At 37.9% G+C, this 72,089-nt stretch overlaps 1 protein-coding gene across 4 annotated transcripts; it reads left to right on the plus strand.

The window, feature by feature from the left end:
• The first annotated feature begins 9,218 nt into the window (after window positions 1–9,218).
• LOC111139787 (Ras related GTP binding B) lies at window positions 9,219–44,624 on the plus strand. 4 transcript variants are annotated; one of them, XM_022492174.1, is made up of 11 exons: window positions 9,225–9,827; window positions 10,698–10,731; window positions 13,057–13,156; window positions 17,487–17,570; window positions 19,479–19,545; window positions 21,731–21,953; window positions 32,181–32,276; window positions 34,468–34,590; window positions 41,626–41,717; window positions 42,759–42,874; window positions 44,105–44,624. In XM_022492174.1, exons 1-11 carry the CDS (start codon window positions 9,736–9,738, stop codon window positions 44,200–44,202), a joined length of 1,125 nt encoding a protein of 374 aa, XP_022347882.1. In that variant the 5' UTR covers window positions 9,225–9,735; the 3' UTR covers window positions 44,203–44,624. The 4 variants fall into 4 exon arrangements, with proteins under 4 accessions (XP_022347885.1, XP_022347882.1, XP_022347883.1 ...); XM_022492175.1 differs by having other exon boundaries at window positions 44,323–44,624; XM_022492177.1 differs by lacking the exon at window positions 17,487–17,570 and having other exon boundaries at window positions 9,219–9,292.
• Window positions 44,625–72,089: the final 27,465 nt, after the last annotated feature.

The raw sequence follows: 72,089 nt of genomic DNA on the forward strand, positions 1-72,089 counted from the left end.
AGTGATTATTGAAAGATATAAATGTAGTGCCATAGTGTTACCTGTGGAGCTGGTGTTTCTGGTGATGTTCTCTAGTCCTTTCTGGTTTCTGTTGATTTTGGCCTTTTTTTTTTCCCCATTCAAAGAGTCCCCCCTAAAATTTCCTATAGGGCTGGTTTAGTGGTGATAAACTCCTTTAGTTTTTCTTTGTCTGGGAAACTCTTTATCTCTCCTGCTATTCTGAATGAAAGCCTTGCTGGATAAAAAATTCTTGGCTGCACATTTTTCCAATTCAGCATTTTGAATATTTCCTTCCACTCCTTTCTGGCTTGCCAGGTTTTTGTGGAAAGATCTGTTGCGGACCTGATCTGTCTTCTTTTGTAGGTTAAGGACATTTTTCTCCCTTGTTGCTTTCAGGGTTCTTTCCTTGCCTGTATATTTTGTGAACTTGACTATGATTTGCCTTGGTGATGGTCGGCTTTTGTTTAATTTAATAGGAGTTGTCTATGCTTCTTAGATTTTGACATCTATATCCTTCCCAGATTAGGAAGTTTTTAGTTATAATTCATTTGAATAAACTTGCCTCCTTTTCCTTCTGTTCATCTTCAGGACTCCTATGATATAAATGTTATTCCATTTTAGTAAGTTGCTGATTTCCCTTAGTCCACTTTCATGGTCCATTACCTTTCTTTTCCTCTTCCTTCTGGTTTCATTATTTTCCATAATTTTATCTTCTATATCACTGATTCACCCCCTCGGTTTCATCCATAATCATTTTTATGTCCTCTACTGGGAACTGCATTTCAAAATAGCATTTTTTTATTTTGTCTTGACTATATTTTAGTTCTTTTATCTCTGTAGTAAAGGATACTCTAGTGTCTTCTATGCTTTTTTCAAGCCTAACTAGTAGCCTTATAATCATTCTTTTAAATTCTAGTTCAGACATCTTACTTATATCTGTATTGATTAAATCCCTCACTGTGAGTACTATCACCCATACTTTCTTTTCAGGTGAAGTTCTCCTTCATGTCATTTTGTCCAGAAGAGAAAAGAAGAAAGAAAAAGAAAACAAAAACAAAAACAAAAAACCCAACAACAATAACAACAACAACAACAACAAAAACTAGATCTTGGGTGTGTTTTGGTCTGCTTACTTAAATCATCTAGATCCCCAAGTAAGAAAGGAAAAAATATATATAAAAATAAAATAAAATAATTAAATTAAATTATAAATAAAATATGTATACATAAAGTATATAAAATTAAAATTTTAAAGTTTAAAAAGAATTGAAAAAATAAGGAAATAAATGAAGAAGTTATAATTAAAAAATAAAGAATAAAACTACAAAAGATACTAGATACTATTTTCTCCTCTAGCTGACCACTGCAGCCCTCTATGATCAGTAAACTTTGTGTAGGTGAGTTGTTTGTGCTGGTCTTCCAGGAGAGAGGCCTGTTGAGCTGACATTCAAGTGAAATAGCCCTAGTGGAAATGTGTCTCCAGGGTGCTGGAAGGCAGGGATTGGTGTAAGCAGCTCCAGGTGGCTCTGTTTTGCTCCCTGAAGGCTTTCAGCACTGATGGATGGGATTACTATGGCAGCGCTCAATTCTCTAACCCTGAAGCTGAAAATTCAAGCCTCTCTTCTTCGGATTTTCTCACAGAAGAGCAATCAGTCATTCTAATCTCCCTGGTTTCTGTCAGATCCCTGTGTTTACCCTGCCTGTGTCCAAGCTTCTTTATATCAGGCCTGCAAGTGAGTTTCAAAATTCTAAATTTTAGGGACTCCCACTGTGTAGACCCACGCTGTTCCTCTCCGGGAGGGTCTTGCCACACTTCTGCTGTTTGCCGTACCCATTCCAGGTATGCAGTCACAAGCAGCGGTTCAAGGTTTATAGTAATACAGAGCAGAAAGTCCGCACCTTGACTTGCTGTTCTCAGCTGGCTTCCACACTCCTATGCCTGGGAACAGTGCAGCCCTTAGGTGCCACCCATTCTTCTTGCAACCCAGGGGATCCACAGACCGCAGTGTCATGCTTGGGATTCTGTTATTGCTTTGCCACCTGGCTATGATCTTTCCTTGTTCTTTCTTTTGGAGTGAATTCCCCCATCTTGGTGTTTTTTCTAGGTCTCTGTCTTCTTCTCTGTGTTAGAAAACCTGTTATATTTCCTGCTACTGAGAGTAATGGATTTTTGAAGAAGAGATCTTACATTGTGAAGCACCTGGCACTTCAGGAATTATCTCTGGTGAATGCTGCGTGCACTCTGCTGCTGTGTTCTCGCTGCTCTTTTCCTCAGGTCAGTCCTCTGCAGAATTTCTTCTTGCCTGCAGTGGAGTGTGTTTGGACATTGGCCTGAGTGTGGTGAATCTTGACTAAGTGTGCTCTGGTCGCTTGTTAAAAGAGACCTGATGCTATTTCCACTAGAACTAAAGCTTTGCAGAATTCTATAGTCAGTAGACATAGTGTGTGCAGGGTATTTGTGCTGGTCTTCTGGGAGACGTGCTTGCTGCTCTGATTCTCAGGTACACTTGCAGAGATAAACAACACCTGCAGAGCACTGAGGGGGTATGGCTTGATATAAGTAGTTTAGGCCTCCACTATGGGTGCTGTGTTGCTTACTGAAGTTAATTTATGCTGAGGGGCAGGAAGGGAAATTGTGCCAGCCCTCTCCTCTTTCCTGAAGAGGGGAATTCCACACACTGCTGTCTGGGGACTCTCCCTAAAGAGTGAACTATCACACCTCCTATGTCTCAGGCATCCCTCAGATCCCTGCCTTCACCCTGTCTGTGTCTGGGCTGTCTGCCTGCCCAGTGCACCTGTGTTTTATCCTAGGCAGGCTAGGACAACTCAGACTAGCTGAGTTGTACAACTCCAAACTTCAGGGGCCTGACATTGCATGGACCTGCGCTGGTCCTCTGGGGGTAGTGTCTGTTTGCACTGGGATTGATGCAGGTTTGACCCAGAAGGGCAGTCACACCAAAGGGCAGGGGCGTGGAGTTTGGATAAAAGTGTAGCAAGAAGCTGCTGTCCAGGTTAGCTGCCCTCAGCAGGTGTCTTTGCATCTGTGCTAAGGGATGGGGAGGGTAATAGTGCCCACTGGCTCTTTTGTCCCAAAAGAGAAAATGCCACTTCTCCCAGATGTGCCCAAGAAGGGGGTACCATCTCTCCCAGTGCACCTCAAGGGAACCTCAGGTCAGTTCTCTGCTCCTGAGCTTTTGCCCTCCTTCTCCACAGGAGCACTGCAGTGTCCTCAGGACTCCACATCAGTCATGCCCATGGACCTCTAAAACTCTAGTCTTTGAGGCTCACTGGTTGTAAAACTTCACAAAAATCAGCCCCTCTCATTTTCCCAGTGTGCACTCATTTCCCCACTTTGGGGAAGTGCTTTCCTTGTGTGATCTCCTGTGTGCTCCCCCGCCTTCTCTCTTCTCTCCATGACCAGGGGTCCCTTCCATCTGCAAGCATCCATGATCCATTCATCCCCCAAATCATGCCTCCACGCCTCCTAACTTCCATGAGGTGGCCTCTTCTCTCCCTCTAGTTGTACTGTTTATTTTATTTTTCAGTCCTTGGAACAATTTCTTGGGTTTTCAGAATGATTTAATATTTATGTAGTTGTGGTCAAGTGACCAGGCAAGCCTAGGGGCCTCCTACTACTCCGCTATCTTAGCTGTTATTATTATTTTGAATAAACTGTTACCTCTTAAATCAATTAAGAATAAGAAATGTAAATCTTCACTTTTCCTTCTCAAATTTTCTTCCTTTATTTAGATCTGGATTCCTGACCTATATAATTTTCCTTCTTCCTGAAGATCTTTTTTTTTTTTTTTTCAAACATTTCTTTCAAAGCAAGTCTATTGGGCACAAATTCCTTCACTTTTTTTTCCCTCAAAAGTCTTTATTTCTTCTTCATTTTTGAAGAATAATTTTGTAGAATAATGAGTTTTTGGTTGTTGAGTTTTTTCTTTCGACACTTAAAATATTTCACATCACACTATGTTTTTGCTTCCATAGTTTCTGAAAAGATGTGAGATGTAATTCTTATCTTTGCTCCGCTATGGAAATGGTGTTTTTTTTTTTTTCTGGCTTATTTAAAGATTTTTTTCTTGATATTTCACTTTCTGTTGTTTGAAAATGATATGCTTAGGTGTAGATTTGGCATTTATCCTGTTTCACATTCTCTGAGCATCCTGAATCTGTGATTTGATGTCTGATATTAAGTTGGAAGAAATATAATTCCTTCAAATATTGTTTCTGTTCCTTTCTCTTTTTCTTCTCCTTCTGGTATTCCCATTATGCATATGTTACCTTTTTGTTGTTATCCCACAGTCCTTACATATATTTCTCTGGATTTTTTTTTCAGTCTTTTTAATGTTTGCTTTTCAGTTCTGGAAGTTTTTTTTTTTTACATATCCTCAAGGTCAGAGATTTTTTTCCCTTGTTGTGTCCAGTTTACTAATGAGTCCAGCTAAAGCATTCTTCATTTCTATTATAGTATTTTTTTATTTCATACATTTCTTTTTTATTATTTCTTAGAATTTCCATCTCTCTGCTCATATCACATACCGGTTATTGCATGTTATCTGCATTTTTCCTTTAGAGTCCTTAACATATTAATCATGGTTTTTCTAACATTTCTGCCATTATCAGGTTATGATCCTTTTTCTGTCTCTTCAATCTGCATTTTTTGCTTTTTTGTATGACTCGTAATTTTTTGTCTAAGGTAGAGATAATGTAGAGGTGAGAGGAACTTTGGCAAATAGGTTTTTATTAGTGTGGTGGTATGAGTTTACGTGTGCATTTGAGGCACTATAATCTATAGTCCCATGGTTATTGTCTATCTTTGCTGAACCTGTGTCTCTAGACTGTGATCTTCACCAGTGTTTCTCAAGTTTTTCTTCCTCTGGTTAAGACAGGATGTCTAAAGTGGGCTGGAGTTGGGTATTTCCCTTTCCTCAGGTAGCCTATGCACTGATAAAACCCTAACAAGTTGGGCTCTAGTAAGATAGTTTCTCCCATGGGCCAGCCTTCTTAAGGAGAACAGAAAGTTCTAGTTTATTTCAAAATGTTTACTTTTCACCTCTCACTTCCAGTAGTAGGAAGATAATTTTCTCTGATATTTACTGTGAAGATCTAGTAAAGTTTGTGGAGGTAAAATTCACAAAAGTGTGGAGACCTCTCTGGGCTGCCCTAGAGTTTTTAACTCTCAGACTTGTCCGCATTGAGCCTCCAACAAATTGTCAATTACAGTTTAGGTTTTTCCACCCTGATAATGCTTCCTACAGATGTTTCCTGGGGGTGGGGAGGTCTGCTCTAGAGAGTTACCATTCTCTGTATCCACTTGTTTTTCCTCTCCAGTTTCAGGGACAGCAGTTTGTCCTGTGACTTCACTTCTCTGATACATCTAACATTTGTTGATTTTTCAGCTTGCTCAGTCTTTTGCTTATTAGTATGGAGTGGCAACTCCTAAGGTCCTTACATGTTGAGAATGGAACCAGAAGTCCCTCCATTAGCATTTCATTCATCAAATCCTTAAGTCTAGCTAACTGGAAGTTACTTCATGATATTTCAAGCAAAGCGGTGGGAATGGAAAAGAAAGAGCTGCCATAAAGTTATAGGAATAAGCTCATGGGCCTCTGGGAAATATCAGTGAGCTGTGGGAACACAGGAAAAAGTGGGAGTGGAGAAAAAGAAGGACAAGAAGTTATGAGGAATAGTTGGGAATTGGAGACCCATGCATGTGGCTGAGTATAAAAGTGACTGGGATGAATTTAGGGAGTATAAGGGAACGTATCATATTGGATCTTAGCAGTTTATTACTTTTTCTTGTTGAGATGGATGGAAAAAAATACAGTGTGGGATCTGGATAAACAGAATGCTAATGTGTTTGTATGTGTGTGTATATGTGTGTGAGTATAGTGGAGCTGAGTTGTCAGAAGCGTCTCACATGCAATAGGACCACAAATAGAAATGTTTGCATATCTAGTGTCTAATATAGTTTCTGGAACTGAATTCCTGCTCCATAAATATTTGCCAAATGGATGTATGGATAACTCTGCAGAGCTTAATCAACACTTTTTAAAAAGTATGTATAATTAAAAGTTAAAAGTTAATTCTGACCAAAAAGTTTTATCTTTTATCTCTGTAAGATTCTTCAATGAAAATGTAAAAATAAGCACCCAGGATGCCTAAGTGCAAATCAGAATCTCAACCTCTAGACCATATAGGAATGCATTGTATCAACAGTCTCACTCAACTTCTTTGGGATGAACTCTTAATTTGGTTTATTTTTTCAATCTTTTTTCAAATCCCTTCCTTCCACTCGTGTCCTCTGACTCCTTTTTCTCCTCTTTCCTCTTCTCCTTTCTCCTCTCTTCACTTTTCCCTCCCCCCTCTTTTAGAGATTATTTATTTATTTATTATTTGAGAGAGAGAGTCAGAGATTGTGAGACAGAGCACAAGCCAGGAAGAGAGGGAGAAGCAGGCTTCCTGCTAAGTGGGGAGCCCAATGTGAGGTTCAATCCAAGGATCCTGAGATCATGACATGAGCTGAAGGCAGAAGCTTAACTGACTGAGCCACTCAACCGCCCATCCCCCCTCTTTTTCTTCTTCATTCCTTCTCCTCTCTTTCTTCATCTCTTCTTCATGGACTTTGAAGGTAGATAAATGTGATGGTTTGCAGGGGTGGAGAGGAGTACTGGCAACAAGGAGACAATGGATTTCTATAATAGTACAGTGTAAAGGAAAAATTTGGATGGTGATGCCTGGTCATAGTGGAGATTGGAGGATATGTTTGAAAGCTGCCTTTACATAACATGCACATATTACTTCTATTGAATGCTTTTGGGGGGTGAGATGACTGATGGAGATTATTCCACCCACTCCTAACAACTTTGGAAATGTCACCATAGGAAAAATCATTTAGCAGTCTATTGCAATTATCCAGACCAGATATTATAACAGCTGGAACAAAAATAGCAGAAGAGTAATGAGGAGGAGATAGGTTGTAGAAAATGGACTAATGGAACAGCAGACCTCTCAGCATAGAACTCTGTTCAAACCCCTGCACCAAGAGACTTGCCATTCCCCTATGATGGCCCCCAATACTCTGTTGACCCCAATGCTCTATTAAAATGCCTGATTGAGCAAACTCAACACAGCAAAGATAATATACTGTTTGTTCTAGCCTGATGGTATAAGCCTGACCTACTTTTCTCAGATCATTTACTATAAAGGCTTACAATTGTGAATATGTAGCTCTTAGAACTCAGTAGTCTTTTTCAAGGACTTGAGAGACATCCCATTGAAATGTAACCATCAGGAAGGATAGGACTTTTGTTCTGAAGTCTCTGTGGGAAGATAGATTTCTAACTTTGATAACCACCAGCTAACAAACAGCTTAATCACATTTATACTCTAACTTTGATAACCACCAGCTAACAAACAGCCTAATCACATTTATACTGACCAACCTTCTATAATTTTTCACTTCTCTGACTCAAATGAGGCCTAGTTCTTTCCCCTCCTTTATTGTCCCTTTGAAAGGCCCAATTTGGGCTCCTGGATGGCTCAGTTAAGCATCCAACTCTTGATTTCAGCTCAAGTCCTGATCTTGGGTTGTGAGATTGAGTCTGGTATGGAGTCCGCTTGTCCCTCTTGTCCTCTTGTCCCTCTACCTCTGATTCTCCCCCGGCAAGCTACACACACACACTTTCTCTCTCTCCCTGATAAATAAATATGTAATAAAATCTTAAAAAACATAAAAAGCCTAATCACCTCTGCACATATTGGAATGGAACTAAGCTTTCCCCACTACTGCCAGTAGTTATTGAATAAAGTCTGTTTTCAATGCTTTAACTTAGAATTTGTTTATCACTGTCTGATATGGAAGGCAATGAATCTAAAGTTACTTCCTGGTTTGGGACTCAGAATCTTTCACCATACAAGAAAAACTAGACCAGTGGCTTGTTTGGGCAGAGTTGGTGGGAAGGAGAGAGGAGACTAGAGAGTGATAGGGCTAAGGAGGCTGTGATCAGAATAAAATAAATTTTTCTTGAGGTATGGCAGTTGTGATGAGAAGGGATCATATAGAACAGAAGTTGGGGAAATCTGGAATCAGGGAGCACCCTAGTTCTATCTAGTTTCCCTTCCCTTTCTACTTTTCTTCCTCCCTCCCTCCCATCATTCTTTCCTTCCTTTCCTTTCTCATTGAGTAAAGTATACATGTGATATACCTATGTATCTGCATAGATGATAGATACAGTACAAAGGGGCTTAAGATGAAAGCATTAGTCCTCTCACTTCCTATCCCCTTCTTCCTCTCCAGAAGAACTGTTTTAGCCCTTTTATCTGGAGGTCTCTATATCTAAATATAGCATGTAAATACATATAATAGCCCTTCAGTTATCAAGTGTAGAATTTATTGACTTCTTACTATGGTCTATGAGAATTTATTTCCCTTGCTTCCAGTTTTAAACAAGTGGGAGAGATGAGTATGTGTCCTAAAATTCCCAGTGAATCCCTTTTCCCAGCAATAATAAATTTTATTGTGTGCTTAGTATTTGGAACACATAGTTGTAATCACTTTGGATGTATTAACTTATTTCATTACAAGCCCGGTTACAGGGGCTAGTAGTAAAAAACAGGAAGACAAATACTTAAAAAAACAAGAAGACAAAAACAATGCTTGGCTTTCCTCACCAAAAAATGTTAAGTTCGGTGAAATAGTTAAAAACAACACGAACAAGAACTACAGCAACACACACACACACGCACACACACACGGGCTAGTGTTGAAGCACTGAAGTTGAAAATGGCTCCTTTAATTCTGTGTCAGACGGGTCGGACTATGGGGGCCATAGGTGAAGACGCACACACGCACACTACCACGGGGGCCATAAGTGAAGACACACACACACACACACACACACACACACACACACAAGCATTGAAGCACTGAAATTGAAAACGGCTCCTTTAATTCCGTGTGCCGGACGGGTCGGGCCACGGGAACCACAAGCAAAGAGTCTATACACTGCGAGCTCTCTAACCCGCTCAAAGAAGCGGAGGAACTGGAGCCACGTCACGGGGACTGGTGACACTCTTTCTCTGCGCAGTCTCTATGGTATTTCTTCCCAGTTGGCCCGCCCCTCGGGCAGCAGCAGTCACGTGACGGGCCCCGGGTTTACGGCAGGTGCCCACGTGATCCTGGCCTGCAGTTTCTGCCTGCGGTGAGGTACCTGGGCTCCTGAAGGGCGGGCGGTTAGGTCGCAACTGCTGTTAAACGGCGGAGGCTCTTGGGCGGCCAGGCTCGGTAACAATAAGCTGGCGGAAGCGTTCGCCACTTAGTGCCTACCGCACGGGTCTGCTCTTTTTGCCACCTCCGCCATCCCCACCTCTTCCTGGGTGAAGTCACCTTTGCGTTTCGAGACTTTGGGGCCTGAGGCCCAAACTCGACACGAACCCTCGCCACCCCCACTTCGCCACTCATCCTTCGTCTTTTCCTTTGCGCCACCACCCACATCATTCAGTTTTTGAGGTGGCCAACTCGGCTGTGCCTTGAGGCCACGTTTGAGGTGGTTAAGGTAACTGTGGGGAAAACAGCCCCCCCCAGTGGACAAAGGCGGAGGCAAGAATAGAGCAGGCCTCGCGGCCACAGGCAATAAAAATAGGCGACTGAGGGTGTGAACAAGGAAAAAGAAAAAAAAGAGAAAGAGTACTGCGGTCTAGAAAGAACTGGAAAGGACTTGTTGCACGATGGAAGAATCTGACTCTGAGAGAAAGATGGAGAAAGAGAATCTGGGGCCAAGAATGGATCCTCCCATAGGGGAACCGGAAGGATCGCTTGGGTGGGTGAAGTTTATTATGTCAAACCTGGAAGGTGGTAATGGAGTTCTAACTAAGAAAATACTGTGAATTAGAATACCCCACCTATGATAAATTGCTTTGATTTACCAGTAAGGTTGATTGGCATCATGCTTTTGGTGACAGGATAAACTAGCAAGAGGACTGGTTGGTTGTTAACTGGATAGAAACAGTCCTTGGGATGGGCCTGATGTCAATCCCGAGGGTTGGGGGTGGGGGAGAGTGGGGCGTGTTCTAATTGAGAAGGCAGTTCTGGGTTGCTTTGAATTTTCATTAAAGGAGATTTAACATCGTGTTGAGGATAAGAAGACTAGGGAGAAGGTTGGTATTTCTGGGGCAGAGATCAGTGGCTTAAAAAGTGCTTTCAGTATCTTTTTGTACCTGAATTTGAGATTTGTATTGTATATACTTTGTACCTGTAATGAGTGAAATCTAACTTGGAAGGACAGCTGGCTAAACATACCGAGATTTTGAAAATAACCTAACTTAAAAATAATAAAGGACATTTAAATAAGATAATATTGTTTGATTTATTAAAGCACTTGTATATGTTGCTTTGATGCATTTTTTAAGATGATAAAAAAATTGAATCTTGAATTTTATTAGTCATTTATATTAGTAAGCCGGTCTTCTTACGACCCATCTCCAGAGTATTGTAATTAGGGGTAGGGAGTTTGAACCCAGTTTTATAATTTAGGAAAACAAGGGCCTCTTTAACTGAGTTCCTATACACAGCTGTACTCAGCCGTTGTGCTAAACATGTTCCTTTGCACCTCCACATTTATTTGTATTTTTTAAATTCCAATTTCTAAGGCAATGGATCCTGGAAACTGTCTTTTGGTTTATATCTGCAGGTGGGTGCTACCAAATACAGCCATGAAGAAAAAGGTAAGACATATTAGGTAGATCAAATGCATGAAAGTAAAGGTAAGAAGTTATGATTCAGGAAATAGATTTTTGATGTATATGTACCATCTTTCCTGGACCATTGCAGGAATCTTCTATCTGTACTCTTTGACTCTTGTCCTCTTCTTTGCTATCAGATTTAATTTTTCTAATATTTAAATCTAATTGGGTCATTCACATACTTAAGACCGTTTCATAACTCCCCAAAACTCAGAGAATAAAATCCAAATGATTTCATCATACAGAATGCCCTTTAAAAATCTATTCCTGACTAAATTGATCTGCCATACCTGTACCACCCTATTATAGCCATACAGAAGCTATTTTTCTCCAAATTTATAAATTAATTTTCATTTTGTGCAAACCATGCACAAACACTACACAGGCCTCTTTCCTGCACATTTATGTGGACCCACCTTAAATGTTACATATATAAGGTCTTTTTATGAGTTTTCCAGGTGGAATTGAGTGTCCTCTTGTGCTCTGCCCCACTTTGGGGTTTAGGCAGAATCAATAAGGACACAGTTGTGGTCTAGATTTCTGAACCTTTGGGACTTTTAATTTCTTCATTTGTAAGATGGTGATAATAATATTACCTATCTCGTAGGGTCATTATGAAGTTTAAGTGAGTAAATTCATGGTTAGTCTTTCATAAGCAGTTGAAGATTTCTTAATTAAAAAACACAAGAAATATGCCATATTTACCCTTACTTTATCTAACAATTCAGTTATATAACTCAATTTCCTAAAGCAATGTTCTTGATGAGCCTATCTAAGATATCTAAAGTTGCTATCAACAAGGATGGCTAAAAATACCAGAAATTTCTACATGACTAAGAATAAAACAAAAAAGAAATTGTAACTACCCTAGACTGTCTTGTTAGTAACATTTTTTTAGTGAAATAAAGTTATGTGGCTAAATAGCTAAGTTAACTTGACCCTGAGTGAAGTATACTTTCATTAATATTCCCTGTATTTGTAATTAGAAAATTTTAAAAAATTTCTTGGGAGTGAAGATACAACCTGTAACACCTTCATTTGAAAAGTAAGGTAATTGGAACTGTAGTCCATAAATGTTAAAGTTTGAAAAAACTCTGAAAAGTCACCTTACACAATTTCCTCCTTGTGCAAGAATCAATAGCATCTTTGATAGGTGTTTTTCTGTCTTTGTTAGGTGCTGATATTGACATAAAGGCTATTCACCGTCATAAGGTCACCTTTTCCATTAGACAGTTCTCATCATTAAAAGCTTATTTGTCTTCTGTCTTTGTTTAGATAGCTTGTTCATTCTTTCGATGAATATATTTTAAGCATCTGTTATATATTAGGCACTGGAGATACAAAGGGGATTCTCCCTGCCATTCAAGAACTCACAGTCTTGGGAGACACAGACAAAAATAACACAAAGAACAACAACAAACAAACAAACACACACAGCCCAAATAACTTCAGTGCAGTATAGTCTTTACAATACAATAGGAGTGTGATGGGAGGAAAGACGTGAAACACACCTACACCAGCCTAGGTCATTGAGGTCAGGGAAGCTTCTTGGGGAGACGCTTACTGAACCAAGTCTTAAGGGATGGATGAGTGGAGCTTAGATGAAGGAAGAAAAAGGAATGGGAAATAACTGGCAGAGGGTACAGCATGAAACAAAGACATAGAACTGGGCTCCCTGGAATTCCGGGAGCAGTCATAGGGACTATAAGAGGTTTAATTCAGTTCATTATTCTTAGACTCTAAATGTTCTAGGCCAGGAGGTAAGGGCAGAGGAGTAGATAAGCCAGATCAAGGAAGGTCTTTTATGTAGGCCATGGGACACCTTAAAAAAAAAGATTCAGAATAATTAATGAATAAAATCATAGAGTAAGTAGAAGAGATGAGATCAAGGGCAGAGGTGGGAAGGTTGACCTTGAGCAGGGGAGAGAACTTTCAGTTATAATGAAATCTCCTGCCAGGTAGTTTAGTGCATAAAGCATTAGATTATGAGAGATCAAGGTTCAATTTCCTCAAGTTGTTATTTCTCTAACATAGTTCTGAATGAATGATAGTGGATATGCTACCATAATAAATTCATGTTATTTTATCGCTAAGAGGATGTGTGACATATGTGCCTGACTCCTAGAATTTTTGGTATCTCTGCATTTACCATTGGTCAGGGAACTAAGTTAGTTACAAGTACCTGCAATAGGTTGTTGATACTGTCAACTTCAGTAAAACATCAAGTACAAGAGAGAAATAGATCCTTTTAGACTTGATTTGCTCTAGATTTCTAAGTTTGTTGTTTTTTTCTTACTTTGTCCTTAGGTGCTGTTAATGGGTAAAAGTGGGTCTGGTAAGACCAGCATGAGGTCTATTATCTTTGCAAATTATATTGCCCGAGACACACGTCGCCTTGGTGCAACAAGTAAGATGTTTTATCTAATTCTGAAATCAGGTGATCTTAAATATTAATAATCTGCATAACACACTTGGTTGCGGTAACTTAGGGTTGCAGAAATTGAGACATTTGTTTTGGAGCAGGTTTTCCTGTTTTTTCGTTCTTTCTCGAAGGGGTACGACCTAATTCTGATTATTACTGCTTGCTGTCTGGGGAGGTTCTTTCTAGGTTGCTTACCAAGTGGGATACCCTTGTCCAACTTGCTTTTTTATCCTAGTCTTTATTAAACAAACATAGGGACCCTTTTGTTTGCTTATTTATTTTTTTGTGAGAGGTTGTTTTTAATTTTTTATATAAAGGGAAATTAATTGATAGGTATTGACAAGCATAACAAAATCTCCTAAGATTTTTTTAAAGCTGTAAGTAGTCCTAATCTTCATTAAAAGGTCCATTCTGAGTGGGGTGGGCAGGGCTGTGAGGGGAAGGTTAACCTGATGTGTACTCTGCTGCTTCTCTTCCTGGATATACATAGATGTTCTCACTGGAGTTGCAGCTCTGACTTGAGAAATGTTTCATTGCCCTTTATAATTTGAATGTTAAGTCTGGTTTCTTAATATGGCCTAGCCCGGCTACCATGGCTGCCATTCAGTGGATCTATGCTTCTGGGAGACCTCTTCTGTCTCGAGTGTAATGCCATTTTGTTTTGCAGCATCCAGGCATTTCTGGATTCTGCCGTGGTCCTTGGCCTGTCAGTGATGAAAGCATTGCTCTAACCTGGCTTTCCAAGATTCCTGACCTGAGTTTTTAGCATCTTGAACACTTTTAGGGACAAGTCACCCACTGCTTTTTTTTAAGGTATCTCACTCTGGTTCCAAGAAAAAACAAACATTTTTAAAACAACTTGTATTCCAGACCCTAGGATATAAAGAAGGAAACCTTATTTTTCTTTATAAAGTGCTTGGAGTTTATATATACTCTCATAATTGAAGCAGCCTTAGTGGTTAGAAAGCTATTTCTTAGAACCCTGAATCTGTTTCTCTTTGTTTCTCTTAACTGGTATCCTTTCTGTTCCACTGAGTCTCTACAAATATTTGAGTATGATTGATGTCTCAATCTCTCCTAGCCATCCTTGCTTCCCAAATCTTATCTTCCTTAAGTTAAACATGTCCAGTTCTTTCATCTATTCCTCATGCGACATCATCTTGAAACATTTTTAAAGACTTGTTTGAATATATCTACATTTTTCTTAAAGTGCTGAGATTTGAATATAGATGTGATCTGATCAGGGCAGAGAAGGACTATTATATCTTTTATTTTGGGCCTCACACTGCTGTTAACACAGCAGTCCCCTACTCTTATTTTGTGGAGTGGCTTTCATTATACTGAGTCATACTAAAAAAAAAAAAAAAAAAATCCTTATCACATACATTGTTATTAAAACACATACCATCCTTCTGCTTCTTGTGCAGCTAATATTTTGAATCTAAGACTAAATTCTTACTCAATTAAATTATTCAGTTTTGTTTGTTTTAGCACCTATCTTCTTGTATCCAGTATTTGTTAACTGTGAAGTCCAGGACCACTCATTATTTCTCAGGGTGGTAGTTCCCTTATCTGTAGAAAAGGGATTATCAGATCTGTTTTCTTTTTAGGTGCTTACTATCTCATCTGATATATTCGCTATTCTTCCTAACTTTGTGCATTTTGTACATTTGATAAGCATCTCATCTAGTTTTCATCTAAGTTGTTCATCAAAAATTTTGGTCAGGACAGGGTCCTGTAGCCTGTCATGCCTTGAGAGACTTCCTTCTAGAAAGGACCAGTCCAGATTTCTTTATCTTGATTTGGTAAATTTTAATTTTTTTCTATTATCCCAAGTTAAAGATCTAGACCTAATAATCATATGGTTTCAGTAAATTATATGCTTTTTAATTTGCTTTAGTTTTTATATTAACTTCATTTTGATAGATGATCTTATATGTATCTCAAATGATCTATCATTTTGATAGAAGTTGAGCTTATTCACCTAGCAAGCATTAGAGCTGGAATGTCACTCCTGCTCTCTCCACTGTGCCACAGTCACCATTCTTGGAGGATTTCTTTCTTTGTGTGGTTTAAGTTCTATACGTTTTATTGAAGCAATGGTCAGTTTTCTAGTCAATTAATATTTTTATTTTTAGCTGATCAGCAGAGTTGGTTTACTACCCTTGGTCTAGTGAATAATCATACAACCCAAATTTCAGAACTGTTCAAGCTACTTGAAATAGTTTTGACGTAATCTAGCAGCATCATTAAAAATTATGAACAGAATATTGCAGATTATGTGTACACTACACATTTTAGCATCCCATTCATTCAATAAGTGCTTTTCTGGACCATCATATGTGCCAGGCACTGTGAATGGGACAAGGCTTTGTCTCAAATGGGACCTTTCTTGATATACTTTGTTAGCAATTACTGTATTTCCTTAAAGGTAATAAAAGTATGCTTTAAAATATTATGTTGGACTTAATGCTTTAATGTATCATTACCTAATTTGTCATTGTTGAAAAAAGGTCTGGGTTCTATTGCTAAACTTACAGACTATTTGAAAATACATATAGTGCATTGATTTTTACTTACTTTTCCTTTTTATGAAGTTGTTGATTTTCTTTAATAGTAGCAAAAGAGTACTTCTAAAATATTATATCACCTTTAATGTTTTAGTGTTTTTCTAGTGTATCATTGCTGAAAAAAGATCCAATTTTATTTTGTTAAACTTAGAGCCTACTGTGTTTTAAAATTTGTGGTAAGGGTACAGCATGGTGATATAATTAATTTATTTGTGGGCTGTTAAAATGTGTTTGTTGCAATAGTAAACTTCTCAATAAAAATAAGATTCTAAAATATTTTAGCCACAAACACTGTTGACTGTTCCAAGATTTCCTACCTTCTCAGAATTCTCTGTTCCCTTGGCTTTTATTTAATGCTTTATTACTCTGGTTTTCTTCCTTTATCTTTAACCATCCCTACCCCCTTTAAAAAATATTTTCTTCTTTCTGCCCCATAAATGTATGTGATTTCCTAATGCTCTGTTCTGGTTCTTTTCAGTTGCTCTTACGACAGCAGGACAGGAAGACTAGGAGAGCCAGAGGGCCACTTAGGAGACTTAAGACTAAAAAGGAAGGTAGAATGTGGGGATTGGATCATAAACTGCCTTATAAACCAAGTCAGATAGTTTGAACTGAGGGTAGAGGGCAGCCCATAGAGAGTTTTTAAATAGAAAAGTAACATGATCAGATTTTATTATTTTTAATTTTCAACTTTGATTACAAAAGTAATACTTGTGAAAAATTCAGACATTGCAGAAGTATAGAAAGACTGCTCCTTCCCTTGTTCTCAGGCCTGCTTCCTTGGGACAACCACCATTAGTAGTTTGAGATTGTCCTTTAGGCCCTTTTTTTTCTGGGTATATACAGTCATATGCACAGAAACTTTTTTTTAAAAGAATAATGGGGTAAAATCTGCATTTTGAAGAGACTATTATATCTAACATGGAGGATAGATTGGAGGGAGGCAAGGGTAGAAACAGGTTGACAGATTTGGAAACTATTTTAGTAGACCAGGTAAGAGATGATGGGGCCTTAACTTGGGTTAGGGTAGTGGTAGTAGATATAATGAGAAGCAAATACATTTGGGATATACTTAAGAGATAGAGTCAGTAGGACTTGTTGAAAGGTTTGGGTGGAATAGTGGAGGAAAGACTGGACTCAAGGATGAAATTAAGGTTTTGGCTTAGGCAACTGGTTAAATTCACTGAGATGGAGAAGACTGAAAGAAGAATAGATTTTGTAGGAAAAAATGGGGAGATGAGTTGTATTTGGATACACTGAGTTTGGGATACTTATGCATTATTCAAGTGAAAATGTCCAATATATGTTTCAAAAAGGGAGAGAGACATCTGTATTAGAGATAAACACTTAAGTTAAAACAGTATGAATAGAGTAGCTTGCCTGGGGGGAAGTAGGTAGCCAAAGGTGAAATCCTGACGTGCTCCAACATTTAAAGGACAGAAAGAAGAATAGGAAGATACACCAGAAAGGTTATAGGTATGATATCAGAGGCCAAGAGAAGAGAATTTTTTGAGAAGAGAGTAGTCAACAGTGTCATGCTACAGAAAGTAAGACAAGGACTAAAAAGTCCAGTGGATTTGGTAATGGGGCCATTGGTCACTTGCTGAGAACAATTTCTGTGATATGGGAGTAGAAACCAGATTTCTGTCCCATGTGCTTCATATCTAAACAGTTACTGAATCCTGTCACTTCTTTTGTTATTGTCTTTCCCTTTCTCAGTAGCACTTCTTTCCATTTTTTTTTAGTACTAGACCGTTTACATAGTCTTCAAATTAATAGCAGTTTGAGCACCTACTCTCTCGTAGACTCTGTTGGAAATACAAAGACATGTAAGATATGATTCCTTTTCCAAGGATGGGGAAGTAAGGGGGAGAATGGAAGTAGTTTGAGCACCTACTACGTGCCAGGCACTTTATATATAACTTCTTTAATCCTCACAACAATCCTGTGAGGTCAATAACATCCCTCCCAACTTTTGTAATAGAAAAGGAAACTAATACCCTGAGGTTAAGTGACTTGCCCAAGGTCACACAGAGAGGTACAGCTGGTATTTGAACGAATAACTGTTTGACTCCAATGCCCGTGGTTTTTTTAGTACCCATGTTCCAATGCTTTGCTGCTTATGGTCTGGGTTATGAGAAGATAAAATTGCACAAAAGTTAGATAGCAGTCAATATAATCAATAGATTCAAGATGGTCATAGAAGCAACATCACTGTGTGGTTGATTGTCACAAAAATTGTAAAAATTATGATTGCTAGACTTTAAGAAATTTTTAAGATAAGAACTTTCATTATTTTTCCTTGTGATTTTTGGTGCCTGGCAGAGAGTAGATGCTTAATAAATGTTTGAATGAATTCAGAGGGAGTGATGACAGTAAGTGGGGGTGGCCAGGAAGGGCCTTTAGGGAAGGTGAATTTAAGCTGGGTCTTAATAGATGAATATAACTTTGAAAGAAAGGTGGGGAGGACTTTCTAGGCAAGTGAACAGAGTAGGCAAAGTATAGAGTGGGGAGGGAAGTGTAAGGCAGAGGTCGCAAACAGGCAGTCTGTAAGCTGGATAAGGCCTATAGATATGTTTTGTTTGGCTTCTACAATGTCTTAGAAAAATTGGAATTAGTTACTAATAGGTAAAAGTTTCCATAAAAATCCGGTTTCTCTCTAATATTGAAAAGTGTAAAGATATGATCATCTTGATCCCACATTCCTGCCTTGACAGATGAGCTAGAGCTGTGTAATTGCCACCCTCTCTATCACCCTATTGGGTGGATATTCACTCTCCATACATGATCATCTTTGCTTTTGTACATTTACTGGCCTGGCCCATATTAGCAAGTTTGCGACCCCTGATGTAAGGTATGTTGGGGGTTGGGGAGGTAGTGGGATAGGGGAGGACTATAAATAAACCAAATTGGACTAGAACAAAAATCTTTATTAATGTGACTCAATGGGGAATATAAAGGTAGATTAGAAGCCAAATTTGAAGGACCTTCAATGCCCCTCTGTAGGCACGGAGGAACCATTGCAAGTTTTTTGAATGGGGAGTGACATGTTCAAAGTAGTGTTAAGAAGATGAATCTAACAATAGCCTGTAAGTGGGTATGGCTTCCTGCTGGGCGGTAATTAGGGAGCAATTGTAGTTGTGTAGGCTTGAGAAATTAAGGGCCTTCCTTATTGTTAGTGGCAGGTTGTAAAACAAGGAGTGAAATCGAGGAATTACAAAGAAATAGCAATGAATGTCGACAGAGGAGTCAACAATGACCATCTTCCCCCAAATGGGACAATAATAGGGTCATTAATTGAAATAGGGAAACCAATAGAGGGAGCAAGTTGGGTTATGTTTTATGCTTGTTTTGTATTTGGTATTTGTTGTTGTTTTTTAAATTTGTTTTGTGGAGGGTGTTGGTGGGTCACTGAAGAGTTATTAAATGGTATATGTCTCTGTCTTACATGTTGAAATTTTAACATTAATATTATAATTGGAGATTGCTTCTGCTCTAACCGTAAACTACTAAAAAGTAAAATTACTTACATTGAGAGCCAATTCTGTAGCTCAGAATAGTTCAGGTGCCCACCTTGCCACTAAACCATATTACTAAGCTGAAAATCACCTTCTTGTTGAAGCTTTGAGCATTTCACTCCACTTTGGTCCTTCTGAATTCCATGGGTTAGTTCTTTGCTTATTTTGAATTTTACCTCATGTGCTGCAGTTACTAGCTTTGTCATATTTGTCTTCCAGTTGATGTAGAACATTCTCATGTTCGATTTCTGGGAAACCTGGTATTGAACTTGTGGGACTGTGGTGGGTGAGTACTGTTTGCTTGTTTGTGGCACCAGTGGCACTAATCATGGCACCTAGTATAATCAGCATGGAAAATACATTACAGTAACTATCATTTGTAATAGATATATTTGATAGAAATTGTTTCATAATTGGCACTTGATTAAATAAAGATCTCTGACTTATGTAATTGTGGAAATGCCCTCTCTGTGTGACATATCTAATCAGCACTAACATAGGCTGTGTCTAGGGATCTGTAGTATGGGATAGATTATCCCCCTCTCTTGCAGGAGAAGAAATTGGATTTTTATCTCAGGTGGCATAATACCAGTGCTGAGCTCTTAGCCATCATGCCATAATACCTTTTCATTCCTTATTATTTCAATCTCCAGGCAGTCTAAGCACTGTAGATCAGCCCTAAGCACATATTCTCCAACTGAGTTACCAACCGTTGGAGAAGTAGGAAATAGTTTTTCCTTTCATGGCTGAGGTACTTCTAGAATATTCTATTGTAAATGCATATTCACTGTGCTTATATGGAGGTATTGCTCCTTACCCTATGGCCATTTGCATCTCCATGTTTCAGCAGCAGTGTGTAGTGCACAGTGGTTAGGAGCCTAGGGTCTGGAGTTAGACTGGGGTTTGTAACACAGCTATGTTAACTGTGTTACTTTGGGTAGATCATTTAAACTCTCTGAGCCAGTTTCTTCATCTGTATAATAAGGATAATGATGGTACTAAATCATAGGGGTGTTTTGATGATTAAGTAAGATGAGATACAAATGTATAGTAAAGTTCCTCACAAAATAAACAGACATTATTGTTGACTCAGTGTTTACCAGCTCCTAGCATAGAACCAACCATGGATAGGTGCCCAATGAGTTACTTGTTGAAAGAATAATAAAATAGCCAAGTATTCTATAAGAAAATGATTCCCATTATTGCTAGCAGATGGATCACTTAGTGCTCTAGAGCTCTTTCCATACAAATCCTTCATCTTTATCATTCTTCTAATTCTGTAATCTCTTTCAAGAGATTAGTCCAAGTTCCTTGCTTTTAGGCTCTAAGATGTTATCATTAATTTTGCAGATAAGGCAGCTGAGGTACAATGATATTAAGAATCCCCCAAGGTCACACAGCTAATTAATAGCAAAAGTACAAGACTGAAAGCTAGGTACATGTTTTTTTTCCCCCCATGACCAAACTCTACTGTTTTATTTTATTTTATTTTATTTTAATTCCAGTACAGTTAATATAGTGTTATATTATATCCAGTGCTCATCATGACAAGTGCACTCCTTAATCCGCATTACCTGTATCACCCATCCCCTCCTCCATTAGTTTGTTCCCAATAGTTAAGGGTCTATTTCTTGGTTTGTCTCTTTGTATCTCTCTCTTTTTTCCCCTTGCTCATTTGTTTTGTTTCTTAAATTCAAATGAAACTACTGTTTTTTGCTGGGTGCTTGGTAATTGAGAACTGGGACGCAGAACACAGCCTAAGGATCAAAGAACAAAACTGCTAAAAAGCTATCTTGGAGTCATTTTCATAGAATTTAGAGTATTTGACTAGTTAGTTATTCATTCAAGAAATATACACTGAGCACCACCCCTATGGAAGGCTCTTTGCTTAAAGCTGGGAAACAGTGGTGGACAGTAACAGACATGGTCCTTGCCTAGAATTACACTCTAGGGAAGTGAATTCCATTAATTAAAAACATACACAAACACATGTAATACCAGGCTTGTGGTTAAGTGCTAAAAATAAAACATTGTAATTTTATTAGGGCCTAAGGTGACTGGATTTGCTCAAGACAGGGAGGTCAGGAATGGTTTCTGTGAGGAAATATGGATTGAATTGAAATCTAAAGGGACAAGTAGGAGTTAATTAGATGTAGAAATAGGGGAATAGCATGTAAAACAGAGTAAATAGCATGTGTAAATGCTTCTTGGTGGATACATCACAGCCCAGTGGAACTAAGGGAAGGTCATAGTGTATTTGGAACACAAGGAGAGGGGCAAAGGGTGGGGCAAAGGGTGGTGCAGGTGTGGCTCAACTAAGAAGTTGAAACTGTACCAATTTACTCTTACTTGCCTATTAATTTGAAGCCTTAAGATTATCTTTCACATTGATTAAGCCAACAAAAAATAAATTGTAAGTAGGAGTGACTAAACTGAGGACTTGGTTATTACCAAATTTTTTTTCCTATTAGACAGGATACCTTCATGGAAAATTATTTTACTAGCCAACGAGATAACATCTTCCGAAATGTGGAGGTTCTGATATATGTGTTTGATGTGGAAAGCCGTGAACTGGAAAAAGACATGCACTATTACCAGTCATGCTTAGAAGCCATTCTGCAGAATTCTCCAGATGCGAAAGTTTTTTGCTTGGTACACAAAATGGATCTGGTACAGGAGGATCAACGGGACCTGGTAAGAAGCATAAAGGATGCTGCACGAAATGGTTGACATGCTTTCTAAACTTCTTTTATAGAGAAATAGGTAAATCGTATGATTGTTTTCAGGAAGAATAAATTTCAGCATTAGTGCTCAAAGTTCTGTCAGGTTTTTTAAAACACTCATAAGCAAATTTTCTATGGTAAGGGGAATATAATATCCATTTGGCAAATAATTTTCAGATTTAGGTAAGGAACTTGTGAATGTGATATCATTAAGCAGCCTTTATGTATTTCTTTATTCAAGTAAAATTAACATATAGTGTTATATTTTAGATGTACAATATGATTCACTAATTCTATACATTTCTCACTGCTCATCAAGATAAGTGTTCTCTAAATCCCTTTTATCTATTTCATCTATTTCCCCCCCACTCCCCTCTGTCAACCAGGAGTTTGTTCTCTGTATTTAAGCATCTATTTTCTTGTCTCTCTTTTTTTCTTTGTTTGTTGCTTTGTTTCCTTTCTTCAGTTCCACAAATGAGTGAAGTCATATGGTATATATCTTTCCCTGACTAACATATTTCACTTAGCATTATACTCTCTAGGTTGATACATGTTCTTGAAAATAGCAAGATTTCATTCATTTTATGGTTGTATAATACCACATTATATGTACATATATATATATAACTTATACATATAAAATATATGTATATGTATGTAACATACATATATAAACATATCTTCTTTATCTATTCATCTATGGAGGCACACTTGAGTTGCTTCCATATCTTGGCTGTTGTAAATAATGCTGCAATATAGGACCCATATATTGTTTTGCATGCATATTTTCCTTTTCTTTGGGTAAATACCCAGTAGTGGAATTACTGGATCCTATGGTAATTCTATTTTTAATTTTTGAGGAACTTCCATACTGATTTCCACAGTGCCTGCACCAATTTGCATTTTACCAGTGGTGCATGAGGGTCCCTTTTTCTCCACATCCTCGTCAATACTTGTTATGTCTTGCTTTTTAGCTTACCCATTCTGAAAGGTGTAAAGTGATACTGTGTTCTGGTTTTAATTTGCACTTCCCTTATGATTAGTAATGTTGAAAATCTTTTTATGTGTGTTGGCCATCTGTATGTCTTCTTTGGAAAAATGTCTATTCAGATCCTTTACTCATTCCTTAAATTGGATTATTTGTTTTTTGGAGGGCTTGAATTGTTCAAGTTCTTTATATATTTTGGATTTTAACCCTTCATTAGATATATCATTTGCAGATATTTTCTCCCATGTGGTAGGTTGCCTTTTTGTTTTGTTGATGGTTTCCTGTATTATGTGAAAGCTTTTTATTTTTAAATAAAATTTAGATAAAATTTTAAATAAAATCAGTAGTTTGATTTTGCTTTTGTTTCTTTTGCCAGAAACCTAGAAAAATGTTTCTATGGCAAATGTCAAAGAAATTACTGCATGTATTTTCTTCTAGGAATTTATGGTTTCAGGTCTCACATTTAGGTCTTTAATCCATTTTGAGTTCATTTTTGTGTATCGTGTAAGAAAGTGGTCCAGTTTAATTCTTTTGCATGTTGCTGCCCACTTTTCTCAACAACATTTGTTGAAGAGACTTTTTCCTATTGTATATTCTTGCCTCTGTTATGGTAGATTAATTGAGCATATAAGCACTGGTGTATTTGTGCTATTCTATTCTGTTCCATGGTTCTAAGTGTCTGTTTTTGTGCCAGTACCATACTGTTTTGATTACTACAGCTGTGTAGTATATCTTGAAATCTGGGATTCTGATACCTCCAGTTTTGTTCTTTTTCAAGATTGCTTTGGCTTTTCGGGGCTTTCTGTGGTTCCATACAAATTTTAGGATTACTTGTTCTAGTTTTGTTAAAAATCCTGTTGGTGTTTTGGTAGGACTGCTTAAATCTGTAGATTGCTTTGGGTAGTATGGACATTTCAACTATATTTGTTCTTCCAGTCCATGAGCATGGAAAATCTTTTCCATTTGTTAGTGTCATCTTCAGTTTCCTTCTTCAGTGTGTTACAGTTTTCAGAGTACAGGTCTTTCATCTCCTTGGTTAAGTTTATTCCTATGTATTTTATTTTGTTTGGTACAAATATAAGTGGGATTGTTTTCTTAATTTCTCCTTCTACTTCATTTTAGTGTATAGAAATACAATAGATTTCTGTATATTAATTTTGTATCCTACAACTTCACTGAATTCATTTATCAGTTCTAATAGTTTTTGGTGGATTCTTTTGGGTTTTCACTATATAGTATCATGTTATCAGCATTGAGAGTTTTACTTCATCCTTACCAATAGGGATACCTTTTATTTCTTTTTCTTGTTTGATCGCTCTGGCTGAGACTTTCAATACTATGTTGAATAAAAGTGGTCAGAGTGGACATCCTTGTCTTGTTCCTGATCATAGAGGAAAGCTCCATTTTGCACCATTGAGAATGTTAGCTTTGGTTATTTCATGTATGGCCTTTATTATGTTGAGGTATGTTCCCTCTAAACCTACTTTGTTGAGAGTTTTTATCATGAATTAATACTGCATTTTGTCAGGTGCTCTCACTGCACCTGTTGAAATGATCATACGGGTTTTATTCTTTCTCTTGCTAATGTGATATATCACATTGATTGATTTGCAAATATTAAATCCCCTTTGCATCACAGAAATAAATACCACTTGATCATGGTGAATGATTTTTTTTAAGATCTTATTTGTCAGAGAGAGAGCACAAGTAGGGGGAACAGGCAGAGGGAGAAGCAGGCTCCTCACTGAGCAAGGAGCCCAGTGTGGGACTCGATCCCAGGATCCTGGGATCATGATTCAAGCCAAAGGCAGACACGTAACTGACTGGCCCACCCAGGCATCCCAATGAGTGATTTTTTTAAATGTATTTTTAGATTCAGTTTGTTAATATTCTATTGAGGATTTTTGCACCTCTGTTCATCAGTGATTTTGTCTGTAGTCTTCTTTTCTGTAGTTTATGTGGTTTTGGTATCAGGGTAATGCTGGCCTCATAGAATGAATTTGGAAGCTTTTCCTTCCTTGTCTATTTTTTTTAATAGTTTGAGAAGAATAGATATTAACTCTTCTTTAAATGTTTGGTAGACTTCACCTGTGAAGCATCTTATCCTGTACTTTTTTGTTGTTGTTGATTTTGGGATTTTAATTGATTACAGATTCAGTTGCATTGCCAATAATTGGTCTGTTCATATTTTCTATTTCTTCCTGTTTAAGTTTTGAGAGGTTATATATTTCTTGGAATTTATCCATTTCTTCTAGGTTGTCCAGTCTTTTGGCACATAAATTCTCATAATGTCTTATAATCTTTTGTATTTCTGTAGTTCTGGTTGTTATTTCTCCTCTTTTCGTTGGTGATTTTATTTGAGTCCTCTTTATTTTCCTAGTTAAGTCTGGCTAAAAGTTTATCAATTTTTTTGAGCTTTTTGGAAAACTCGCTCCCGGTTTCATTGACCTGTACTGTTGGTTTTTTAGTCTCTATTTCATTTATTTCTGCTCTGATCTTTATTATTTCTTTCTAATTGCCTTTGAGCATTTTTTTCTAGTTCCTTTATTAATTTTTTTTAGATTTTATTTCTTTCTTTCAGCGAGAGTATGAGCAGGGAAAGAAGAGGGAGAGGAAGGAGGGGAAAGAATATCAAGCAGACTCTGTGCTAAGTGCAGAGTCTGACCCTTATCCCAGAGATCACAATCTGAGCTGAAACCAGGATTCGGATGCTTAACCAACTGAACCACTCTGCACCTCTCTAGTTCCTATAGGTGTAAAGTTTGGTTGTTTATTGAAGATTTTTCCTTCTTGAGATAGGCCTTTGTTGCTATTATTATCTTCCCTCTTATAACAGCTTTTCCTGCATTCCAAATATTTTGGATCATTGTGTTTCCATTTATCTTCATGTAGTTTTTGATTTCCTTTTATTTCTTGGTTGATCCATTCATTGTTTAGTACCATGTCATTTAGTCTCCATGTATTTGGGTTCTTTCCAGATTTTTTCTTGGGATTGATTTCTAGTTTTGTACCACTGAGGTCAGAAAACATGCATGATATACTCTCACTGTTTTGATTTATTGAGACTTGTTTTGTGACATATCATGATCTATTCTGGAAGATGTTCCATGTGCACTTTAAAAGAGTGTATTCTGCTGTTTGGGGATGGAATGTTCTGAGTGTATCTTAGTTATATCTGATCCAATGTCCACTGTTTTTTGGTGATTTTATGTCTGGATGATCTATCCATTGATGTAAATGGGGGTATTAAAGTTCCCTACTTTTATTACTTTCAATTCTTGTCTTTATGTTTATGTTTATGTGTTTATGTTTCTTTTGTTTCTCTCTTTTTTTTTAAGAGAGAAGCAAGAGCATGGGTAGGTTGGTGGGGGTTGCAGAGGGAGAGGAAGAGAGAGAATCCCAAGCAAGCTCCATGTGGAGCCTGAGCACAGGGCTCAGTATTACAAACCTGAGATCATGACCTGAGATCATGACTCTTGAACTGAAACCAAGAGTTGGAAACTCACCCCACTGAACTACCCAGTTACCCCTGTGTTTATGTTTCTCTATTTAGGTATTCCCATGTTGAATGCATATTTATAATTATTCTATCCTCTTGTTGGATTGTTCCCTTTATCATCATGTAGTGTGCTTCATTGTCTCTTGTTACAGTGTTTATTTTAAAGTCTATTTTGTCTTATATAAACATTGCTATCCCATCTTTGTTTTTGCTTCCATATGCATGGTAAATGTTTTTCCATCCCTTCATGTTCAACCTCCATGTGTCTTTAGGTATGAAATGAGTCTCTTGTAGGCAGCATATGGATGGGTCTTGGTTTTTATACATGCAGTCACCCTGTGTTTTTTAGATTTTTTTTTTTTTGACAGATCACAAGTAGGCAGAGAGGCAGGCAGAGAGAGAGACAGGAGGAGGAGGCAGGCTCCCTGCTGAGCAGAGAGCCCGATGTGGGACTCGATCTCAGGACCCTGAGATCATGACCTGAGCCTAAGGCAGAGGCTTTAACCACTGAGCCACTCAGGCGCCCACCCTGTGTTTTTTAATTGGAGCATTTAGTCCATTTAAATTCAATGTAATTATTGATAGATATGTACTTACTGTCATTTTGTTATATTTCACAGTTCTTGTACTTTTTCTGTGTTTTTTTTTCTTCTCTTGCTCTCTTCCTTTATGGTTTGATGGCTTTCCATAATGATATGCTTGGATTCCTTTCTCCATTTATTTGGTTATCTATTACAGGTTTTTGATTTGTGTTTATCAGTAAGCTCATATATAACATCTGATGCATATAACAGTCTATATTAAGTTGATGGTCCCTTAAATTTGAGCACATTATAAAAGTACTAAATTTTTACACCCCTCCAACAATGTTTTATGCATATGATGTCATAATTTGTATCTTTTTTTTTTTTTTTTTAAGATTTTATTTATTTATTTGACAGAGAGAGATCACAAGTAGGCAGAGAGGCAGGCAGAGAGAGAGGAAGGGAAGCAGGCTTCCTGCTGAGCAGCGAGCCCGATGCGGGACTCGATCCCAGGACCCTGGGATCATGACCTGAGCCGAAGGCAGCGGCTTAACCCACTGAGCCACCCAGGCGCCCCAATTTGTATCTTTTTATTTTGTGAATCCATAGACTGATTTTTATAGATATAACTGATTTTACACCTTTTGTGTTTAACCTCCATATTGGTTTTGTAAGTGATTAGTCTACTACTTTCATTATGTTTTTATTTACCTATGAAATGTTTTCCTTTCATAATTTTCTTTCTCCTGATTATGGCCTTTTCTTTCCCCTCAAAGAATTCCCTTTAACTTTTATTGTAAGGCTGGTTTAATGGTGATGAAAGCCTTTAACTTTTGTTTGTCTAGAAAACTCTGTTTTTCCTTCTATTCTAAATAATAGCTTTGCTGGGTAAATTATTTGTGGTTGTAGATTTTTTCCTTGTAGTATTTTGAGTATGTCCTGCCACTGTCTTCTGGTCTGCCAAGTTTCTGGTGAAAATGCAGTGGGTAACCTTATGGGATTTCCTTTGTGTCTAACTTTCTTATGCTGTTTTTAAAATTCTCTCTTTATCACTACTTTTTGCCATTTTAATTTTTATGTTTCTTGGTGTGGACTTCCTCAGGTTGGTTTTTTTGGGTGCTTTCTGTGCCTCCAAGATCTTGATATCTATTTCTTTCTCCAGATTAGGGAATTTTTCAGCTGTTATTTCTTCAAATAAATTTTCTGCCTCCTTCTCTCTTCTGGAATCCCTATAATCTAAGTGTTTTTACACTTGATTATATTGCTGAGTTTCCTTAACCTAGTCTTATTTTTTATTCTTTTTGTTTGTTTGCTATTTTGTTTGGTTGCTTTTTATTAACTACTCTGTCTTCCAGCTCTCTGATCCATTCTTCTGCCTCCTCTAATCTGCTGTTGATCGCCTCCTGTGTATTTTTAATTTTGGTTATTGAGTTCTTCGTTTCTTATTTGCTTTACTTTCTCTTTGGTAAGAGTTGCACTGAGATTCTCCACTCTTTTCTGAAATCCTGTGAGTATCGTTATGACCATTACTTTGTGTTCTTTATCACACATATCGGTTATCATCATTTCATTTAGCTGTTTTGCTGTTGTTTTGTCCTGTTTTTTTTTTTTTCCATTTGGATCATATCCCTCTGTCTCCTCATTTTATCTAATTTTCTGTGTTTGTTTCTGTGTATTAGGAACATCGTTTTTATCTCCTGATGTTGGAAGTAAAGGTCTTATGAAGAAAAGCTCCTTTGGTGGCCTGTAGCACATGTCCCCTGTTTAACAGAACCAGGTGCTTCAGGAGTTGCTCCTACGTGGATTGTGTGCACCATGCTCTTCTGTTTGAGCTGTGTTTGCCTTTAGATCAGTATATTAGTATGGCCCACTTTGCCTGTTGTGCACACGCTTGGTAGGATTTGGTCTCTGTGCTGTTAGGGGTCAGTCTGAGGCTGCTGTGGACTTATCATTTTTGGATGCTTTCAGCAGTCAGATCAGATGCCTGTTCTCAGCATGTTTGCAGGAGCTACAGTAACACCAAACTGCAGGGTGCTCTCCCTGCCTTGTCCCCTGAGAGGTTTTTGTTGGTGTGTAGGCCCAGGAGTCAGGCCAGTTTCCTGCAGGGGCTACAGAGATACTGTTTGACAGAGTACTTTCTTTTCACTACCAGTTATTAGGTTTGGCTGCTGGGGCTGTGTTTATTGTTATCTTCCCTTTTCCCTGAGACAGGAGTAACTTTGGAGTTATGCTGGCCCCTGCCAAGGCTCCTTTCAGGATGAGACATGCAAGAGCTGCTTTGGAAGGACTCCTGCTGCATGGAGCAGGTTGGATAGGATGGATCTGCAGGAGATTGTGGTGGTGAGGTACATAGTGCTAGTAAGGAAAGTAGAGAGTGTTTGTGGTATTTTCTGCAAGTGTCCGGCTATTTACACTGGGGATGCAGAGAGAAATGGTGCCTACCAGTTCTTTTATTCTTAGAGAAGTCTCCTAAAGATCCCTTGCCCTCTTTCATGTATTCTGAGATTAGTAAATTAATCTCTTTCATGTGTACCCTAGGCGCTTTTCCACTGCTGTTTCTATATTGTATCTCCGTGGAAATGTTTGATATGCTGGCTCTTTGAGAATGAAGACTTAGTTCCCTGTTACCTTCCAGCTCTCACAGAGCTGAGCCAGCTGAGTTTAAAGTACATGAAGTTAAGTTCCCTGGTTATAAAAGCTGAAAAAATTAAGCCCTGCTTGTTTTCAAGCCAAATGTTATGGGGACTCATCTTCCTAGTGCATCTAGTGCACCTAGGTCTGGGGTGCCCTAGTGTGGGGTCTAGTTCTCTCCCTTCTTTATTCTTGTGGTGTCCCTCTCACTTGTGATTAGTCTGTTTGAGAGTTTGGTTCCCCATGTCTCTGCCCCTCCTACCCTTTTCAATGTGTTCTCTCCATGATTAGCTGTAGAAAGTCTGTTTTGCCAGTCTTTGGGTCATTTTCTGGGTTGGTGGCACTGATGTGGCTGTTTTATATGTATGTTTGTGGGACAAGATGAGCTTAATATCCTCCTATTCCACCATCTTCCCCATTTATAGCCTCCTTTATATACCTTTATGTTTGCTGCCCCTGTTTTATTGTTCTTCAGAATAGGCAGTTATTGCCCAGGCTAGAAGACCCACCAGGGATGAGATGAAAAACGATTATAGCTGTCACTGGGTTGACTTAGGAAACATGTATGCACCAGTGGAAGTGCAGTCACACTGTGTTAAGCTCACTGCCAAGTCCTTTTTAATTGCAATGTGTGGTATCTTTGCCTTCTTTTCTAGCATGGGGATTAGTACACATAAATTTAAACCAAGAAACAAATATAGTCCAGCTTTAGTTTATATGGTATAAAATAGGAGAATTTTCTCTTTCTAAGCTAAAAGAGAAGATCGTCTAAGAATAATGGTAAGAAAAGCAGTTTTAGAATATTTTGGTGATGTAGAAGAATTCAGTTCCTTTTTGGATTGGAGCCTAGGAGTCTAAGGATATCCTTTATTTAAATGATTTTTTTGGTAACAGCTGTGGTCAGGAATACTTTTTTCTATAACTAGTTGCAGTATTGCCTCCAATGTTTCAGTGTTTGGGCATGTTTTGGTGTTTCTGAGTAAGCTTACAGGCCTTCACAAATGACTTGGCAGGATTCTGTATTTGACTCTGAAAATTACTTTTGAGTATGTAGTCTTTTTTCCTTCTCCCTCTCTTTTTCTCACTAAGTATTAATTCCATTGTAATTCAGCAGAAAATTCTGTAAGTAGGTTGGGTTTTCAGATTGTGAGGGCTGTGTTATTATTATTATTGCTGTTGTTTTGTTTTCTGTTCTGTTTCCTTTAAAAATCATTTCATTCCCTGGCCCAATTTGCTATAGAAAAACAACATTCCAACAAATGAGGTCCTTATGGATTTTTTAAATTACTTTTCATTATTTGTTAATCAACTTATTGTCTCCTACATGCTTTTATGTTATATCCTCAAAAATATATTAATGTTCTTTGTGGGATTCTAAGCTCAATTAATAAACCCCATTTCATTAAAGATTCAAACTTTCAAATCTTGAAGTCAGAGTGGCTAGGGTGCCTCCCTAAAACTCAATTTCAAGATAGATATTTCCCTCTGTATGTGTGTGTGTTCTCCAGATAAACAGAACCAATAAGAAGTGTGTGTGTGTGTGTGTGTGTGTGTGTAAAGAGAGGGATTGGCTGATTGATTGATTGATGGATGGATGGATGGATTTTTAAAGAATTGACTTACACAACTATTGAGACTGGCAAGTCCAAATCTGCAGGGCAGGCTAGTAGGCTGGAGATCCAGGAAAGACTAATATTGTATCACATATCAGAAGTCAGACTGGAGGCAGAATTCCTCCTTCCTGTGGGATGGCAGTCTTTATCTCTTAAAACCTTCAACTAATTGCGTAAAGCCAACCCACATTTTGGAGGGGAATGTTCTTTGCTTCGTCTACTGACATAAATATTTATCTCACTTAAAAACTCTTCATGGTAAAATCTAAACTGGTATTTGACCAGATGTCTGGGTACTGTGGCCTAGCCACATTGATACATAAAATTGGCTATCACAGTGTGTACATACACTCACTACAAATCCACCCAGTCATGGAAAATATCTGTAGATACATATTTGTATATATTAGATAGATACTCTTTAATGTGCATTTGGGTGTGTGTACATAAATATGTGTAAGATAGATATTTGTATTTGTGTGTGGGGGGGTTATATCTATATAGCCAAATAAAAAGTCCATTCAGAAGTAATATATATGAGTATATGCATATATTTGTGTGAGAGAAAGATATCTACAAAAGTGAAACTATTTTATTTTACCATATTACTATCTAAAAATGACACAGATTAGGTGATTTGGAATGTTAGATATATTTTATTAACATTCCTCTGTATGGTGAATTTTTTTTTCCCCAACACAGTGCTCTCAGTGAGTACTCGGCAGAAGCAGCAGAGACCTGAAGAATTCTAGTAGCTGTTGTACTTTTAGACCTGACCTGAAATGATTTCTGCCATCCTAGTTCATGAAGTAATGAAAAATTACTTGAAAAATTCCTCTGAGGAAAGAGGAAATGGTCCTGTTTAAAATACACTGAAATAGTTACATCTCAGATTTTGCAGAAGACCTGTTATATTGATCTATATTTGGACTTTTTAATTCAGATTTTTAAAGAGCGAGAAGAAGATCTGAGGCGTTTGTCTCGCCCACTGGAATGTTCTTGTTTCCGAACATCTATCTGGGATGAAACTCTTTATAAGGTGTGTATGTTTCCCTGAGCTCCCTTATTTTAAGATCATGAGAAAAAGTTAAAAGGGTATTGTCAAAAGTAAAAGATTTTAATCTCTGTTATACCCATTTAGATGTGTTGAATTTAAAAAAAAAGAAATAATCTACAATAAATTGTTTGAAAACTATCAAACTTAACTTTAAGAGATTTTGGTTTTGATCTTAAGATTGTGTTGCAGTACCTACCAAGTCACACTGAATTAGTCAGTTTTATGATGATTAATTTGATACTGATGCTTGTGACAGTAGAGGTTTCAATTACCATCATCCATTGTGATCTGTTGTGATCTCAATGCTGATTGGAGCTGTATCTAATATTGAGGTAACTCTTCAGGATATAAACTAGTCTGCTTCAGTTTGGATGGCATTAGAATAACAATATTTAGGGAAGAGTTTGGAGAAGGGAGTCTTATAATGAGATACTTTATGCCTAGAATGTGGTAGCTTCAACTTTCATGCCAAAGTGGGGATTAGCATTCTTCAACCAGGATTGTTTCCATTGCTGGGATGAATACCATACTGCCTGCAGTAGTTGTAGAGGTTACAACAGTAGCTGTGTTATGGACTAAACTGAAATTACCTTATTAGCACATAGGCTCGTTATCCTGCTTCCTCTCTTTCTCCTATGAGGTCTAGTGATTTGAAAGACTGGCTTCTTTGGGGTCCTTTCATGGTCAGACCTTTCCTTCAGACTGCTACTAGTATCCATTGAGAAGTCTGACTCTGAGTGGGAAAGCATCTTTCTCTGTCATTGGTAGCTACAGCCTCAGTATCAACTGCATCTGACAAGTATCTACAACCAGAGAAGCACGAAAACCTGATTTGCCAAGGAGAAAAATCAATGGACCTTAAAAAATAGCCATTGATTTATTTTTTCAACTAATTCTTTTTTTCCCAATATTATGTTGACCCAGCCTCACTCTAATAACAGATCATTTTGAGATACCTGTCTAGGAAATACTGCTCTAGATTAATTTGGGCCGAATTTCTCTCAAAGCCTTATTCCCATAGAACAGGTAACCGTGAATAAGGATGGACATGACGCACTGATAAGAACCAACTGCGGTGTGAAGGATGGCAATACATAACACGACCAAAGACAATTGGCTAATCACAACACTGCTGTGAGTGACAATGTCTCTGCTGTGGTTAGCTTTGGTGCCTTCTCCAAGGTAAATTCAGCAGTGACATTAACACCGACCTGGGAACTTGAAACCTGAACCCCCATGCTTAAGTAATAAAACTAATTGGAACAGAGACATAGCACTACTATCTTCTACATCAATGTTGCATAGAGCTGACTTAAATTTTTATATTGTTTTATTCTACAAGCACTCATTGCATATCTGCTTGATGTTTTTGGACACACAAATGACTAAGACCAGGTTCCTGCCCTCTAGTAGGGGAGAAAAGAACATTATACAGCTTACTAGACAAATTGGAAGGAATTACTACAATGGAAATGCAAATAAAAGAGCCTTAAGAGAATAGAGGGAGGGTATGGTTAATTCCAACTCCTTATGTTAGTCATACTTCTCTAGATGAAGTCTACTTTAGGGAAGCACACCACTGGACCATTTTTAATTCAATTGGATCAATAACATATAGCTGACAATAAGCCTTTTGAAATGATAATGCTACTAATTTCTCTTATAATTTCTTTTGTACGTTATCCCATTGAGGGGAGGGGACATTTTTCTGTGTGACTCTGATATTTTTACAAAAGTGATTCTTAGATTTATGTTAAATATAACATTATTAAGTTCTGATCTTTAGAGCAGTCTGCATTATTGGACTTAAATATTTGTTGAATGGCTGGATTAGAAACTTCTTATTTGGCCCAGTAAATCAGAGTTTACAATTATTCCTAAGGCAAATGTGGAACTAAATTAATATTTTTTTGAGAATTATCAATGGAAAGAAGTTTTCTAGCATTTTACAAATGTTTGAAACTTTAAAAAATTCCAGCTGAAGGATAAAAATCAAATAGTAGCTTCATCTTCTCATTTTATTTGTGTTATATCATATTTGTTACCAATGTTTGTTTGGGACTCAAATATTACCATATCTTGCTGTCCATATGTTGTAGTGTACTTACTCATTTGCAGAGGTCCAGGACTGGGTACCTGTTAGTAACATTACACTGTACTTCTGTTCTGTTAGGCTTGGTCCAGCATTGTTTATCAGCTGATTCCCAATGTTCAGCAGCTGGAAATGAACCTACGGAATTTTGCTGAAATTATTGAGGCTGACGAAGTGCTTTTGTTTGAAAGAGCTACTTTTCTGGTGAGAAATTTCTATTCTGCAGATATACTTCACACTTAACTTTCTTCTGTCAAGCAACAGAGAACAACACGTTGCTATTTTCAGGAAAAACCTTTTCTCCTCTTGTCTTTACATCAGCATGTATAACCTTAATTACAAAATAGTATTGTTAGCAGGTGACCTGAAAGAAGTCCTTTGGTGTGTAGCTCTTTAGTAGTTAGTAAAATTTAGATTTTTACAAGCAGGCCTTACTATAGAGTTTAGATTATTTCTGCTAATACTTCATTTGTGTTAAAGAATTCCCAATTTCCTATTGACTTTTATTGTGAAATGAGGGGTATTTTCCTTTTGATAAAATTCTCATCCCACTCCTTTCTCCAAAAGACTGATATGAAGACTTTTAACATGGAAGAGGTGTAATGGTCATCTCAGTGACATAACTAAGAATTCAGATGGAGAGGTGGAAGGGGAAAGAGGCACCTTGGTATTTTTCTTACATAAATTCAGCTTAACTGAGGAGCCTACTGTGTACATGGCCCTGAGGGGGATGTAATATTGTGTTTATAAGTAAAATTTTAAAGAATAATAACAAACTAATTTGAGATGTCACAAAGTACTGCATAAGTAATTGCTGATCAGTTTAATAAATATAACTCTAAGAGCAGCTCACAGTAAATAATATGCTTCTAAGCTCTATCAGTGCCTGGTGAATTTTATTGATTGATTGATTGATTAGCTGATTGGTGATTTTAAAACACATTTCTAAATTTCGAGCTTGGTTCCCTTTCTATAAAATAGAGATAACATATCTGTAAGTTTATTATATGGGTTAAAATGGGACAATGTAATGTTAAGCCCTAATGCAAAACTTAGCATATAGTCAGTAAACTATTAAATGTTGGTTCCTTCTGCTATTATTACAGCAGAGGGCAGAGAATGCAGACTATAATTTTTACTCCTTCCTTTGTGGAAACATTATTTGTAACTTTTGCCATGATTGTGAGTCATACTTCCTTCTAAGTGGTATAGCTGTGGCAAGGAGTCCTAACTAGAGTGTCTTTCTGCCTGAGCCCATTGGCAGGGGTCACTTGCTTGCAATTATACTACCCTGTGTCTTCTTTTGCTGATAATGTAAAAAGCAACAAACAAGTGAGCTATTCTGATCATCTTGGTATGCACAACATGGCAGAATCCTCCTTTCAGCAGGATTCTCTTGCCTTATTCATTACATGTGATCATAGAGGTTAACCTAGTATAAGCTCCCTATTCCTCAATAACAGTAACAGGTGGCTTTGGTTTCTCTTGAAGACCAAGATTATTTGTGATGGACCATTTTCACTGAGGGGTTTGAAGTCAAGCAAGGGGAACCTGTTCCACCATTGATCTAGAAATTACCTTTTGAAAGTTTCACATGGTTTCAGTAAATTGCCCTGTGAATTTTATTCTGGTGAGCAACTCACTTTTGCGTCCTACTAGAAACTTTATATCTGAATATTCAGCCTGTAGGAAATACATGGTTTTATTAAAATCTGAAAGTGTTAGAGGAAGTGTTTTTAGCTAACATGGGTGTCCATAATGAGTAAGTTCATGTATAAATAGTAAATCCTTTGAGGTGGGAAACCTTTAGTTAAAACTTTTATTGTTTTTTATGCTTATTTTACTTAAAATTTTTTAAATGTTTATTTTAATTCCAGTTAATATACATGTTATATTAGTTTCAGGTATAAAATACAGTGATTCAACAATTCCATATATCACACTGTGCTCATCACCACGAATTGCACTCCTTAATTGCCATTGTCTGTTGAATCCATGCCCCCACCCGTCTGTCCTCTAGTAACCATAAATTTGTTCTCTATGATTAAAAGTATGTTTCTTGATTTCTTGATTTGTCACTCTTTCCTGTTTTTTTTCCCCTTTGCTTGTGTGTTTTGTTTCTTAAATTCCACATATGAATAAAATCATATATTTGTCTTTCTCTGACTGACTTATTTCGCTCAGCATGGTACTCTCCAACTCCATCCACGTCATTGCAAATGGCAAGATTTCATTCTTTTTATGACTAATATTCCATTGTGTATGTGTATGTGACATCTTGTTATCCACTCATCAATTGATGGACACTGGGGCTGCTTCTATATCTTAGCTATTGTAAATACCACTGCTATACATTTAGGGGTGGGTATGTATATCCCTTTAAATTAGTGTTCTTGTATTATTTGGATGAATACCCACAAGTGTGATTCCTCGATCATAAGGTAGTTTTATTTTTAACTTTTTGAGGAACTTCCATACTGCTTTCCCAAAGTGGCTGCACCAGTTTGCATTCCCACCAACAGTGCAAGAAAGTTCTTTTTTCTCCACATTCTCACCAACACCTGTTCTTTCTTGTGTTGTTCATTTTATGCATTTTAACAGGTGTGAGGTGATTTCTCATTGTAGTTTTGACTTATATTTTCCTGATGATGAATGATGTCAAGCATCTTTTCATGTGTCTGTTGCCCATCTCTATGTCTTTGGAGAAATGTTTGTTCATGTCTTCTGCCCATTTCTTTTTTTTTTTTTTTTCTTTTTCTTCTGCCCATTTCTTAAGTGGATTATTCATTTTTTTGGGTGTTGAGTTATATAAGTTCTTTATATTTAGGGGGTATTAATCCTTTATCAGATATGTCATTTGCAGATATCTTCTCCAATTCCATAGGTTGCTTTTTAGTTTTGTTGATTGTTTCCTTTGTTGTGCAGAAGCTTTTAATTTTGACATAGTTCCAGTAGTTGATTTTACTTTTGTTTCCCTTGCTTCAGGAGACATATCTAGCAACAGGATTATGTGACCAATGTCAAGGAAGTTACTGCTTGTGTTCTCTTCTAGGATTTTTATGGTTATAGGTCTCACATATAGGTCTTTCATCATTTTGTGTATGGTGTACAAAAGTGGTTCAGTGTCATTCTTTTACATGTTGCTGTCCAGTTTTCCCAACATCATTTGTTGAAGAGACTGTCTTTTTTCCTATTATGTTTTTTCCTCCTTTGTCAAAGATTAACTGACCATGTAATTGTAGATGTATTCCTGGATTTTCTATTCTGTTCTATTGCTCTCTGTTTTTGTGCCATTACCATACTGTTTTGATCACCGCAGCTTTATTATGTAACTTGAAGTCCAAAATTGTCATACCTCCAGCATTGCTTTTCTTTTTCAAGATTGCTTTGTCTATTCGGCGTCTTTTATGGTTCCATGCAAATATTAAAATTGTTTCTTCTAGTTCTTTGAAAAAGTCTATTGGTATGTTAATAGAGGTTTCATTAAATATGTAGATTGCTCTGGGTATTATGAACATTTTAACAGTATTTTCTTTTCCAATCCATGAACATGCAGTGTTTTTCCATTTCTTTGTGTCCTTATCAATTTCTTTTATCAGTGTTTCCTTATTTTCAGAGTACAGGTCTTTCATCTCTTTGGTTAGGTTTATTCCTAGGTATCTTCGAATTTTTGTTGAAATTGTAAGTGGTGTTGCTTTTGTAATTTCTCTTTCTGCTGCTTCATTATTGGCATATACATGGGCAAAAGAATTCTGTACATTGATTTTGTATCCTGCAACTGTAATGAATTTATCAGTTCTAGCAGTTTTTTGATACAGTCTTTCAGGTTTTCTGTATATAGTATCATGTGCCCTGCCAGTAATCAATTGTTTACGTCTTCCTTACCAATTTGGATAATTTTTTTTTCTTTTTGCTGTATGATTGCTGTGTTAGGACTTCCATTGCTATGTTGAATAAAACTGGTGTGAGTGGACATCCTTGTCTTATTCCTGATTTTAGGGAGAAAGCTCTCAGTTTTTCTGTATTAAGGATGATGTTAACTGTGGGTATTTCATGTATGGCCTTTATTATTTTGAGGTATGTTCTCTGTAAACCTTTTTTGTTGAGAATTTTTATAATGAATGGATGTTGTACTTTGTCAGATGCTTTGTCTGCATCTATTGAAATAATCATATAGTTCTTACCCTTTCTCTTACTGATGTGATGTGTCATGTTGACTGATTTTCAAATATTGAACTACTTTTGTAAACCAGGAATAAATCCCATTTGATCATGGCAAATAATTTTTTAATGTATTTTTGAGTTTTGTTTGCTTGTATTTTATTGGTAGTTTTTACATCTATGTTCATCAGGGATGTTGACCTGTAGTTCTCTTTTTTATTGGTGTCTCTGTATGGTTTTGGTATCCGGGTAATACTGGCCTCCTAGAGTGAATTTGGAAGTTTTACTTCCTTTTCTATTTTTCGGAATACTGTGAGAATAGGCATTAACTCTTCTTTAAATGTTTAGTGGAATTCACCTGTGAAGCCACCTGGCCCTAAGCTTTTGTTATTGGGAGATTTTTTTTATTTCTGATTCAATTTCTTTGCTGGTTATCAGTCTGTTCAAGGTTTCTATTTCTTCCTGTTTCAGTGTTGGTAGTTTATATGTTCCTAGGAATTTATCCATTTCTTCTAGGTTGTCCAATTTGTTGGCATATAGTTTTAAATAATACTCTCTTATGATGTTCGTATGGTTGGTTGTTATTTCCCCTCTCTCATTTACGATTTTATTTATTTTGGTCCTTTCTCTTTTTTTCTTGATAAGTCCAGCTTAGAGGTTTATCAATTTTATTAACTTTTTTCAAAGAACAGCTCCTGGTTTCATTCATCTGTTCTATTGTTTTTTAAATTTCTTTACCATTTATTTCTGCTCTAATTTTTATTATTTCTTTCCTTCTGCTGGTTTAGGTTTTGTTCATTTTTCTTTTTCTACCTCCTTTAGGTATATGGTTAGCTTGATTATTTGAGATTTATCTTGTTGAGGTAGTCTTGTAATGCTATAAACTTCCCTCTTAGAAATGGTTTTGCTGCGGGCGCCTGGGTGGCTCAGTGGGTTAAGCCGCTGCCTTCGGCTCAGGTTATGATCTCAGGGTCCTGGGATCGAGTCCTGCATTGGGCTCTCTGCTCATCAGGGAGCCTGCTTCCCTCTCTCTCTCTCTGCCTGCCTCTCTGCATACTTGTGATCTCTGTCTGTCAAAGAAATAAATAAAATCTTTAAAAAAAAAAAAAGAAATGGTTTTGCTGCATCCCAGAGGTTTTGGACATTGTGTTTTCATTCTCATTTGTTTCCATGTACTTTTTTAATTCCTTCTTTGATTTCTTGGTTGAACCATTCATTGTTTAGTAGTGTGTTATTTAACCTCCATGTATTTGTGGTCTTTCCCATTTTTTTTGTTGTGGTTGACTTCTGATTTCGTAGCATTTTGGCCAGAAAATACGCATGGTGTGACTTCAATAATCTTGAATTTATTGAGGTTTATTTTAGGGGCTAATATGTGATCTTTTCTAGAGATTGTTCTGTGTGTACTCAAGAAGAATGTGTATTTTGTTTTGGGATGAAATATTCTGAATATATCTATTAAATCCATCTGTTCCATTATGTCTTTGAAAGTCATTGTTTCCTTGTTGATTTTCTGTTTGGATGATCTGTCCGTTGATGTAACTGTAATGTAAAGTTCCCTATTATTATTGTATTATTATTGATTAGTTCCTATGTTTGTTATTAACTGGTTTATATTTTGGGGTGCTCCTAGCTTGGGAGTCATGTAACTAGTTAACATGCCAAAGTCTTGTTCATTATAGGAATTAACCACGCAAATTACTCCACTGAGTAAGAACAGCCATGTACCACCATGCACAGAACTGGAAAAGACCTTTCACTGTCAATCCTGTCCATGTCCAGGCTGGGTGAGGTTTCCAGTGTTGAATCAAATTAAGCCACAGGCTCCTGGAAGGGTGGTGCCCTTTCCTCATTTCCTTTAAATTGCAGCTTTGTAACCTCTGGAACCTAAAGGTTCCCTTTGGAACCCAAAGACTTTGGTTTACTAGAAGCTACCTCACAGGTCTTGGTTATTGTGCTGCCGCATCGTCAATCAGCATCATTTGTGGTTGGAACTACAACAGTATCTGATCATCTTTGAACCTCTGACATTCATTCGTTTATATACATCTGTATATATATAGATATAAATATAGATATAGATGTATATATCTTATGTTCAGTTAGCCACTGTATAGTATATCATTAGTTTTTGATGTAGTGTTCAATGATTCATTATTCACATATAACATCCAGTGCTCATCACAACACTTGCCCTCCTTAATACCCATCACCCTGTTACCCCATCCCCCCAACCCTCCTCCCCTCTGAAACCCTCAGTTGTTTCCCAGTTATTTTGTCTCTCCTGGTTTGTCTTCCTTTCTGATTTCTCCCCTTTCAGATTTCCCTCCCTTCCCCTATGGTCCTCTGTGCTATTGCTTATGTTCCACATATGAATGAACCTCCAACATTCTTAATTAATGAAAGCATTCTTGGCAAATGTTTTCACTCTTGTCTATGTCCATCCAAGAATTAGACCTGTAGCAGTGCAATATTAATACCCCTGTCTATTCCTTTTAATCATGCCCTCAATTCTGAAAACCAACGAAATGGAACCAGTCTTATTCCATTATTACTAGCTGCCTATCCAGGCAGCTATGGAAAAAATCTTGCTTATACTTTATGGTCCTGCTTTGATCACTCTGTTTCAAAGTAAATACTTCAGGCCCATGGGACACTCAGGAGCGTGGAGAGGGTGCTGATAAGAAAGAGGTAGGGACAAATGGGGGCTTTCTTCACTGCATACTTAAGATTTTTAAATGTAATACCAAAAGCCACTATAAGTTACAGCTTTCATTAAAATTAATACATTAGGTAATATTTAATGATTAAAAGTAAGGAAGGAAGAATAGCACTGAACCAAAATAAATAATACTTTAATTCTCTAATAAAATTATAATGAAATACTACTGTTGGGTTATCTATAGGGATATTTAAATTGTACAGAACATTGGCATAATATGGGAAAGAAGAGACAGTAAGCCAGGTGCCAAGTCTACCTTGAAAATCAGGATGACCAGGAGACTGGCAGAGGTCTGCCTTGAGGAGTAAGTAGCAGAGGGTGATATGACTATTTAAAGGCATTGCTCTTTTTCATAGGTGATTTCTCACTATCAGTGTAAAGAGCAGCGTGATGCCCACAGATTTGAGAAAATCAGCAACATTATTAAGCAGTTTAAGCTGAGCTGTAGGTAAGCTATCTTGTGTGATTTATTTATGTCTAGAAAGAAATTATTGTCATTTTTGAGAGGTTCAAATAACTATAGTAGACTCTACTTCTGTATTCAGAAAAGAAAGCTAACCTTTAAGGGAACCTGCAATTCACTGAGGTAAAAGTCTTTGTCCTTTAATGCAAACTCAACTGATAGAGAAAAAGCATTGAAGAATAAGCAGAATACCCTTTTGAGATACTTAATCCTTTTTAGGAAGAAATAAACAGAAAATGTCCAAGAAAGTTTTGAAAAAGAAGAAAATTTATCCTACCAAATAAGATTTACTATAAAACTATAGTAATTAAAATAAGTAATGATTCAAGAATAGTATAGAATAGATTCTAGAAATGCCTGATCATGTTGTCTCACCTTTGATAAAATACAGTTTGAATCATAGCATTGTGAATATAGGAAGAAAGAATGATGGAACAGTATAATTTAGTAAAGATTTAATAAGCAAATTTCTTATCCTGGTAAAACTTTGATGCCCAGAAAAAGAACGGGTCTAAGTACAGGTATAAGTTTACTCTTTTTATGCCTTAGCACTATCTGAGACTTAATGATGTGTTCATGCCTACATTTTTAAGAAGAAATAGCAAGTGACATACAAATATAATTACCTTATTTGTTTTTGAAGAAATGGGAGCATTTCTTGAATTGCAATATAACTAACATTCAAAAATATAGTTATTAATCACAGTGATAGGAAAGTTTCAACTTAAGCTTCTTAAATATTAGAGAAATCTTTTGTGACATGATATTTTAACATGGATCTGGGTCTAAGCCCATTTTACAGTCAATATCAGGTCCTAATCCACTTTATGTCTAAGTTACTTTCCAGAACATACTAAATTCAGCATTAGAGTTTCCTTGGAAAACAAAGTGGGGTTAGTGATTAACTATCTTAATGAAGTGAGGAATCGAGGTATAATGCTATGAAATTTCTAACATAAAAGGTAAAAATGTTTTATATTGATATTATTTTATATTCTTTACCTCTTTTTCTCATTTTTCCTATAGCAAACTAGCTGCTTCTTTTCAGAGCATGGAAGTCAGGAACTCTAACTTTGCTGCTTTCATTGACATCTTTACATCCAACACTTATGTGATGGTCGTGATGTCTGATCCATCCATTCGTAAGTTTAAACTTAAATGACATAGACATAGGCTTAAAGCCACATTCCTTTTTTTTAAGATTTTATTTATTTGACAGAGAGAGAGAGAGAGAGAGATCAGAAGTAGGCAGAGAGGCAGGCAGCAGGGGCGGTGGTAGTGGGGAAGCAGGCCCCCTGCTGAGCAGAGAGCCTGATGCGGTCCTCGATCCCAGGACCCTGAGATCATGACCTGCACCAAAGGCAGAGGCTTAACCCACTGAGCCACCCAGGCACCCTTAAAGCCACATTCTTTAAACTAATTGACCTAGAGGTAGTACTTTATTAGATGATTAAAAAAAATTTTATAGTGGGGATGGTTGCAAAGCAGTATGAATATACTTAATGCCACTGACCTGTATATCTTGAAATGGTTAAAATGGTAATTTTTGTTATGTATATTTACCACAATGAAAAAGCTATTTCAATATTAGTAGTAAATAGTTTTTTGTTTCATAGACTTACATTTTGTAGCTTAAAAATAATTTAGACTCTAGGGTATTTTGTTTTTTCTTCATGGTATTTCAAAAATCTAGTAATTAAATCAAGGGATTTTAAAGAAAAGAGAATCCAAATGTATGATTTATGCTTCATATAGTAAACATTTTTTAAAAGACTAATCAATCTAAGTTCTGAACTACTAAATATTGAACGATTTTGTCATTGTATATTCTTAAGTACGATAGTCCCATATCTGTGTTGTTGGCATACAGGGAGGTATTTGGTACTTCCATGCCATAGTAGCCATATCCATCATAACCACTGAAATAAAGGCTCTAGCAGTATTTCTTTTTTTTTTTAATTTAAGTTCAATTAGCCAAGGTATATCATTAGTTATTGATATAATGTTCAATTATTCATTAGTTGAGTATTTCTAGGATTTTCTCAGAAGTTTAAATTATCTCTGATCCACTTGCTTTTCCTACTTTAGGTTAATATTAAAATACAACATAAGATAATGGGTTTTATTCTAAAAGTAAACCAAAAGATTTTGAAATTTCATTTTGGAAATGTAGTATTTAGTATATAAACAAATCATCTACTTATTCAGAAAAATTAAGTCATGGTTAACTTGAGACTTCCTATTCCTGTATGTTCTCTGTGACATACATTGAAAGATTTGGCTCTCTTTTTTCTATTTGTTTTTATTAGTCAGACATTGCTTTGGCTGCCTGTACTTATTTTGTTGGCTGTCTCCTCCATCCTTACCCTCAGCTTCTGCAGCTACTCTGATCAACATCCGCAATGCCAGAAAACACTTTGAAAAGCTGGAAAGGGTGGATGGACCAAAGCAGTGTCTTCTCATGCGCTAAACATTGCCAAATGTTGTTTCAAAAAACTTAGAAATACTGTTTCTTAATCTTAAGGTATTCATATATGTAGGCTTTGAACTGTGATGCTTACCACTTCTGTATTTCTTTCTTACTCTCTAGTCTTAATGTTTAACCTTGAATGCTGTTTACTAAAATAGCCAGTAAGAAGTTAGAAGATGAGCTGTTCATGGACTTGATGTGACATAAAATTATGTGATATGTAAGTGTTCTGATAACAAGATTCTAATAGTGTGTGTTCTGATAAACTGGTTCTAATAGTTGTGTATGCCAAAGCCTTTCCCAACATCATCTTGTTTTCCTTATCTGAAAATAATCTGTAAGTTTGGAATATTACTGTTTTCTCAGCATGCATTAAAAATATTACTTAACTTCAACTATAAATAAACATTTGCGGTTAGGGATTTCAGTGTCTGTTTTTCTTTTCCTTGTTTCTTCAAATTTTCCCTAAGAAAGAGCAAATGAATATCACAGTTATCCTATGGGGAGGGGATCTGCTGGTTGGGAAATATTACAGAATAAAGTGGGATAGGAAGGATGGAGGTAGATTATAGCCTTAAAGTTAGGTAGAAGAGTTTTAGATATAATGTGATAAGAAATAGGAAACCATTAAAGGCTTTTGAGGAGGGAAATTATATGAAAGGAATTTTGAAAGAAAATTAACCTAGATTGTATGGGCTGACTGGTGGCATTTGGGGAAGCTTTGGCAGTAATGTACACCTGAGGTGTGTTGAAAAGTCTCTTCCAGGATGCAGCTGGAGAAGGAATGAATAAAAAGTTGAGGGAAAAGAGGATTCATGAGATGTAAAACTTCCTTCTCTGTAGTCCAGAAATGGTTAATTTTATATATTTCATTACACCTAATGGGACATGCCTTCATTATGCTAGTCAAGTAGTATTAAAATATTTTTCAAGAAGTTCTGTTTTAGGAGAAGCACAGAAGATGGCAGAGGAGTAGGGGACCTTATTTCAGCTGGTCCCCTGAAATTAGCTGGATATTTACCAAACCATTTTGAACACCCATGAAATCAGCCTGAGATGTAAGAATATATATCCAGATCTCTACAAGCAGAAAATCTCCAGTATGAGGTGTGAAGGGCAGAGCCGTGATTCAGTAGACAGATGTTGGAAGATAATCAGAAGGGGGAGGGAGTCACCATAAGCTGGTGGTGGGAAGGTGATATAACCCCAGAGGACAAAAACATCCAGCTCTGGAGACCAGGCACAGAATCGCAGAGTGGTAGCAGCGGGGAAAGGACTTTAGTACAGCCCCAGAGAGGATCCAGGAGCTGTGGGTGGGTGCGTGCATGTGAACTAGGGGCAACTCAAAGTTTTACAAGCACAAAGGCCAGAGACGTGCCCTGCCCTGGGATTGACCTCTGGGAGAATTCCTGTGGGGTGCACCACGAGGGAGGCTGTGGTTTTTAGCAGCATAGACAGAAATGGAGACTGTGTGTCCTGGAAGGCTCAGTGAAGAGAGGACTGTGATTTCTCTGCTCCGGGTCAGAGGTTTGGGTGTAGTCATTTCACCTCTGACTCTTGGGAGAGATGGAAGAGACATGGGAAGCTGCCAGAGAACAAAAGGTCAAAAAACTGGTTTCCACTGAGCCCACCCTGCTCTGAGAGGAGGCAGGCCAACTCTGCCCAAGCAGGGTTGCATGAGTAACATGGTGGCAGTCCCCTCCCCCAGAAGACAAGCTGGAAGAACAAGAGGATGGCAACCCTAAGGTCCTTATAAAATGGTGTGCCGTGCTTTGGTCATGGTTAATACTTTGGACTCTACCTTCCCTCAACCACCCCTCAATAGAATGAATGACTAAGAGGAGGAACCCCCAACAAAGAAAAGAATCAGAGACTGTGGTCTCTACCACAGACTTAACGGGTATGGATATAAGCAAGATATCAGAGATAGATTTCAGGGTACCAATTATGAAGTCGATATCTAGGCTTGAGAAAAATATTAGCGACTGTATAGAATCTCTGAGGACATAAATGAGATCTGATCTGGCCAAACTTAAAAATGGTATGAATGAGATGGACTCTAAACTGAATACCCTGACAACGAGGCTAAAGGAGATAGAAGAATGAATTAGTGAGCTAGAACATACGATCATAGAAAAGAAGGAAACCAAGAAGGCCTGTAAAAAAGGTTTAAAGCACAAGAGATCAGACTCAGATATATTAATGACACCATGAAACATTCTAAAGCCAGAATTATTGGGTTCCCTGATGGGGTAGAGGGAGAGAGCAGAAGATATATTAGAGCAAATCGTAGTTGAGAACTTCCCTAATCTGGGAAAGGAAACAAGCATTCATGTCCAGGAGGCAGAGATCAGTGAGAACAGATCCCAAGATCAATGAGAACAGACCAGCACCCTGACATATAATAGTACAACTCCCAAATCTTAGAACCAAGGCAGCAGTCCTGAAAGCAGCTAGGGGTAAGAGATTTCTTACCTATGGAAGGATGAACATCAGAATAACATCAGACCTGTCCACAGAGACCTGGCTAGCCAGAATGGGCTGGCAAGATGTATTCAGGGTACTAAATGATAAGAACATGCAGCCAAGGATACTTTATCTACCAAGGCTGTCATTCAGAATGGATGGAGAGACAAGGAGTTTAAAGGACTGGCAGAAATTGAAAGAATATGTGACAAACAAGCCAAACCTGCAAGAAATATTAAAGGGGTCTATAAAAGAAGAAAGGCCCTCAGAGTAATATAGACCAGACATGTACAGAGACAATCTGTAAAAACTGGGACTTCACAGGCAACATGATGGCACTAAAATCATATCTTTTAATTATAACTCTCAATGTGAACAGCCTAAATGCTCCCAAGAAACAGCACACGGTTGCAGATTGGATAAAGATGTAACCCATCCATATGCTATTTACAAGATACTCATTTTAAACCTAAAGTTACATCCAGACTGAAAGTGAGGGGATGGAGAGCAATTTTTCATGCCAATGGAACTCAAAACTGGGTAACGAATCTCATCAGATAAATTAGATTTTAAGCTAAAGACTGTAGTAAGAGATACAGAGGGACAGTATCATACTTAAAGGGTCTATCCAACAAGAAGATCTAACAATGTAAATATTTATGCCCCCAACATGGGAGCAGCCAACTATATAAGCCAACTGTTAGCCAAAATAAAAACTCATATTGATAGTAATACTTTAATAGTAGGGGACCTCAACACTCCATTCTCAGTAAAAGACAGATCATCTAAGCAGAAAATGAACAAAGAAATAAGAGCTTTGAATGACATACTGGACCAAATGGACTTCAGAGATATATAGAACATTCCACCCTAAAACAATGCAGTACTCATTCATCCTGAACACACATGGAACTTTGTCCAGAATAGACCACACACTGAGTCACAAATCAGGTCTCAACTGATACCAAAAGATTGAGATTATTCCCTGCATATTTTCAAACCACAATACTTTGAAACTGGAACTCAATCACAAGAAAAAATTTGGAAGTATTCAAACACTTGGAAGCTAAAGAACATCTTACTCAAGAATGTTTGGGTCAACTAAGAAATCCAACAAGAAATTAAACAATTCATGGAAACCAGTGAGAATGATAAGAGATCGATTGGTCCAAAACCTATGGGATACTGCAAAGGTGGGCCTAAGGGGGAAATACATACCCACCCAAGTCTCTCTCAAAAAAAGTAAAAATACCAAATGCACAAGCTTACCTTATACCTAAATGAACTGGAGAAAAAACAGCAAATAAAACCTAAACCAAGCAGGAGAAGCCAAATAATAAAGATTAGAGCAGAGATCAATGAAATAGAAAGTACAAAAATAGTAGAGCACATGAATGAAACTAGAAGCTGTTCTCTCTTTTTTCGTTTTTATTTCATTTCAGTGTTCCAGAATTCATTGTTTATGCACCACACCCACTGCTCCATGCAATACGTGCCCTCCATAATACCCACACCAGGCTCACCCAACCCCCCACCCCCTTTCCCTCCAAAGCCCTCAGTTTGTTTCTCAGAGTCCACAGTCTCCTGTGGTTCGTCTCCCTCTCCAGTTTCCTCCAACTCACTTCTCTCCATCTCTTCATGTCCTCCAAGTTATGTGTTAGGCTCCACAAGTAAGTGAAACCATATAATAATTGACTTTCTGTTTGACTTATTTCACTTACCATAATCTCTTCCATTCCCATCCATGTTGATACAAAAGTTGGATATTCATCCTTTCTGATGGAAGCATAATACTCCATAGTATATATGGACCATATCTTCTATATCCATTCCTCTGTTGAAGGGCATCTTGGTTTTTTCCACAGTTTAGCGACTGTGGTCATTGCTGCTATGAACATTGGGGTACAGATGGCCATTCTTTTCACTACATCTGTATCTTTGGGGTAAATACCCAGTAGTGCAATTGCAGGGTCATAGGGTCACTCTATTTTTAACTTCTTAAGGAATCTCCACTCTGTTTTCCAAAGTGGCTGCACAAACTTGCATTCCCAACAACAGTGTAATAGGGTTCCCTTTTCTCCACATCCTCTCCAACACATGTTGTTTCCTGTCTTGTTAATTTTGGCCATTCTAACTGGTGTAAGCTGGAATCTCAATGTAGTTTTGATTTGAATATCCCTGATGGCTAATGATGATGAACTTTTTTCTTGTGTCTGTTAGCCATTTGTATGTCTTCATTGGAGAAGTGTCTATTCATGTCTTCTGCCCAATTTTTGACGTGATTATCTGTTTTGTGTGTGTTGAGTTTGAGGAGTTCTTTATAGATCCTGGATATCAGCCCTTTTTCTGTATTGTCATTTGCAAATATCTTCTCCCATTCCATGGGTTGTCTCTTTGTTTTGTTGACTGTTTCCTTTGCTGTGCAGAAGCTTGATCTTGATGAAGTCCCAAAAATTTATTTTTGCTTTTGTTTCCTTTGCCTTTGGAGACATATCTTGAAAGAAATAGCTGTAGCCGATGTCAAAGAGGTTACTGCATATGTTCTCCTCTAGGATTCTGATGGATTCCTGCCTCATGTTGAGGTCTTTTGTTCATTTCGAGATTATCTTTGTGTATGGTGTAAGAGAATGATCGAATTTCATTCTTCTACACGTAGCTGTCCAATTTACCCAGCACCATTTATTGAAGAGACTTTTTTCTGCTGTATATTTTTTTTCTGCTTGTCAAAGATTATTTGACCATGGATTTGAGGGTCCATATGTGGGCTCGCTCCTCTCTTCCACTGGTCTATGTCTTTTTTTTTTTTTTCTGACAGTACTATGCTGTCTTGGTGATCACAGTTTTGTAGTAAAGCTTGAAATCAGGCAATGTCATGCCCCCAGTTTTCTTTTCCTTTTCAATATTTCCTTAGCAATACAGGGCCTCTTCTGGTTCCATACAAATTTTAGTATCATTTGTTCCAGCTCTTTGAAAAATGCCGATAGAATTTTGATCAGGATGGCATTGAAAGTATGGATTGCTTTAGGCAGTATAGACTTTTTTTTTTGAGATTTTTTTTTTAAGATTTTATTTATTTATTTGACAGACAGAGATCACAAGTAGGCAGAGAAGCAGGCAGAGAGAGAGGAAGGGAAGCAGGCTCCCCGCAGAGCAGAGAGCCTGACGCGGGGCCCGATCCCAGGACCCCGAGATCATGACCCGAGCCGAAGGCAGAGGCTTCAACCCACTGAGCCACCCAGGCGCCCCCAGTATAGACATTTTAACAATGTTTATTCTTCCAATCCATGAGCATGGAATGCTTTTCCATCTTTTTCTATGTTCTTCAATTTCTTTCATGAGTGTTCTATAGTTCCCTGACTACAGATCCTTTACCTTTTTTAGTTAGGTTTATTCCCAGGTATCTTACAGTTCTTAGTGCTATAGTAAATGGAATCAATCCTCTAATTTTCCTTTCTACTGTTTCATTGTTAGTGTATTAGAAAGCAACTGATTTCTGTGCATTGATTTTGTATCCTGCCACATTACTGAATTGCTGTGTGAATTCTAGTATTTTGGGGGTGGAGTCTTTTGGGTTTTCCTTATAAAGAATCATGTCATCTGTGAAGAGAGAGAGTTTGACATCTTTTGCTAATTTGAATACCTTTTATTTCTTTATGTTTGTCTGATTACTGTTGCTGGGACTTCTAATACTATGTTGAACAAGGTGAGAGTGGGCATCCTTGCCATGTTCCTAATATCTAAGGGAATGCTGTCAGCTTTTCCCCATTGAGAATGATATTTACTGTGGGTTTTTCATAGATAGGTTTTATGAAGTTGAGAAATGTTCCCTCTATCCCTATCTTGAAGCGTTTTAATCAGAAACGGATGCTGTATCTTGTCAAATGTTTTTACTGCAGCAGTTGAGAGGACCATGTGGTTCTTCCCTCTTCTCTTATTGATTCGTTCTATCACAGTGATTTGTGAATGTTGAAATACCCATGAATCCCATGGATACATCCTACCTGGTCATGGTGGATAATCTTTTTAATGTACTGTTGGATCCTATTAACTAGGATCTTGTTGATAATCTTGGCATCCACATTCATCTGGGATATTGATCTGAAATTCTCCTTTTTGGTGGGGTCTTTGCCTGGTTTGGGGATCAGGGTAATTCTGGCTTCATAGAAAGAGTCTGGAAGTTTTCCTTCTGTCTTTATATTTTGAAACAGCTTCAGGATAATAGGTATTATTTCTTTTTGGAAAGTTTGGTAGAATTCCCCAGGGAATCCATCAGGTCCTGGGCTCTTGATTTTTGGGAGTTTTTTGATCACTGCTTCAATCCCATTACTTGATATTGGTCTATTCAGGTTCTCAGTTTCATCCTGATTCAGTTTTGGAAGATTATAGGTTCCCAGGAATGCATCCATTTTGTCTAGGTTGCTTAACTTATTGGCATATAACTGTTGATGATTTCTAATGATTGTTTCTATTTCCTTGGTGTTAATTGTGATCTCTCCCCTTTCATTCATAATTTTATTAATTTGGGTCCTCTCTTTTTTCCTTTAGAATAGTTTAGCCAGTGGTTTATCAGTCTTATTGATTCTTTCAAAAAAAAAAAAACAGCTTCTAATTTCATTGAGGTGTTCTACTGTATCTCTAGTTTCTATCTCTTTGATCTCTGCTCTAATTGTGATTATTTCCCTTCTTGTGTGTGTGTTTTGCTTCATTTGTTGTTGATTTTCCATTTCTTTAAGGTGTAAAGAAAGCTAATGTATTCTGGATTTTTCAGGGTGTTTTTTTTTTTGTTTTTGTTTTTTTTTTTTAGTGAAGCTTGATGGGCTATATATTTCCCCCTTAGGACTGCCTTTGCCATATCCCTTAGGTTTGGTCCAAAGTGTCTTCATTCTCATTGTTTTCCATGAATTGTTTAATTTTTTTCTTTGATTTCCTGGTTGATCCAAGCATTCTTTAGCAGGGAGGTCTTTACCTTCCAAGTGTTTGAATTCCTTCCAAATTTTTTCTCAAGCTTGAATTCAGTTTCAAAGCATTGTGGTCTGAGAATATGCAGGGAATAATCTCAATCTTTTGCTATCAGTTGAGTCCTGATTTGTGACACACTGTGTGGACTATTCTGGAGAAAGTTCCATGTGTGTTTGAGAAGAATGAGTATTCTGTTTTTTTAGGGTAGAATGCTCTCTATATATCTGTGAGGTCCATCTCATCCAATGTGTCATTCAGTGCTCTTGTTTCTTTATTGATTTTCTGCTTGGATGATCTATTACTGAGAGTAGCATGTTAAGATCCCCTACTATTAATGTATTCATATCAATATGACTCTTTATCTTGATTAACAGTTGGCTTATGTAGTTGACTGCTCCCATATTGGGGCATACATATTTACAATTGTTAGATCTTCTTGGTGGATAGCCCCTTGAAGAATGATGTAGTGGCCTTCTGTATCTCTGATGACAGTCTTTAGTTTAAAATCTAATTTTCTGATAGAATCCACACCCCAGCTTCCTTTTGAGGTTCATTGGCATGAGAAATCCTTACCCATCCCTTCACTTTCAGTCTGGATGTACCTTTAGGTTCTAAATGTGTCTCTTGTAGACAGCATATGGATGGATGTCGTTTTATCCAATATGCAACCCTGTGCCATTTTATGGGAACATTTAGGTCATTCACATTGAGAGAGATTATTGAAGGATATGTTTTTATTGACATCATGTTGCTTGTGAAGTCCTTATTTCTATAAATGTCTCTGTAAATTTCTGTTTTATGTCACTCCTGGGTACTTTCTTCTTTTATAGAACCCCCCTTAATATTTCTTGCAGCACTGGCTTGGTGGTCATATACTCTTTTAAACCTTGCCAGTCTTGGAAGCTCTTTATCTGTCTATACATTTGGAATGTCAACCTTGCTGGATAAAGTATTCTTGGCTGCATGTTCTTCTCATTTAGTGCCCTGAATATGTCTTGCTGGCGCTTTTCTGGCTTGCCAGATTTCTGTGGAGAGTTCTGTTATTCTGATGGACCTTCTGCTGTATGTAAGGAATCTCTTCCCCCAGCTGCCCTCAGGAGTTCTTGTCTATAGTTATGATTCATCAGTTTCACAATCAAGTTCTTCAAAGATCTTTCTAGATTCATTAATATTGGGTGGGGGGTGTTCTTTCTTCTGTAGGACTCGAATGCTGGTTCCATTTCCCAGATTGGGAAAATTTTCATCCAGAATTTGTTCAACTGTATCTTCTAGCCTTCTCTATTCCACCCCCCTCAATGATCCCTGCACTTCTGACGTTGGAATGTTTCATGACGTCATTTATTTCCCTAATTTTGTTTTCCTGGCTTCTAAGCTGTTTCTTTTATGCCTCCTCCTGGTCCTTTTTCTCTATCATTTTGTCCTCTATTCCACTTATTCTATCTTCTGCCTCAGTTACCCTAGCTGTTAGAGTATTTAGATTAGATTTGGTATCATTTATAGCATTTTTAACTTCTTCCCAGATGGCTTGCACTTCTGCTGTTAGAGATCCTATGTTGTCATTAATGGTTTTCTCCAACCTATGTATTCCCTGGATAATTGTTACCCTGAATCCCCTTTCTGACATACTGTTTATATCCATATCCAATAGTTCTGAGGGAGACAGCACGGTCTCTGAATTTTTCCTCTGTTGGGTGTTCCTCCTCCTAGTCATTTTGGTGAGAGGTGGTTGAGGGGTTGTATAGCTGAATATTTCAACCACGATCCAGGCAAGGTGCACCCTGAAATGCTTCAACGCAATCAGAAGTAACCACCAAAAGGAAAGAAAAAATTTAAAAAGAGAAAGAGACGGAGAGAGAAAAGAGAAAACTCAGCCAGAGTGAACCCCAAAAGTAAGATTTATAAGGTATATAAACAAAAATGGACAAACAAAAAGACTGACAAAAGTAAATGAGTAGAATTAAAAAAAAAAAAAAACAGCCAAAAAGAACCCAAAGGAAAAGATTTGTAGACTACCAGAACAAAAACAAATACACAGACACACTGACAGAAGAAAAAGATGGGAAGGTGGTTATAAATCCTTGATGTGGGTATGAAAGGTTATTTTGATTCTTCCTGGGTGTATATTGATATCTTTTTTAAAGGACTCAACTTTCCAGAGATAAACGGCGATGAAAACTGGATTATATATAGGGGTAGTATTGATTAGGGATAGAGGATTACCTTGAAGCTTATACCTATATGTATATTAAGAAAATAGGAGAGAGGGCGCCTGGGTGGCTCAGTGGGTTAAGCCTCTGCCTTCAGCTCAGGTCATGATCTCAGGGTCCTGGGATCGAGGCCCACATCGGGCTCTCTGCTCAGCGGGGAGCCTGCTTTCTCCTCTCTCTCTCTCTATGCCTGCCTCTCTGCATACTTGTGATCTCTCTCTCTCTGTTTCAAATAAATAAATAAAATCTTAAAAAAAAAAGAAAATAGGAGAGAGAACACAGGAATATGTATGAAATAAGTGTGTTGTCTTAAACCTCTAGTTGTAATGGTAAGTAGGTTAAAAAATTAAAATAACAAGAATTGTGAGAATGAATTAAAACAAAAAAGTTGTATCTATGAAATATACAGGTTTTAGGGCAATACCGGGAGCTTAATATTTTGTTTTCCCTTGATGTTGGGGTTTAACAGTTTTACGGGGATACTGTGGTAGTTGTCTTCTCATTCTTTTGCCTTGCTATCTGGGGGAGGGGCCTGAAGCATTGTTTTTCATTCAGTCTTGCTTGGGTTGAGTCATCCTGCCCCCTATCAAGGGGCTGGGCTCTGTGGAAACCGGTTTTTCAGGCTTTTGTTCTCTGGAGGTTTTTGATCTTTGGTGGCTTTTTGCAGCTTTTGGGAGGTTTAGTGGAAACAGACTGCACCCAGACCTCTGCCTCAGAGAGAAGCCTCAGTCTGCTCCCCCTCTGGGTGGTCCAGAACACGGACTCCCCCTCCAGAAACTCCGCTGAACACTGCAACCTCCCACAGGCTGTGTGCACCCCCAGCCACTGTCCCATGTGTCGCCCACAGTGTGTGCTTCTCTCTGCACCCCTGTGCGAACTAAAACTGTGAGCAATATTGGTCCAGGGTTTCCACTTCTGGAGGCTGCTTTTGCTGGTACTGCTGTCTGGGGTCCAGACCTCTTGGTTGTGCAGGTCGCAGAAGACTGATGTGGCCAAGGAATCCTGAACAGAGACCATACCGAGTTCCTTCAGGTGCAGTCTGGGAGTGTCCAGACACTTGGCCTGTTCTAGAGACCACTGGCTAGTACCCACCCTGAGGTCTCGCAGGTGTGGGCAGGGAGAGCGGTCAGACCCTGGTCGTGCAGTGTGCACAGAACTCAAAATGCTGTGATTCTAGAGAGCACAGGCTGGCACCCACACCAGACTGCCTCATGTGCCTGCTGGAACGGGCCCAGCTGTGCAGCAGTGCCAGAAGCGTAACAACGGGGGCTCAGGGACCAGGAACTAGAGGCTACACCTCACCCTCTCTGGTATGGGTGGTAACCAGCAGCTGCCATCCTGGGTCCATGGGCTTACACCCGTGCCTGTGACTGCCTGATTCCACCAGTTTCCCCTTAAGATCTTTTGTTCATTTGGAGTGCTTTAAACCAGACTCCAAGTTAATGCTTGTCCCCAATCACAGGGTACTTTAGTATTGCAGTATTACTTTCAAATAGGTCACTTCTGGTGGCTCCCTCCCCCTTCTGTTTATCCTCTGATATCAGTCTGAGCATTCCTACTCCACTTTGCCTCTCCACTGGTGTCTTCTGTCCCCATGGAGATACAGAAGTGTATAATCCTACATCTCAGGCTGATTTCATGGGTGTTCAGAGTGTTCTGGCAGATATTTGGCTCACTTTAGGCGACTGGTTGAAACAGGGTCTCCTACTTTTCCTTTATCTTGCCCCTCTCCTCCTGAGCAGCAGCAATTTTATGGACAGAAAATGAGTACTTTCTGGAAGGTAAAATGTACGAGAAGGGAATCTTAGGTGATATATGGGAGGATAGACCATGGGGGTGGGAGACTCCATCAGCCAGCTCCCAGCAAGTGAGAGAGCATTGGACACAAAATCAGAACTTTTGATCGTCACTCCAGTGGCTAAGCAGGGAGTGGAATCCTCACTGGGTTAGTGTAGTGTGAGGACCCTCAGGGTCATAGAAAGACCAGGCGTGCCAGAGTGTGGCAGATGTCCCAGGTATAGGAGCAGGGAAGCTGGGTGTAAAGACTGAGCCAAGGGGTGGGCTCTCAGCTTAGGGTTGCCATAAACTGTGATCTGAGGCACAGTTGGGCCACCACTCTTTGAGCAGAGACCCCCTCCTTCCTCCACCAGGAGGTACAGTGCAGGAGTGTGCTGCAGGAATCCACTAGATTTGGAGACTCCAAACAGGGCTTTGTGCCAGAGATAGAAACTCTCAGTCACAGGCTGGGTGAGCTCAGAATGCAGCCAGAGACCAGGGAGACAGGAGCCATTGACTGCTTTTCTCTGAGGGCTCACTGAAGAGGGGGCTCCCTAGCTCTTGGTTCCTCTGGGGCTGGAGATTGGGAGGCCACCATTTTGATTCTCATCCCCCAGGGCTCTATGGTAACCTTTCAGGGAATGAAAGCTACCAAGAACAATCCTGAGCAGATTACATAGCCTGGCCCCTGGCAAGGATGGTGTTATTCTGCCTTGGGCAAAGACATTTGAGAATCACTGCAAGAGGCCGCTCCACCAGAAGATCAGCAAGAACATTCAGCCAAGACCAAGTTTACTGATCAATGAGAACTGCAAAATAGTAGCACTAGGGTAATACAGTACATAGAATTCATGGCTTTGGGGGTGCCTGGGTGGTTCAGTCGTTAAGCATCTGCTTTTGGCTCAGATCATGATCCCAGGGTCCTGGGATTGAGCCCTACATCAGGCTCCCTGCTTCATGGGAATTCTGCTTCTCCCTCTCCCACTCTCCCTGCTTGTGTTCCCTCTCTTGCTGTGTCTCTCTCTGTCAAATGAATAAATAAATTCTTTAAAAATTAAAAAAAAAATCATGGCTTTTCCCCCCATGATTCTTTAGTCTTTCAAAGTTAAACTTTTTACATTTGTTTATTTTAATATTTTTTTGAATTTTTCCTCATTCCTATTTTAACCATTCTATCAATACCTTTTTAAAAACCTTTTTTAATTTCCTTTTTATAGTCATATTTTATTCCTTCATTGTATTTAACCTTATTTTTTATATACATATGTTTTTCTTTCTTAAAAAGTTTCAGATGCAGTTTCTGAAACAATAGAGACAATAGAGAATATCTAAGAATGAAAATGAGATTGAATTATGCCAAAATTAAAATTCCAATGAATGAATTGCGGTCTAAATTGGATGCTCTAATAGCTAGTGTCAATGAAGCAGAAGAGAGGTTAAGTGATCTAGAGTACAGGCTGATGAAAAGGAAGGAAGTTGAGGAAAAGAGAGAAAGACAACCAATAGCCCATGAAGAAGGGCTTTGATAAGGATCCCTTGAAATGAACCAGTATCATATTATCAGGGTTCCAAAGGGGTGGAGAAAGAGAGGGCTAGAAGGTATATTTGAGCACATCCTGGCTGAAAAATTCCCTAATATGGGGAGAGAACCAAGCATCCATATCCAAGAGGCAAAGAAGACCCCTCCCAAAATCAATAAAAATAGATCAATCCAATATATAATAGCGAAGCTTGCAAGTCTTAGAGGCAAAGAAGCTATCCTGAGAGCAGTTAGGGATAGGAGCTCCCCTAGGTATGGAGGCAGGAACTTCAGACTAAAAACTCACCTGTCCACAGAAGCTGGCAAGACAGAAAAGGCTGGCAAGATATGTTCAGGATAGTAAATGAGAAGAACATGCAGCCAAAAATATTTTGTCCAGCAAGGCTATCTTTCAGAATGGAAGGTGATACAAGGAGCTTCTAGGACAGAAATAAACTGAAAGAGTATGTGACCACCAAGGCAGTCCTACAAGAAATTTTAAGGGAGATTATGTAAGTGAAGAGAAAACCCAAGAAAAACATAGACCAGAAAATAACAGAGGCAATCTACAGAAAAAGGGACTTTACAGGAGATACAATGGCACTACACTCACATCTTTCAATAGTTACTCTGAATACAATTGGGCTGAATGCATCAACCAAAAGACAGAAGATATCAGAATGGATTTAAAAAAATCTATATGCTGTTTACAGGAGACTCATTTTAGACCTGAAGACACCTCCAGACTAAAAGTGATGGGGTGGAGAACAATTTACCACACTAATGGACCTCAAAAGAAAGCTAAGGAACCAATCCTCATATCAGACAAATTAAGTTTTAAACCAAAGATTGTACTAAGAGATGAAGAGGGAATACTGGATCATATTTAAAGGGCCTATCCAACAAGAAGCTCTAACAAATAAATATCTATGCCCCCAACTTGGGAGCAGCCAATTATATAAACCAATTAACCAAAATAAAGAAACATTTGGATAATAATACATTAGTAGTAGGAGACTTCAACACTCCTCTCACAGCAATGGACAGATCATCTAGGTAGAAGATCAACAAGGAAACAAGGGCTTTGAATGACATCCTCAACCATATGGAATTCACAGATGTATACAGAATATTCCATCCTAAAACAACAGAAAACTTCTTCTGAAGTACACATGGAACTTTCTCCAGAATAGACCATATACCAGGCCAAAAATCAGTTGTCAACCAATAACAAAAGATTGAGATTATTTCCTGCATATTTTCAGACCTCAGTGATTTGAAACTGGAACTCAATCAGAAGAGGAAATTTGGAAGACACTCAAACACTTGGAGGTTAAAAATGCATCCTGCTAAAGAATGAATGGGTCAACCAGAAATCAAAGAAGAAATTAAAACTTCATTCAAACTAATGAAAATGAAAGCACAATGGCCCCAAACCTATAGTATACAGCAAAGTTGGTCCTAAGAAGAAAGCACATAGCAATCCAAGCCTCTTTCATAAAATTAGAAAAATCACAAATACACAAACTGACATTACACCTAAGGGAGCTGGAGAAACAACAGCAAAAAAAACAAAAAAAACAAAAAGCCAAAACAAGCAGGAAAAGAGAAATAATAGAGATTAGAACAGGAATCAGTGAAATAGAGACTGTAAGAACATAGAACAGATCAACAAAACTGGAAGCTAGTTCTTTGAAAGAATTACTAAGATCAATAAACCTCTGGTCAGACATATCCAAAAGAGAAGAGAGAAAGGACCCAAATTAATAAAATCATAAATGAAAGGAGAGAGATCATGACCAATACAAGGGAATACAAGCAATTGTTAGAACATACTATGAGCAACTACATGCCAACAAATTATTCAATCTCGGAGAAATGGATGCATTCCTGGAAACTTATAAAATAGCAATATTGAAACAGGGAGAGGTAGAAAATCTGAATCAATAAATAACCAGAAAACAATTTGAATCAGTAATCCAAAACCTCCCAAAAAACTAGAGTCTAGGGCAGACAGCTTCCCAGGGGAAGTCTACCAAACATTTATAAGGAAATATTACCTATTCTACTGAAGCTATTAAAAAAAAGAAGAAGAAGAAGGAAAAAAAGAATTGGAAGGAAAACTTCCAAACTCGTTCTATGAGGCCAGTATTACCTTGATCCTAATGCCATACAAAGACCCAATCAAAAAAGAGAATTACAGACTAATATCCCTGATGAACATAGATGTCATAATACCCACCAAGATACCAGCCAATAGGTTCCAACAGTACATTAAAAGGATTATCCACTACAACCACGTGGGATTTATTACTAGGTTGCAAGGATGGTTTAAAATTTGGAAATCAACCAACATAATACATCACATTAATAAAAAAAAAGACAAGGATCATATGATCCTCTCAATAGATGCAGAAAAAGCATTTACAAAGTACAGCGTTCTTTCTTGATCAAAACTTCAGAGTGTAGGGGTAGAGGGGACATATCTCAATTCCATAAAATCCATCTATGAAAAGCCCATAGTGAATAACATTCTCAAGGGGAAGAACTGAGAGCTTTTCCCTTAAGGTCAGGAACACGACAGAGATGCTTATTCTCACCCTTGTGTTCAACATATTACTAGAAGTACTAGCCTCAGGAATCAGACAACAAAAAGAAAGAAAAGGCGTTCAGATCGGCAAAGAAGAATTCAAACTCTCTCTCTTCAAAAATGACATGTTGCTTTATGTGGAAAATACAAAAGACTCCACCCCAGAAATGCTAGAACTCATACAGCAATTCAGCAATGTGGCAGGATACAAAATCAATGCACAGAAATCAGTTGCATTTCCATACACTAACAATGAGACAGAAGAAATAGACATTAAGGCATCAATCCCATTTACAATTGCATGAACAATCAGTCCCATTTACAATTGCATGAAGGAATGAAGCTCACCAAAGAGGTAAAGGTTCTGTACTCCAGAAACCAGAATGCTTATGAAAGAAATTGAAGACACAAAGAGATGGAAAAACATTCCATGCTCATGGTTTGAAAGTATAAACATTGTGAAAATGTCTATGCTTCCTAGAGCAACCTACACATTCATTGCAATCCCTATCAAAATACCATTGACATTTTTCACAGAGCACAAAAAGTCCTAAAATTTGTAGGGAACCAGAAAAGACCCAAGTCGCCAGGGGATTGTTGGAAAACAAAACAAAACACAAAGCTTGGGACATCACAATGCCTGACTTCAAGCTATATCACAAAGCTGTGATCATCAAGACAACATGGTGTTGGCACAAAAATAGACACATGTATCAGTGGAATACTATAGAGAGCCCAGAAATGGACCCTCAACTCTATAGTCAGCTAATATTCGACAAAGCAGGAAATGGTATCCAATGGAAAAATGACAGTCTCTTCAATTAATGGTCCTGGGAAAATTAGAATGCTACATGCAGAAGAACAAAACTGGACCATTTCCCTACACCATACAAAAAGATAAACTCAAAGTGGACGAAAGACCTCAATTTGAGACAGAAATCCATCAAAATATTGGAGGAGAACACAGCCAGAACCTCTTTGACATCAGCCACAACAACTTATTACAAGACACATCTCTAAAGGAAGGGAAGCAAATGCAAAAGTGAACTATTGGGATTTCATCATGATAAAAATCTTCTGCACAGCAAAGTATACAGTCTGCAAAACTAAGAGGCAACTCAAGGAATGGGAGAAGATATTTGCAAATGACATAATGGATAAAGGGCTGGTGTCCATGATCTATAAGGAACTCCTCAAACTCAACACCCAAAAAACAAATAATCCAGTCAAGAAATGGGCAGAAGTCATGAATAGACACTTCTCCATGCAGATATACAAATGGCCAACAAATATGTGAATAAAATGCTCCACATCACTTTCCATCAGGGAAATGAAAATCAAAACCACAATAAGTTACCACCTTATACCAGTTAGAGTGGTAAAAAATAACAGGGCAGGAAACAACAAATTTCGGTGAGGATGTGGAGAAAAGGGAACCTCTTACACTGTTGGTGGGAATGCAAGCGGTACAGCCACTCTGAAAAACAGTATGGAAGTTCCTCAAGACATTAAAAATAGAGCTAATGTATGACCCAGAATTTACAAACTGGGTATTTACCCCAAAGACATAGATGTAGTGAAAAGAAGGGACACATGCACCCTAATGTTCATATTAGCAATGTCCACAATAGCCAAATTGTGGAAGGAGCCAAGCTGTCCTTCAACCAATAAATGGATAATGAAGATACGGTATTTATAATCAATGGAATATTACTTAGCCATCAGAAAGGATGAATGCCTACTATTTACATAGACATGGGTGGAACTGGAGGGTGTTTTACTAAGTGAAATAGTCAAAGAAAGAATTATCATATGGTTTCACTCATAGGTGGAATATAAGGAATAGTGCAGAGGACAATAGAGGAAGTTAGGGAAAACTGAATGGGAAGAAATCAGAGACAAAGAATGAGAAACACTTGAGTCTGGGGAAAAAAATTAAGGATTGTGGATAGGGATGAGAATGGGGGGATGGATAACTGGGTGATGTGCATTAAGGATGACATTGATGTGATGAGCACTGGATGTTATAAACATGTAATGAGTCATTGAATGTTATATCAAAAACTAATATCTATGTTAGCTAATTGAGTTTAAATAAAAATATAAAAACTAAAATGAGTCTCTTGTAAGCAGCATATCGATAAATCCATTCTCATACCCTGTGTCATTTTATTGAAGCTTTTAGTTTTTATTACGTTCAGAGTAATTATTAAAAGTTATGAATTTTGTGCCATTATATTACCTATAAAGTTGCTGTTCCTGTGGATTGTCTCTGTTCCTTTCTGGTCTTTGTTACTTTTGGTCTCTCTCTTCACTCAAAGTGTCCACATTATATTTTTTGTAGGTCTATTTTAGTGTTTACAAATTCCTTTAGTTTTTGTTTGTCCTGGACACTCTCTGTCTCTCCTTCTATTCTGAATGACAGCCTTGGTGTATGAAGTATTCTTGTCTGCATATTTTTTCCATTTAACACATTGAATATATCATGGCTCTGTGGGCACATCTGCTGCCAACCTTATGTGTCTACCCTTGTAGTTTACCTACCTCTTGTCTGAAACTGCTTTCAGGGTTTTCTTTTTATCTTTGTAGTTTGTAAGCTTCACTATAAATTTTGAGGTGCTGACCTATGTTTGTTGATTATTTGTGGGGAGTTCTCTTGGCGTCTTGGACTTGGGTGTCTGTTTCCTTCCCAAGATTAGGGACATTTTCAGCTATAATTTATTGAAATAAACCTTCTGCCCCCACCTTCTCACTCTTCTTCTTCTGGGAATCCTGTATAATGGATATTATTTTGCTTTAGGGAAACTCAGATTTCCTGAAGTCTATCTTCATAATCTAATAGTTTTCTTTCCCTCTTCCTTTGAGCTTCATTTTTTTACATATTTTTTTTCTTCTCTATCACCAATTTGCTCATTTGCTTCCTTCATCTTTGTTTTTATGGCATCTTCTTGGGACTACATCTCAGTTATACCAGTTTTAATTTTGGCCTGACTAGATTTTATTTCCCTTATCTCTACAGCAAGAGATTCTCTAGTGTCTCTTACGTTTTTGTCAAACCCAGCTAGTATCTTTATAATCTTGTTTTAAATTCTAATTCAAACATCATACTTATATACTTATATCCATACTGATTAAATCCCTGGCAGTGACTACTACTTCCCATTCCTTCTTTTTGGGTGAATTTCTCCTTCTTGTCATTTTGTTCAGAAAAGAAAAGTTGAAAAACAGAACAACAGGGGGGCCAAGATGGTGGAGGAGTACGGGACCCTATCTCATCTGCTCCCCCGAACTAAGCTGGATATCTACCAGGACACTCTGAACACCCACAAAATCAGCCTGAGATATAAGAAGATATATCAGGATCTATACCAACAGAATACCTTCGGTGGCTGGTTTTGAGGTATGAAGTGGGCAGCCACAATTCTGTGGGCAGATATATGAAGATAAATGGAAGGGGGAGGGAACCTCCATAATCACTGATGCTGGGAAGGTGAAATAACAGAAGAATGCAAAAGTATCCAACACTGGGGACTGGGCACAGACTTGCAGACCTATTGCGACAGGGGAAGGACTTTAGGGCAGCCCCCCCAGACTGAAAACTGGAGCTGTAGGGGCACACATGTGAACTGGGGGAGTATGGCAGTTTTAGAAGCACAAAGGGCATAGACATGCTTGGACCTGGTAATGAGGACTGGGAGTGCTGCTGGGGGCTGCACAACCCAGAACTCTGCGGTTTTTAGCAGCACAAAAAGAGAGTCAGTGTGGCTTGGAGGGCACTCTGGAGAACAGACTGCGATCTCTCTGTTCTGAGACAGAGTATTGGATATGGTCACTTCTGCTCTGAATCTCAGAGAGACACAGAAAGCTGACAAGGAAAGCTGCCAGAGAACAAAAGCCCCCCAAAACTGGTTTTCACTGAGCTTACTCCCCCCCCCCCACAGGGTGCAGGGCAACTCTGCCAAAACAGGGTTGCCTGAGTAACAGTGTGGTAGGCCCCTGCCTCCAGAAGACAGGCTGAAATAACAAGAGCTCAAGAACCATAAAGTCCCTCTAAAACAGATCCATCTTGCTTGGGTTGTGGTCAATAGTTTGGAATCTGTACATTCCCTCAACCACCTCTCACCAGAATGACTAGAAGGAGAAACCCACACCTCAGGAAAAATTCAGAGACCGTGACCTCTGCCACCGAACTAATGGATATGGATATAAGCAAGACATTGGAAAAAGACTTCAGGGTAACAGTTATGCAGACAATAGCTAGGTTGGAGAAAACCATTAATGGCAACATAGATTGTCTAGGGGCAGAAGTGAGTGCTGATCAGACAGAACTTAAAAATACTATCAATAAGATCAAATCTAATCTTGATACTATAACATTCAGGGTAAATGAGGCAGAGAAATGAATTAGAGACCTAGAAGACAAACTGATAGAAAAGAAGGAAGGAGGAGGCCTGGAGCAAACAGCTTAAAATCCATGAAAACAGAATTAAAGAAATCAATAATGCCATGAAATGTTCCAATGTCAGAATTATTGGGATCCCTGAAGGGATAGAGGGAGAGAGAGGTACAGTTGAGCAAATCCTAACTGAGAATTTCCCTAATCTGGGGAATGTAACAAGCATTCGTGTCCTAGAGGTAGAGAGAACACTCTCCAAGATTAATGAGTGCAGACTGACCCCCGGACATGTGATTATGAAACTCGTGAATCTTAAAACCAGGGAAAGCATCTTAAGGGCAGCTAGGGGGAAGAGATTCCTTATGTACAGAGGAAGGAACATCAGAATATCATCAGACCTGTCCAGAGGAATCTGGCAAGCCAAAAAGGGCTGGAAAGTCATATTCAGGGTACTAAATGAGAAGAACATACAGCCTAGAATATTTTATCTGGCAAGGGTGACGTTCACACTGGATGGAGAGATACAGAGTTTCTAAGACCAGCAAAAACTGAAAGAATATGTGACCAACAGCCAGCCCTGCAAGAAATATTAAGGGTGGGTTCTATAAAAGGATAAAGACCCCAAGAGTGACATAGAATAGAAATTTACAGAAACAGTCTATAGAAACAAGGACCTTATGGGCAACATGTTGACAATAAAATCATATCTTTCAATAATCACTCTCAAGATGAACAGCCTACATGCTCCCATAAAATGGCACAGGGTTGCAAATTGGATAAAAAGATGGGACCCATCCATATGCTGTTTACAAGAGACTCATTTTGAACCTCAGGATATATGCAAACTGAAATTGAAGAGATGGTGAACCATCTTTCATGCCAATGGACCTCAAAAGAAAGCTGAGATAACAATTCTCATATCTGATGAATTAGATTTTAAGCTAAAGGCTGCAATCAGAGATACAAAAGGGAAATATATGATTCTTAAAGGGTCTATTCAAAAGGAAGATCTAAGAATTTTAAATGACTATGCCCCAAACATGCGAGTAGCCAACTACATAAGCCAATTGTTAATCAAGATAGAGACATGTTGATAATAGTATGTTAATTGTAGGGCATCTTAACACTCCACTTTCAGCTATATACAGATCATCTAAGCAGAAGATCAACAAAGAAACGAGAGCTTTGAATGACATACTGTACAGATGGACCTCATAGATATATACAGAACATTCCACGCTAAAACAAAAGGATACTCATTCTTCTCAAGTGAACATGGAACTTTCTCCAGAACAGACCATGTGCTGGGTCACAAATGAGGTCTCAACCGATACCAAAAGACTGAGATTATTCCCTGCATAGTGTCAGACCACAATACGTTGAACCTGAAACTCAAACACAAGAAAAAAGTTTGGAATAAATTAAAACACTTGGAAGCTAAAGACCATCCTGCTCAAGAATGTTTGGATAAACCAGGAAATCAAAGAAGGTCTTAAACAATTCACGGAAACCAGTGAGAATGAAAACTCATCAGTCCAAAACCTATGGGATATGGCAAAGGTGGTTCTAAGAGGGGAGATACCTAGCAATCCAAGCCTAACTCAAAAAAAAATAGAAAAATTCTGAATACACAAACTCTCTTTACAACTTAAAGAATGGAGAATCAACAACAAATTAAGCCTAACCAATGCATAAGAAGGGAAATAATTATGATTAGAGCAGAGATCAATGCATTAGAACCAGAAATACAATACAACACATCAACAAAACTAGAAGGTAGATGTTGAAAGAATTAATAAGTTCGATAAACCACTGGCCAGACAAATCCAAAAGAAAAGAGAAAGGACCAAAATTAATAAAATTATGAATGAAAGGGGAGACATCACAACTAACACCAAGGAAATAGAAACAATCACAGAAATTATTATCAACAGTTATGTACCAATAAATTAAGCAACGTTGATGAAATGGATGCATTCCTGGAGACCTATAAACTTCCAAGACTGAAGCGGGAAGAAATTGACAACATGAATAGACCAATAACCAGTAATGAGATTGAAGCAGTGATCAAAAACCTCCCAAAAACAAGAGCCAGAATTTCCCGAAGAATTCTACCAAACATTCCGAAAAGAAATAATACCTATTCTCCTGAAGCTATTTCAAAAAACAGAAACAGAAAGAAAACTTCCAGATTCTTTCTATGAAGCCAGCATCACCTTGATCCCCAAACCAGCAAAATCTCCATCAAAAAGGAGAATTTAAGCCAATATCCCTGATGAATATGGATGCCAAGATTCTCAACAAGATCCTAGCTAATAGGATCCAACAATATATTAAAAAGGTTATCCACCATAACCAGGTGGGATTTACTCTGGGATGCAAGGTTGGTTCAACATTCACAAATCAATCAGTACAATAGAATAACTCAATAAGGAAAGAGAGAAGAACCATATGATCTTCTCAATTGATGCAGAAAACTCATTTGACAAAATACAGCAACGTTTCCTCATTAAAACTCTTCAGAGTACAGAGATAGAGGGAACATTCCTCAATTTTATAAAATCTGTCTATAAAAAATCCAAAACAAATAGCATTCTCAATGAGGAAAAGCTAAGACACTTTCCCTTCAGATCAGGAATAGGACAAAGACACCCACTTTAGCCACTATTGTTCAACATAGTACTAGAAGTCCTAGGAACAGAATTCAGACAACAAAAAAATAAAACATATTTGTGTGTGTTGAGTTTGAGGAGTTATTTATAGATCCTGGATATCAACCTTTTGTCTGTACTGTCATTTGCAAATATCTTCTCCCATTCTGTGGGTTGCCTCTTTGTTATCTTGACTGTTTCCTTTGCTGTGCAGAAGCTTTTGATTTTGATGAAGTCCCAAAAGTTTATTTGCTTTTGTTTCTTTTGCCTTTGGAGACATATCTTGAAAAAAGTTGCTGTGGCTGATATCGAAGAGATTACTGCCTATGTTCTCCTCTAGGATTCTGGTGGATTCCTGTCTCACGTTGAGGTCTTTTATCCATTTTGAGTTTATCTTTGTGTACGGTGTAAGAGAATGGTCGAGTTTCATTCTTCTGCATATAGCTGTCCAGTTTTCCCAGCACCATTTATTGAAGAGACTGTCTTTTTGCCACTGTATATTTTTTCCTGTTTTGTCAAAGATTATCTGCCCATAGAGTTGAGGGTCCATATCTGGGCTCTCTACTCTGTTCCACTGGTCTATGTGTCTGTTTTGACGCCAGTACCATGCTGTCTTGGTGATCACAGCTTTGTAGTAAAGCTTGAAATCAGGTAACGTGATGCCCCCACTTTTATTTTTGTTTTTCAACATTTCCTTAGCAATTCGGGGTCTCTTCTGATTCCATACAAATTTTTGGATTATTTGCTCCAGCTCTTTGAAGAATACCAGTGGAATTTTGATCAGGATGGCATTAAAAGTATAGATTGCTCTAGGCAGTATAGACATTTTAACAATGTTTATTCTTCTGATCCAAGAGCATGGAATGGTCTTCCATCTTTTTGTGTCTTCTTCAGTTTCTTTCATGAGTGTTCTGTAGTTCCTCGAGTACAGATCCTTTACCTCTTTGGTTAGGTTTATTCCCAGGTATCTTATGGTTCTTGGTGCTAGAGTAAATGGAATCGATTCTCTAATTTCCCTTTCTGTATTTTCATTGTTAGTGTATAAGAAAGCCACTGATTTCTGTACATTGACTTTGTATCCTGCCACATTCCTGAATTGCTGTATGAGTTCTAGTAGTTTGGAGTCTTTTGGGTTTTCCATATAAAGAATCATGTCATCTGCGAAGAGAGAGAGTTTGACTTCTTCATTGCCAAATTGGATACCTTTTATTTCTCTTTGTACAGATAATCATATCAAAAAATGGGTAGAAGATATGCACAGACACTTCTCCAATGAAGACATACAAATGGCTATCAGACACATGAAAAAATGTTCATCATCACTAGCCATCAGGGAGATTCAAATTAAAACCACATTGAGATATCACCTTACACCAGTTAAAATGGCCAAAATTAGCAAGACAGGAAACAACATGTGTTGGAGAGGAATTGGAGAAAGGGGAACCCTCTTACACTATTGGTGGGAATGCAGGTTGGTGCAGCCACTTTGGAGAACAGTGTGGAGATTCCTCAAGAAATTAAAAGTAGAGCTTCCCTATGACCCTGCCATTGCACTACTGGGTATTTACCCCAAAGATACAGATGGAGTGAAAAGAAGGGCCATCTGGACCCCAATGTTTATAGCAGCAATGGCCACAGTCGCCAAACTGTGGAAAGAACCAAGATGCCCTTCAGCAGACGAACGGATAAGGAAGATGTGGGCCATACACACTATGGAGTATTATGCCTCCATCAGAAAGGATGAATACCCAATTTTTTAGCAACATGGACGGGACTGGAAGAGATTATGCTGAGTGAAATAAGTCAAGCAGAGAGAGTCAATTATCATTTGGTTTCACTTATTTATGGAGCATAACAAATAGCATGGGGGACAAGGGGAGTTAGAGAGGAGAAGGGAGTTGAGGGAAATTGGAAGGGGAGGTGAACCATGAGAGACTATGGACTCTGAAAAAAAATCTGAGGGTTTTGAAGGGGCGGGTGGTGGGAGGTTGGGGGAACCAGGTGGTGGGTATTGGAGAGGGCACGGATTGCATGGAGCACTGGGTGTGGTGCAAAAACAATGAATACTGTTACGCTGAAAATAAATTTTAAAAAATCTAAAAAAAGAAATAAAACATATTTAAATAGGCAAAGAAGAACTCAAGCTCTCTCTCTACACTGATGACATGATACTTTATGTGAAAAACTCAAAGGACTCCACCCCCAAGTTACTAGAACTCATAGAACAATTCAGTAATGTGGAAGGTTACAAAACGAATGCACAGAAATCAGTTCATTTCTTATACACTAACAATGAAACTGTAAGAGGGAAATTAGAGAATTGATTCCATTTACAATAGCGCCAAAATCTATAAAATACCTTGGAATAAAGCTAACCAAAGAGGTAAAGGATCTATACTCTAGAAACTACAGGACACTCATGAAAGAAATTGAAGAAGACACAAAAATATGGAAGAAGTTTCCATGCTCATGGATAGGAAGAATAAACATTGTTAAAAATGTCTATGCTGCCCAGAGCAATATATGCTTTCAATTCCATCCCAATCAATATCCCATTGGCGCTTTTTAAAAGTGCTGGAAGAAACAATCCTAAAATTTATATGGAACCAGAGAAGGCCCAGAATCACCACAGAAATGTTGAAAAAGAAAATGCATGCTGGGGTCATCACGTTGCCTGATTTCAAGCTATAATACAAAGCTGTGATCACCAAGAAAGCAAGGTACTGTCACAAAAACAGACATTCAGACCAATGGAACAGAGTAAAGAGCCCAGATATGGACCCTCAACTCTATGGTCAAATAATCTTCGACAAAGCAGGAAAAAATATACAGTGGAAAAAAGACAGTCTCTTCCTTAAATGGTGCTGGGAAAATTAGACAGCTATATACAGAAGAATGAAACTCAACCATTCTCTTACACCATACACAAAGATAAACTCGAAACAGATAAAACCTCAACATGAGGCAGGAATCCATCAGAATCTTAGAGGAGAACATAGGCAGTAACCTCTTTGACATTGGCCTCAGCAACTTCTTTCAAGACATGTCTCCAAAGGCAAAGGAAACAAAAGCAACAATGAACTTTTGAGACTTCATCAAGATCAAAAGTTTCTGCGCAGCAAAGGAAACAGTCAACAAAACAAAGTGGCAACCCCACAGAATGGGAGAAGGTATTTGCAAATGACACTACAGACAAAGGCCTGATATCCAAGATCTATAAAGAACTCCTCAAACTCAACACACACAAAACAGTTTTAGGTGTACAATACAGTGATTTGACATTTCTATACATTACTCCCTGCTCATGATAAGTGTACTCTTTAATATAGCTCTACAGATTAAAGTGTACTCTATAATCCATCACCTATTTCTCCCATACCCACAAATTTCCCTGCTGCTAACCATCATTTCATTCTCTAGTTAAGAGTCTGTTTCATGGGGCCCCTGGGTGGCTCAGTGGGTTAAGCCTCTGCCTTCGGCTCAGGTCATGATCCCAGGGTCCTGGGATCAAGCCCTGTATTGGGCTCTCTGCTCAGCAGGGAGCCTGCTTCCTTCTCTCTCTCTGCCTGCTTCTCTGCCTACTTGTGACCTCTGTCTGTCAAATAAATAAATAAAATCTTAAAAAAAAAAAGATTCTGTTTCTTGGTTTGTCTCTCTTTTTTCTCCCCTTTTGCTCCTTCGTTTTGTTTCGTGAATTCCACATATAAGTTAAATCATATGTAATTTGTCTTTTTCTAGGTAACTTACTCACTTAGCTTAACACTATGTAGCTCCATCCATGTCATTGCAAATGGCAAGATTTTATTCTTTTTATGCCTAAATAATATTCCATTGTGTGTGTGTGCATGTGTGTGTGTGTGTGTACACACAACCTCTTATCAATTCAAAAATTGATGGACACATGCACTGCTTCTCTATGCTTGCTGTTATAAACAATGCTGCAATAAACATAGGGATGCATGTATTCCTTACAATTAGTGTTACTGTATCTTTTGGATAAATACCCAGTAGTGTTATAACTGGATCATAGGGTATTCTATTTTTTTTTAATTTTATTTTTTACAAACATATAATATATTTTTATCCCCAGGGGTACAGGTCTGTGAATCGCCAGGTTTACACACTTCACAGCACTCACCATAGCACATACCTTCCCCAATGTCCATAACCACACCACCCTCTCCCTCCCCCCACCCCCACAACCCTCAGATTGTTTTTGGCGGTTACTGCTGAGTTGTTGAGATGTTATTCATGGAGACTGCCCTACCACTTACACTAGGTCCCCAAGCTTGATTGTTTTAAGCTTCATCTATAATATGCTTTGGTCAGATTTAAAATTCTGCTCTTCTGATCTTGTCCAATACATTTTCTTAAGGTTCTAAAGATATCTTATTCTGTCTTCCATGCACAAGTATATGTCATGATGGATATGATCTGCCAAGTTTGAGTCTTAACACAGTTGACACTAAACAGCTCAATCTGACAATAATTAACCATAAAATTTGCTACTAAGCCTACTTCTAGTGCTTCTCAACTGTTAAAGAAAAAACTGTTGGAGAGAATTAGAACTTTGGGAGAGGATGATAATCAGGCAAAGGAAAATGTTTTGTTAAAATTAATTTTGTTAAAATTAAGTGGTTTTTAGTTTTTGAACTTCTTAAACCTTTTATTTGCTAACTTACATTGAGAAGTTTCAAAAGGCAAGCTTACTTGAAGACATAATTCTTTGTTCTTAGAACACCAATTAACATCTGAGGCTTGTATCCTACAATACAATTATGCAAATGCCCTTCAAAATTATTTTCTTATTATGAACACTTAGCATAACTATAACAGTAAGTGTTCACTGATTTTTAGTTAAATGAATATATGATATGAGAAAACTATCAACTTATTAAAAGATATTAAAAAGAGGGGGCATCAATATAGTTAAAATCTTGTTAAATTTTTGTGCTGAGTAGAGATACTATGAAGTTAGCTTAAGAAATTTCACGCTAAGGTGACTTAGTAAAAAGACCATTTCAAGAATGCTTTAGGTGGCAAACAATATTATATTGTCAATTTTTCTTTATGACATAAAAATAATAGTGATTTATAGAATTGTTATAGAATTGTCATATTCTACTTATTATAGTAGAATTGCAATTGCAGAATATTGTATTAGTAGAATTGTTATAACCCAGCTGTGAGGCATGCTGGAAGTTCCCAAAAAGTAAGCTGGAAGAGTTTATCCTTGTGAATGGTGTAAGAGAATGGTCGAGTTTTATTCTTCTACATATAGCTGTCCAATTTTCCCAGCATCATTTATTGAAGAGACTTTTTT

Source organism: Enhydra lutris, unplaced genomic scaffold (genome assembly GCF_002288905.1).
Source record: "Enhydra lutris kenyoni isolate GAN:26980312 unplaced genomic scaffold, ASM228890v2 scaffoldscaffold118, whole genome shotgun sequence".
NCBI lineage: Eukaryota > Metazoa > Chordata > Mammalia > Carnivora > Mustelidae > Enhydra > Enhydra lutris.

Bases quoted from the DNA above. Each gene is read 5' to 3' on its own strand.
- LOC111139787 (XM_022492174.1), top strand. From the start codon at position 9,736: ATGGAAGAATCTGACTCTGAGAGAAAGATGGAGAAAGAGAATCTGGGG. The intron at 13,157-17,486 runs GTAAGATGTTTT...ATTTTTTTTTAG, and splicing joins ACGTCGCCTTGGTGCAACAA to TACTAGACCGTTTACATAGT. The intron at 17,571-19,478 runs GTAAGATATGAT...TTTGTCTTCCAG, and splicing joins TGTTGGAAATACAAAGACAT to TTGATGTAGAACATTCTCAT.